The sequence below is a fragment of the Rhinoderma darwinii genome, chromosome 1 (assembly GCF_050947455.1).
Source record: "Rhinoderma darwinii isolate aRhiDar2 chromosome 1, aRhiDar2.hap1, whole genome shotgun sequence".
NCBI classification, from domain to species: domain Eukaryota; kingdom Metazoa; phylum Chordata; class Amphibia; order Anura; family Rhinodermatidae; genus Rhinoderma; species Rhinoderma darwinii.
In genome coordinates, this window is record NC_134687.1 from 618,758,677 (window position 1) to 618,830,765 (window position 72,089).

At 44.3% G+C, this 72,089-nt stretch overlaps 1 long non-coding RNA gene across 2 annotated transcripts; it reads right to left on the reverse strand.

Annotated features, from left to right (window-relative positions):
* Positions 1 to 23,315: 23,315 nt before the first annotated feature.
* On the reverse strand, positions 23,316 to 46,882 carry LOC142747734 (uncharacterized). 2 transcript variants are annotated; one of them, XR_012882001.1, is made up of 4 exons: positions 46,719 to 46,882; positions 45,953 to 46,050; positions 26,972 to 27,052; positions 23,316 to 23,452 (listed from the first exon to the last, which is right to left on the reverse strand). It is a non-coding gene; the product is annotated as an uncharacterized LOC142747734 (long non-coding RNA). The 2 variants fall into 2 exon arrangements; XR_012881995.1 differs by lacking the exon at positions 23,316 to 23,452 and having other exon boundaries at positions 26,901 to 27,052.
* Positions 46,883 to 72,089: the final 25,207 nt, after the last annotated feature.

Genomic DNA, 72,089 nt, shown 5'->3' on the forward strand with positions numbered 1-72,089 from the left:
TCATTGGACTACTTCGATGATCTACTTTAAAAAAAAAAAAACATAAAATGGTTAAATAGGGTTGCATGGGGGAGTTTAGATTTCAATAAAAAATTTTTTTTCTTATGTCTGTTTTTTTTTAATACTTTATAATGGCCTTAGTAATGGCTGCTGTCTGATTGAGAGCGTCCATTACTAAGAAGGGGCTTAGTGTTAGCCAGTAAAAAGGCTCTCATTAACCCCTATTATTATCCCTGTTCTCACTGCCGTGAGGGGAGTACAATCCAGTACCCGACCATCTGAAGCGATGGTAAGGCAGCAGGGCGGCCGCAGGCTGGGAATATCAGGATGGGAAGGGACAAAAACCGTGGCCCTTCCCACCCTGGTAATGCTAGGCTGCTGCTGCTTTATTGTATCTGGCTGGTTATGAAAAATAGCGGGAACCCCACGTCATTTAAAAAAAATAATAATAGAAAAAAATTACGTGAGATCCCCTCCATTTTTCATAACCAACCAGATACAATAAAGCAGCAGCAGCCTAGCATTACCAGGGAGGGAAGAGCCACGGATTTTGGCCATTCGGAGCATGATATTACCAGCCTGCGGCCACCCCAGTGACCGCCCTTCACTTCAGACGGTTAGGTGCTTAATTGTACCCAACTCATCCCGGTACTCCTGATTGCAGTGGGTACCGGGGTAATAATAGGGGTTAGTGATAGCTTTATTACTGGCTAACACTAAGCCCTTTCTTAGTAATGGACGCTCTCAATCAGACAGCTGCCATTACTAAGGCGGTAATGAAGTATTCAAAAACACAGACATAAAGAAATTTATTTTATTGAAATAACAACTCTTCCACACAATCCACTTTAACCATTTTATTAAAAAAAAGAAAAAAAGCTTAAATCAGCGAAATAGTCCAACGAATATACGACGTAGTCCAAATGGTCCAGTGGATACTGCAAAACAAAAATGAGCAGTATGAAAAATAAAAATAAAGATGGCTGCCTCCACAAAAGTACAAACATATGAATAAATAGTTACTATAGGGAACACAGAGGCGTAGCTAGGTTCTCCAGCACCCGGGTCAAAGATTCAGTCTGGCACCCCCGCAACCTCTTTCCCGACATCTCCTTCCCCCTTGTCGTGTTTGTTTTCTCTACCAATCAATGACGTGTCATTTCTTTTCCATATTTCTTTTTATGTAACTCGAGCATAAAAACATTTGTACATTTTACAAGCAATATAGTTCTATACACAACTCCAGAACCAAGCTCAGTACATATACACAGCACCGGAACCAAGCTCAGTACATAAATACAGCCCCAGAACCAAGCTAATGATAAGGATATGCTGGGAGATGCTGTTTCACAAAAAATAAATCATATCATAATCATACCACCATCATCTCGCTGCAGATCATACAGTGACTACAGTGCTGATTAGAGGCAGAATGAACATATACATTAAGTGACTCACCGGTGACGTCTCAGATTCTAGTTCTTTTTCTCTATCCGGTCCAGACCTCTATGATGACTTCTCCAGGTCACAGCCCATTTCTGCAGTTTGCCACTCAGATGTCTTCAGCTTCTCACTTTTCCAACATTTCTACACCTATAAATAAAGATAAAGTTATCATAATACCACACACTACGCCCCTAAATATAATTGCGCCATACACTGCACCTCTAATTATAATAGCCCCATACACCGTGTCACACACACACACACACACACACACACACACACACACACACACACACACACACACACACACACACAGTGTGCCCCCTGTAGATAGTGTCTGCCATAGAGCCCCCTGTAGATAGTGCCCCCATAGAGCCCCCTATAGATAGTGCCCCCATATAGCCGACCCCTGTATATAGTGTCCCACAAATAGCTCCCCCAATAGTGCTCTACAGATAGCACACCCCTGTATATAGCCCCCTGTAGATATAGCCCAGCCCTGTATATAGTGCTCCACGTATAGACCAACCCTGTATATAGCCCCCTGTAGATATAGTCCACCCCTGTATATAGTGCTCCACAGATAGCCCACCCCTGTATATAGCCCCCCCTGTAGATATAGCCCACCACTGTATATAGTGCTACACATATAGTCCACCCCTGTATATAGTGCTCCACATATAGTCCACTCCTGTATATAGCCCCCACGTAGATATAGCCCACCCCTGTATATAGAGCTCCATAGATCAACCACCACTGTATATAGCCCCCCTGTAGATATAGCCCACCCCTGTATATAGTCCCTCTGTAGATATAGGCCACTCCTGTATATAGTATCCTACAAATAACTCCCCCTATAGTGCTCCACAGAAAGCCCACCCCTGTATATAGCCCCCTGTAGATATAGCCCACCCCTGTATATAGTGCTCCACATATAGTCCACCCCTGTATATAGCCCCCCTGTAGATATAGCCCACCCCTGTATATAGTGGTTCATAGATCGCCCATCCCTGTATATAGCCCCCTGTAGATATAGCCCACCCCTGTATATAGTCCGCCTGTAGATATAGCCCACCCCTGTATATAGTATCCCACAAATAGCTCCCCCTATAGTGCTCCACAGGAAGCCCACCCCTGTATATAGCCCCCCTGTAGATATAGCCCACCACTGTATATAGTGCTTCACATATAGTCCACTCCGGTATATAGTGCTCAACAGATAGCCCACCCCTGAATATAACCCCCCGGTAGATATAGCCCACCCCTGTATATAGTGCTCCATAGATCGCCGACACCCCTGTATATAGCCCCCCTGTAGATATAGCCCACCCGTGCATATAGTGCTCCATAGATCGACCACCCCTGTATATAGCCCCCTGTAGATATAGCCCACCCCTGTATATAGTGCTCCACAGATAGCCCACCCCTGTATATAGCCCCCCTGTAGATATAGCCCACCCCTGTATATAGTGCTCCACATATAGTCCACCCCTGTATATAGTGCTCCACATATAGTCCACTCGTGTATATAGCCCCCCTGTAGATATAGCCCACCCCTGTATATAGTATCCCACAAATAGGTCCCCCTATAGTGCTCCACAGGAAGCCCACCCCTGTATATAGCCCCCCTGTAGATATAGCCCACCACTGTATATAGTGCTTCATATATAGTCCACTCCGGTATATAGTGATCCACAGATAGCCCACCCCTGAATATAACCCCCCCGGTAGATATAGCCCACTCCTGTATATAGTGCTCCATAGATCGCCGACACCACTGTATATAGCCCCCCTGTAGATATAGCCCACCCCTGTATATAGTGCTCCATATATCGCCCTCCCCTGTATATAGCCCCCCTGTAGATATAGCCCACCCCTGTATATGGTGCTCCATAGATAGCCCACCCCAGTATATAGCCCCCCCTGTAGATAGACACCCCCCATAGATAAAGCCCCCCTGTAGATAAAGTCCCCCCATAGATAAAGCCCCCCCCATAGATAAAGCCCCCCCCCGTGTAGATAAAGCCCCCCGTGTAGATAAAGTCCCCCTTGTAGATACAGCCACACACTTTTTTATTACAATAAAAACAAAAAAACTGTTCAAACTCACCTTAATCCCGTTCCCACGCCGGCCGGCAGCAATGGAGACCTGCTCTCTTCTGCGCAGGTCTCCTGGGGGTTGAACGAAGCGTCTATGAAAGGCGCTGATTGGCTGGGCAGGATGACTTTGCCTGTCATTCAGCGCCTTTCAGCGACGGAAGCGCGACTTGTACAAAAGAGCTGAATGGACGGGCACGGAACGTACCCGGCCATTCTTGCTTCTAATTGTACCTGTGTCCTATAGACACAGGTACAATTATAGTGCAGGAGGAGGTGGCGCTGGCGGCCCCCTCTAAGTTGCGCCCGGGGCACATGCCCCGCCGGCCCCCCCTAGCTACGTCCCTGAGGGTACATATTAAAATAATTAGAAAAATTAGGCCCATAAAATAAAACATATCAAATAAAAAAAAAATAATTATAACACCTTTCTTTTAACCCCTATCCGCACCAGGACGTAACTGTCCGTCGTTGCGGGAAGTTACTTCCCGCACGAGGACGTACAGTTACTGAGTTAATCCCGGTGCACACTGTCGGCGACAGTGTGCACCGGGAACCAGGAGGTCAGCTGTCGCCGACAGCTGACACTCCCCTCTTGCCGGCCAGCGGTCCTTTGCCGCTGATTTCGGCGCATTAACCCCTTAAATTCGGCGACCGGGTGCAATCGCCGAATTGTAGGGGTTTCTAACATATCGGCAGACCCCCGTCCGAAATCGCGGGGTCTGCCGACAGTTAGTATGGCAAACGGAAGCCAAACAATGGCTTCCGGGTCTGCCATGGACAGAAGCCCATCAGGACCAACCTTCGGCTGGTCCTGATAGGCTTCCTGTCAGAGTGACAGAAAGTCACTGTGCCGTTCCCGATGCACACTGTCGGCGACAGTGTGCATCGGGAACTTGGAGATCAGCTGTCCCCGACAGCTGACACTCTCCAGTGTTGCCGATCAGCGGCTCATCGCCGCTGATTTCGGCAATTAACCCGTTACATGCGGGGCTCGATTGCGATCTCCGCATGTAGCGGGTTTGTAGCGCATCAGCAGCCCCCATGCAATCGTGGGGGCTTCTGATGCTTGTAATGGCACCCGGGGGCCAGACAACGGCCCCCAGGTCTGCCATGTATGTCAGCCTATGAGGATCAGCCTCTGCTGATCCTCGTAGACCAACTGTCAGAGTGACTGTGACGTCACACTGACAGTTGGAATACATTACACTACCTAGGTAGTGTAATGTATTCTAGCAGCGATCAGAGCTGCAGGTCAAAAAAAGAAAGTGTAAAAAGTAAAAAAAAAAGTTAATAAACAAAAATATAAAGTGTAAAAAGTAAAAAAAAGTTAAAAAAAATGTTTTATAAAAGTGTAAAAATAAAAGGTTTTGTTTTCCTATAATAAGTCATTTATTATAGGGAAAAAATGAAAACTTTAAAAAAAAGTACACATATTTGGTATCGCCGCGTTCGTAACGACCCAATCTATGAAACTATAATGTTAATTTTTCCGCACGGTGAACGCCGCAAACAAAATAAACTGAAAACTGTCAGCATCGCTATTTTTTGGTCACCACCCCTCCCAAGATATAGAATAAAAAGTGATCAAAAAGTTGCATTTACCCCAAAATGGTACCAATAAAAACTACAACCCGTCCCGCAAAAAACAAGACCTCCCACAGCTTTTTTGACGAAAAAATAAAAAAGTTACGGCTCAGAATAGCGTGTCCCAGAAAATAAATTATTTTATAGAAACTTCATTTTATTGTGCAAACGCTGCAAAACTTAAAAAAAACTATACACATATGGTATCGCCGTAATCGTACCGACCGGCAGAATAAATTAAAACGTAATTTATTGCGCACGGTGAACGCTGTAATAAATAAAGAATTTAAAGCGCCAAAATCGCTGTTTTTTGGTCACCCTAGCTCTAAAAAAGATCCTGAGGGGCCAAAATGCTCACTATACCCCTAGAAAAATTCCTTGAGGGGTGTAGATTCCAAAATAGGGTGACTTTTGGGGGGTTTCCACTGTTTTGGTCCCTCCGGGGCGTTGCAAACCCGACATGGCACTGAAAACCAATCCAGCAAAATCTGCTTCCAAAATCCAAAAGGCGCTCCCTCCCTTCTGAGCCCTGCTGTGGGTCCAAACATCAGTTTACGACCACATATGGGGTATTGCCCTAATCGGGAGAAATTGCTTTACAAATGTTGGGTGGCTTTTTCTCCTTTATTCCTTGTAAAAATGAAAAAAATCTATGTTTCCACAGAAAAATAGGTGATTTTCATCTTCACAGACTAATTCCACTAAATTCTGCAAAAAAACTGTGGGGTCAAAATGCTAACTATACCCCTAGAAAAATGCCTTGAGGGGTGTAGTTTCCAAAAAGGGGGTCACTTTGGGGGGTTTCGGCTGTTTAGGTACCACAAGACCTCCTCAAACCTGACATGGTGCCTAAAATATATTCCTAAAAAAAGGAGGCCCCCGAAATCCACTAGCTGCTCCTTTGCTTCTGAGGCCTGTGTTTCAGTCCATTAGGACACTAGGGCCACATGTTGGATATTTCTAAAATCTGCAGAATCTGGGCAATAAATATTGAGTTGCGTTTCCCTGTTAAAACCTTCTGTGTTACAGATTTTTTTTTATTACAAATGAATTTCGGCAAAAAAAATGAAATTTGTAAATTTCACCTCTACTTTGCCTTAATTCCTGTGAAACGCCTAAAGGGTTAAAATATTTTCTGAATGTGGTTTTGAATACCTTGAGGGGTACAGTTTTCAAAATGGGGTGATTTATGGGGACTTTCTAATATATAAGGCCCTCAAAGCCACTTCAGAACTGAACTGGTCCCTGAAAAAATAGCCTTTTGAAATTTTATTGAAAATATGAGAAATTGCTGCTAAAGTTCTAAGCCTTGTAACGTCCTAGAAAAATAAAAGTACGTGAAAAAAAATTATGCTTACATAAAGTAGACATATAGGAAATGGTAACTAGTAACTATTTTGTGTGGTATTACTATCTGTTTCACAAGCAAATACATTTAAATTTAGAAAAATGCTAATTTTTGCAAATTTTTGCTAAAATTTGAAGTTTTTCACAAATAAATATTGAATTTATCGACCAAATTTTTTCACTAACATAAAGTACAATATGTCACGAGAAAACAGTCTCAGAATCGCTTGGATAGGTAAAAGCATTCCGGAGTTATTACCACATAAAGTGACACATGTCAGATTTGAAAAAATAGGCTGTGTCCTGAAGGCCAAAACAGGCTGTGTCCTAAAGGGGTTAAAGAGAACCTTTCACCTCCCCATACATGTGCAGTTGAGTGCAGCATGTAATGGGGAGGGCTGCACAAACTCTGGGGCACTTTAAAAAAAAAATCCTAGCCTCCTTCGTTATTTAGATATCGGTGCTGTAATATTTGGCACCCAATATTTAAATAACCAAATGAACTGTCAATGAGGAGGTAATTGGCAAGGGGGCATGTAACATCGCTGTGACAATGTCCAATCAGCTACGGACAGCGTCACAGCAAGAGCTGGAGAGAGAGGGCGTGCGCGCGAGTGCGCAGCTTCGCCACCACTACGGAACAGAAGAGGAGAAGAAGAGTGAATTCTTCTTCTTCTGTTTCATGGTATCGGAGCTGTGCGCGCACGCACGCTCTCACTCTTTAGCTCTCGGCAGACAAGGACGACAAGACTGATCTCTCGCTAAAGATCATACAGTCTTGGACATGCCTGCCGAGAGCTGAAGAGTGAGAGCGCACACATGCTCCCCTCTCCCCAGCTCCTGCTGTTGACATTGTCCGTAGCGGATTGGCCAGTGTCACAGCGATGTTACACGCCCCGTTACCAATTACCGCCCCATTGGCAGTTCATGGGGTTATTTAAATATCGGCCACCAAATATTACTGCACCGATATCTAAGGAAAGAGGGAAGAAAAAAAAATGTAAAGAGCCCCAGAGTTTGTGCAGCCCTGACCATTACATGCTGCACTCAAATGCATATCTATGGGTAGGTGAAAGGTTCTCTTTAAAGTGTTACAACTTTTTAAAAAACTTTTGACATGTCAGAAGTTTGGATCAGTGGGGTCCGAACGCTGAGACCCCCCACTAGTCGCTAAAACGAAGCAGCAGAAGTGCTCGGGTGAGCGGTGTGCTGCTTCATTTCTGTTTGGGTTTCCTTGGCCAAGGCATGGGGGGGGGGGTCAGGAGTATACTGCAAGGGGGGTCTGGGCATTTTACTGAAAGCAGAGGGCTCTATAGGGGGGAATTATCCCCCCCATAGAGCCCTGACTAGTTACTATACTGCAAGGTTTGGGGGGTCTGAGCATCTGACTGACTGCTCTAAAGGGGGGGGGCAGAATCCCCCCCCAATAGAGCCCTCTGCAGTAAGTCAGACACCTCTATCCTTCCATTATAGTGATGTGAGGGCTCTATGGGGTGGATTGTTCCAGCCCCATGGAGCCCTTTGCTGTTGGTAAAATGCCCAGACCCCCCCTTGCAGTATACTCCCGGTTCCCGGTCCCAGCAATTTCGGCCGACCGAGTTAAGGCAGGAACGCATCTCATGCGTCTCGTCACATCTCGTCGCTCGACCGCTCCTCCTGCAGTCCTGCTCTTCTATGTCGGCTCGTGCTGCGTACAGCGAGGAGGAGGAGAGTTACACACGTGCCCATCATGCGGCACGTCTGCTAAGTCTGCATGCCCCCTCCCCCTCGGTCCAGTCCGTCCCTGGCTGAAAATGGCGCCCCCTGTTTTTGGGTAGGTGGCTCCGCTTGAGGCTGTCGGCTCACCTCGCCTCATGGCAGGTGCAGCACTGGATGTAGCCATCTCTATCTTGACTCTTATTGCATTTAAGAGGCTTTGTCACCACATTATAAGTAATCGGCGCTGTAATGTAGATAACAGCAGTGGTTTTTATTTAGAAAAACTATAAATTTTGACCAAGTTATGAGCAATTTTAGATTTATGCTAATGACTTTCTTAATGCCCAACTGGGCGTTTTTTAGCTTTTGACCAAGTGGGCGTTGTAAAAAATAGACATCGCGTCCTGGCTAGAAGGAATGTCTATTCACTCTCAAGACACTTCAGTAACGTTAATGTGGGATTAAGTGACAGCACAGCGTGATCTCGCAAGATCACTATGTGCTGAGTACATGAATGGAGAGAAGTGTACGCTGATTGGTCACTGATTGGTCAGCATCATACACTTCTCTCCACAACGCCCATATGGTCAAAAGCTACAAAACGCCCGGTTGTCCATTAAGAAAATCATTAGCATAAAGCTAAAATAGGTCATAACTTGGTCAAAATTGATAATTTTTCTACATAAAAACCACTGTTGTTATCTACATTACAGTGGCGATCACATCATGTACAAGATAGGGCACTTATAATCCAGTGCTTGCCGCAAAATGTCGTATACTTACGCCAAATGTTAGGCACCGGCTCAGAAGCTGAGTCGGTGCCATCATCGCCGGATCTCAGCGGTATCTAACAGCTGACATCCGGCTGTAATGGCGGGGACTGAAATTAGCTTCGATCCCCTCCATTAACCCCTTCAATGCAGCATTCAAACGTGATCGCTACATTTAAGCTGTTTGCAGCTCATCGGAACCCCGGCAATGAAATACTGGTCTCCCGGACTGCCTAGCACGGAAGCCGGTCAAGATCCGCCCAGCGGCGGAGCCTGATCGTCTTCCGTAGCCGCCGGTAAGATGGCGCCGGCTCAGAAACTGATCCGGCGTCATCAGCGGTGGAAGTCAGCTGTATGTTACAGCTGACATCTACCTGTAATGGCAGGAACCGGAGCTAGCTCCGATCCCTGCCATTAACCCCTTCGATTCAGCAATCGAAAGCGATCGCTACATCTTAGCGGTTGCTAGCAGATCGCCAGCCCTGACAGGCAATCAGGACAGGCGACTGCTGCTATGGCAACAGGAGACACAATGGCCCCCTGCTCTGCCATTACGGAAGCCGATTAGGCCCCGCCGGGAGGCGAAGCCTAATCGGCTTGCTGTCAGTGAATAACTGACAAATCTAATACATTGCACTACGTAGGTAGTGCAATGTATTAGAAAAAAATAAATCTGACAGTTGGACCGTTAAGTCCCCTAGTGGGACTAGAAAAAAGTGTCAAAAAAGTATAAAAAAGTGTCAAAAAAAACCTGAAAAAAATAAAAGTTTGAAAACAATAAAAGTTTCAAGTAATAAAATAAAACAAAACAAAACACAATCACACTTTTTCTCTTATCAAGTCCTTTATTATTGAAAAATAATAACAAACCATACATATTTGGTATCGCCGCGACCGTAGCGACCTGAGGTATCAAAATATTATATTATTTATTGCACGCAGTGAACAGCGTAAAAAAAAAACCTAATATAATAGAATAAAGTTAACATGTAATTTATAACGCGTGGTGAACGCTGTATAAAAAAACCTAAAAAAACTATGCCAGAATTGCAGTTTTTTGTTTACCTGGCCTCCCAAAAAATAGAATAAAAGGTGATCAAAAGCTCGCATGTAAAATGCAAATTGCAAAATGTTACCAATAATAACTACAGCTCGTCCCGCAAAAAAAAGCCCTCATACCTCTACGTCTATGACAAAATAAAATTAGTTAAGGCTCTAATAAGTCAGGAAATAAAAAATATGCAGTTGTGCCGGCCCGAGGGGAAGATTTCTTCTGTTTCAAGAGGCGATTTATCAAGGACCTAAAATTAGGGAACCAGGAAGGGGAGAGCCCAAACATATCTGCTGGAAGCGAGGGCGCCCGTATTATACCAGGACAACACTTTCCCAGCAAAATTCCCCAAACTGCAAAGGTGCGGAGTGTGGACCAAAAGGGGGATAAGAAAGGACGCCATATAATCAGTGCGACACCGGCCTGTTCAGAAAGGATTGCTTCACAGCGTAACACACATCTATGCATCATTTTATTGTTTTTTTTACCCCATTATTATGCCACCTGACTATGACCCCTGATGTGCTCTGCCCAGCTTACATGTACCCCCACATTATAAATGGAAACACCAGCAATACTCAAACAAAACTACTACCAAGCAAAATCCGCTCTCCAAAAGCCAAATGGCGCTCCCTCCACTCTGAACCCTACAATGTGCCCAAACAGTAGTTTCCTTCCACATATATGGTATCGTCATACCCGGGAGAACCCTTTTAAAAAAAATTTGGAGTGTGTGTCTCCAGTGTCATAAGCTGGGCATTACATATTTGCCACTGAATAGTATATCTTGGGAAAAATATACATTTTTAATTTGCACCATCCGCAGTGCAATTATTTATGGAAAAGACCTGTGGGGTGAAAATGCTCACTACACCCCTTAATAAATGCCTTGAGGGGTGTAGTTTCCATAATGGGGTCACTTCCTAGGGGTTTCTTTTTATTATTTTACATCGGAGCCTCTGCAGTTGTGAACCAATACTTTGTAAATCGCCAAATTAGGCCTCAATTTTACATGGTATGCTTTCACTCCTGAGCCTGGTCGAATGTCCAGGCAAAAGATTAGTGCCCCATGTAGGGTGTTTCTAAAACCGGGAAACACCGTATAATAATTAGAGAGCTGTCTTGTTATGGTGGCACAAGCTGGGCACCACATATTGGCATATCTATGGAAAAAAATCCCATTTTCACTCTGCAACATCGAGTGCACACTAATTTCTACAAAACACCTGCAGGGTTAAAATGCTTACTACACCGCTAGGAAAATGCATTGAGGGGTGTAGTTTCCTAAATTGGGTCACTTCTGGGGGTTTCCACTGTTTTGGGCCAATAGGCGCCCAGAAACCAATCCAGCAACATCTGCACTCCAAATGGCGCTCCTTCCCTTCTGAGCCCTGCCGTGCGCCCAAACAGCAGTTTATGACCACATATGGGGTATTGCCATACTCGCTTTACAAATGTTGGTTTCTTTTTTTCTTTTATTTGTTGAGAAAATGAAAAATTTTGCGCTAAAGCTACGTCTTATTGAAGAAAAAGGATTTTTTTAATTTTCACTGCCCATTTCTAATAAATTCTATAAAACATCTGTGGGGTCAAAATGCTTACTACACCCCTAGATGAATTCCTCAAGACGTGTAGTTTCCGAAATGGAGTCACTTTTTGGGCGTTTTCATTGCTTTGTCCCCTCAGGGGCTTTGCAAATGTGACATGGCCTCTACAAACCATTCCTGCTAAATGTGATCTCCAAAAGCCAAATAGCGCTCTTTCCCTTCTAAGCCCTGCCCGTGGGCAACTTCCCCATTTTCCTGGCTTCTTTGTACCCTTGTCTGTTTGTCTGTCGTGCACCTATTGAGTGTAGGGACCGTCGCCCAGTTGTACCCCGTCGCCTAGGGCGGGTCGTTGCAAGTAGGCAGGGACTGAGTGGCGGGTAGATTAGGGCTCACTTGTCTGTTTCCCTACCCCGACATTACATAATCACAAGCCCATATACCTAGTCTACCCTGGTCCCTGACACTACTATGGACCCCCTTGAGACCCTGGCTCAGCAAATACAGGGCCTCTCCCTACAGGTCCAGGCCCTGGCTCAGAGGGACAACCAGCCTGATGCTACCCTGGTAGTGCCCCTCACCTCACCTCTTGAACCCCACCTCAAGTTGCCTGACCGGTTCTCAGGGGACCGGAAGACTTTTTTCTCCTTTCGGGAGAGTTGTAGGCTCTATTTTCGCTTAAAGCCCCACTCCTCTGGTTCTGAGAGCCAGCGGGTGGGTATAATTATGTCCCGGCTCCAGGACGGGCCCCAAGAATGGGCCTTCTCCTTGGCTCCTGACGCCCCTGAACTTTCCTCCGTTGAGCTTTTCTTTTCTGCTCTCGGGCTCATTTATGACGAGACTGACAAGACTGCCTTTGCCGAGAGTCAGCTGGTGACCTTACGTCAGGGTAAGAGACCTGTGAAGAAGTATTGTTATGACTTTAGGAAGTGGTGCGTAGCTTCTCAGTGGAATGACCCTGCCTTAAGGTGCCAGTTTAGATTGGGTCTGTTGAACGCCCTGAAAGACCTGCTAGTTAGCTATCCCTCTTCTTACTCCCTAGATCAGGTTATGGCTTTAGCAGTACGACTTGACCGACATCTCAGGGAACGACGACTTGAACATGTTTGTGTTTTCTCCTCTAACTCCCCCATGATGCCTCCCGAGGTTCCGTTGCTTCGTTCTTCCACGGAAGACTCGGAGGTACCTATGCAACTCGGGGCCTCCGTGTCCCCCCAACAGCGTAGAGAGTTCCGCAGGAAGAATGGTCTCTGCTTCTACTGTGGGGATGACCAGCATCAAGTGAACAAATGTCCTAGGCGTAAGAATAAGCAGCCGGAAGAACTTCCGCGCCTAAGTGACCATCGGGGAGGTCACTTGGGCGCACAGGTATTTCCCGTAAATATGAAACGTAATAAAATCTTGCTTCCCTTTCAGGTCTCTTTTGGTGGTAGGTCTGCTACCGGCAGTGCCTTCGTGGATTCAGGGTCTTCTGCTAATATTATGTCTGTGGAATTTGCTATGTCTCTAGCTATGCCATTGATTGATTGGCCTAAACCTGTCCGGGTAGTGGGTATCGACTCCACTCCTCTTGCTAATGGTTATTTTACACAGCATACCCCTGTTTTTGAACTCCTTGTGGGCTCCATGCATTTGGAGCAGTGCTCTGTACTGGTGATGCAGGGATTATCGTCCGATTTGGTTTTAGGCCTTCCCTGGTTGCAGTTGCATAATCCCACTTTTGACTGGAATACTGGGGATCTTACAAAATGGGGTAATGAATGCATGACGTCATGTTTTCCTGTTAATTCTATTTCTCTCCCTGAGGAGGTGAACACTCTACCTGAGTTTGTTCAGGACTTCGCTGATGTTTTCTCTAAAGAGGCCTCCGAAGTGTTACCACCTCATAGAGAATATGATTGCGATATTGAATTGGTACCAGGAGCTAAGCTCCCTAAGGGTAGGATATTTAATCTCTCTTGTCCCGAACGTGAAGCCATGAGAGAGTATATCCAGGAATGCCTGGCCAAGGGTTACATTCGCACCTCTACTTCTCCGGTAGCTGCTGGCTTCTTCTTCGTAGGGAAGAAGGATGGTGGTCTTAGACCATGCATTGACTACCGAGACTTGAATAAGGTTACTGTAAGGAACCAGTATCCCCTTCCTTTGATTCCTGATCTCTTCAAACAGGTTCAGGGGGCCCAATGGTTCTCTAAGTTTGATCTACGGGGGGCTTATAACCTTATCCGCATCAAAGAGGGGGATGAGTGGAAGACTGTGTTTAACACGCCCGAAGGTCATTTCGAATACCTCGTCATGCCCTTTGGGTTGTGTAATGCTCCCGCGGTCTTCCAGAATTTCATAAATGAGGTTTTAAGAGACTACCTGGGGGTATTTCTTGTAGTGTACCTTGATGACATATTGGTGTTTTCCAAGGACAAGTCCTCCCACATTGAGCATGTCAGGAAGGTGCTCCAGGCCCTTTGGGAAAACAAACTGTTTGCTAAGACCGAAAAATGTGTGTTTGGGGTGCAGGAGATACCATTTTTGGGTCAAATCCTCACTCCTCATGAATTCCGCATGGACCCTGCCAAGGTCCAGGCTATGGCGGAATGGGTCCATCCTGCCTCCCTGAAGGCGTTACAGTGCTTCCTGGGGTTCGCTAATTATTACAGGAGATTTATTGCTAACTTCTCGGTCATCGCTAAGCCTCTTACGGATCTCACTCGCAAAGGTGCTGATCTCCTCCACTGGCCTCCTGAGGCTGTCCAGGCTTTTGAGGTCCTTAAGAAGTGCTTTATCTCGGCCCCAGTGCTGGTTCAGCCCAACCAAATGGAGCCATTTATCATGGAGGTTGACGCGTCCGAGGTGGGAGTGGGGGCTGTCTTGTCCCAGGGTACCAGGTCCCTCACCCATCTCCGACCCTGTGCCTACTTCTCCAGGAAGTTTTCGCCCACTGAGAGTAACTATGATATTGGCAACCGCAAACTCTTAGCCATTAAATGGGCATTTGAAGAGTGGCACCACTTCCTGGAGGGGGCTAGGCACCAGGTTACGGTCCTTACCGACCACAAGAATCTGGTTTTCCTAGAATCTGCCCGAAGGCTAAACCCGAGACAAGCTCGATGGGCGTTATTTTTTACCAGATTCAACTTTTTGGTCACCTATAGGGCTGGGTCTAAAAATATTAAGGCTGATGCACTGTCGCGTAGCTTCATGGCCAGCCCTCCTTCGGAGGAAGATCCTGCTTGTGTTTTGCCTCCAAGTATAATCATTTCCTCTATTGATTCTGATTTAGTCTCTGAAATTGCGGCTGATCAAGGTTCAGCTCCCGGGAACCTTCCTGAGAACAAGCTGTTTTTTCCCCTGCAATTCCGGCTAAGGGTACTTAGGGAAAGTCATGACTTTGCACTATCTGGCCATCCAGGCATCCTGGGTACCAAGCACCTCATTGCCAGAAACTATTGGTGGCCTGGGTTGCTCAAAGACGTTAAGGCCTACGTCGCCGCTTGTGAAGTTTGTGCTAGGTCCAAGACTCCCAGGTCCCGACCAGCGGGCTTACTATGTTCTTTGCCCGTTCCCCAGAGACCTTGGACCCATATCTCCATGGATTTCATCACCGATTTGCCTCCATCTCAAGGCAAGTCGGTGGTGTGGGTTGTAGTAGACCGCTTCAGTAAGATGTGCCACTTTGTGCCCCTCAAGAAACTACCCAATGCTAAGACGTTAGCTACCTTGTTTGTCAAACACATCCTGTGTCTCCATGGGGTCCCTGTCAATATTGTTTCTGACAGAGGGGTACAATTTGTTTCATTGTTTTGGAGAGCCTTCTGTAAAAAGTTGGAGATTGATCTGTCCTTCTCCTCTGCCTTGCATCCTGAAACTAATGGCCAAACTGAGAGGACTAATCAGTCTCTAGAACAATATTTAAGGTGTTTTATCTCTGACTGTCAATATGATTGGGTCTCATTCATTCCCCTCGCCGAATTTTCCCTTAATAACTGGGTCAGTAACTCGTCAGGGGTCTCCCCCTTTTTCTGTAATTTTGGGTTTAATCCACGGTTCTCCCCCGTTTCACCTGGTAGTTCCAACAATCCCGAGGTAGATGTCATTCATCGGGAACTGTGCACAGTCTGGGCCCAGGTTCAGAAGAACCTAGAGGAGTCCCAGAGCATACAAAAAACTCAGGCAGATAGAAGACGTTCTGCTAACCCCTTGTTTGTGGTCGGGGATCTGGTGTGTCTATCGTCAAAGAATTTGTGCCTTAAAGTCCCGTCCAAGAAGTTTGCTCCCCGGTTTATAGGGCCATACAAGGTCATTGAAGTCCTTAACCCTGTCTCATTCCGACTGGAGTTGCCCCCGTCTTTTCGAGTACACAACGTGTTTCATGCCTCCCTCCTTAAACGCTGCTCCCCGTCCTTGGCTCCCTCGAGGAAACCTCCGGTCCCTGTTCTCACCCCTGAGGGGGTAGAATTTGAGGTGGCCAAGATTGTGGACAGCAGGATGGTCAAAGGCTCCCTCCAGTACCTGGTCCATTGGAGGGGATACGGGCCTGAGGAGAGGACTTGGGTACCTGCCCGGGATGTTCACGCTGGGGTATTGCTCAGGAGGTTCCACCTTCGTTTCCCCAATAAACCAGGTCCACCTAGAAATGGTCCGGTGGCCCCTCATAAAAGGGGGGGTACTGTAAAGGATCTGCCAGACACAACTTCTGTGTCGACGCCCATAGGTAATCAGTCTGCATCTGCTTCTATGTCTGTGAGACTGACTCCATCTTCCACCACCCAGGATGGCAGGCTTAGGAGTGGGAGTGCCTATCACAGCCTGGCCGGACGGAGCTAGCTCCCGCCCTCTGTCTATTTATACCTGCCTTTCCTGTTCCTCCTTTGCTTGTGATTCTTCTCTGTTTGTTTCCTGGCCCTGCTGCAGCTTCTTGAACTACTGATCCTCTGCTTGTGATTGACCTTGGCTTTTCTGACCACTCTCCTGCTCTGCGTTTTTGTACCTCGCTCATCTCCTGGTTTGACTCGGCTCGTTCACCTCGCTTGTTGCTCACGGTGTTCCCGTGGGCAACTTCCCCATTTTCCTGGCTTCTTTGTACCCTTGTCTGTTTGTCTGTCGTGCACCTATTGAGTGTAGGGACCGTCGCCCAGTTGTACCCCGTCGCCTAGGGTGGGTCGTTGCAAGTAGGCAGGGACTGAGTGGCGGGTAGATTAGGGCTCACTTGTCTGTTTCCCTACCCTGACATTACGTATTATAAAAAAATGTGTATTTCTTTGTATTATTTTATTTTTTATTGATATATTTATCCTAATTTTTTTTTACATTCATTGAACTTTTTTTTTTTTTAATCCCATAAAGGGATTTATCATTTTGATTATTATTTTGTAACTGTAATGTACTGGCATAGATCTATATGCCAGTACATTATCCTGTGTACTGATTGTACACAGGCAGTTGTTAGGGCATACCTCAGTATGCCCTAACAACAGGAAATATTTTAAGACAACCCTGGGGTCCTTCAATGGACCCTGGGCTGTCTGCCCATATGAGTTATGGGCTTTGATCAAAGTGCAGTGCTCCTTGAATGCCGCAATCAGCTTTCATCGCTGCATTCAAAGGGTTAACGGCGGAGAGATGTTTCTCTTCTCTCCGCTGTCAGAGCGGGGCCCTGGCTGTGTATTACAGCCGTTGCCCCGCTCTCGATCGCAGGAACAGATGGCTGTCACACAGGACGAGAATGCTCGTCCTAATGCACCAAGTACTCGCCGCTCAGGACGAGCATTCTCGTCCTGTGTCGGCAACCGGTTAAATACACAGTGAGAAGAATCTTTAACTTGAATTTTTCAATGACTTTTTTTGTGTGATATCACGCTGCAGCAGGTTATCGGAGTCAAGATAAACTTGGCCACATCTGTATGGCAGTTTTTTGGCGCAATCTGACTAATGCGATTTGGGGATGCGGTTTTCAGCCACATTGCACATACATGTGAAGTTCATAGTTTTTATGTGTTTCACCTGTACTTGCTGAACGGCCAAAAGTTGCCTAGAGAAAATACCGCAATCTGCGGCAGAACTGCGTGCGATTATTGACACACAGTTATCAGCATAACCGCTATGTGTACAGGCAACTTGCGGAACTTTCAAATATACAATGATTAAGCTTCATTTACATAATCTAGATTTACATTTTGTCATGATCTATTATCATTATTATCTATGTAAAAAATAATAATAATAAATGAAATAACTCAAGACTAGTAAATTCCATCTCGAAGTAATGTGGAGTCAATAGAGTTATACAACTAAGGCTTGGTTCCCATCTGCGTCCGGGCTCCGTTCATGTCGGAGCATTCAGTCAGGGAAACCCATGAATGCAAACCAAACTAAAACAAACCATAGGTTTCCATTTGCATCACCATTGTGGTCGACTACGCTATTGATTCCGTCAAAACAACGGAAACCTTACACAACGGTGACAAACAGAAACCAAATGCACCGCATCCGTCACCATTGAAATCAATGATGACGCAAATAGAAACCTATATTTTCCAGTTGTTTCAGTTTAGTTTCCTTTCATGGGTTCCCCTTGACAGAAAGGTTCGACAGAAGCCATGAACGAAGTCCCGACGCAGATGTGAACGAGGCCAAAACAGTCTGCCTATCTTTCGATGAAGTGGCGACCAAACACGTTGTGAGTAATGCTTATCACCCAGTCTGCAGATTATTGCTTCCAGGACATTCTGTGACAATAATCTGTCGCTTTTATGTTGTTTACATTTTATGTGATATCAGCCTGAAGTGGCTCTCATAAAAGTGCTGAATCCTCAGTGTTTTATCCGGAAGATAAAGAATATTTATATATATCTGTCACGGCCGCTGCTCTGTGCGCTCGGTCCCGGCCTTAAAGGGCCAGCGTACGCACATGTTAAAGTTCCCTTATTAACCCCTGTTCATCCTGGACTATAAGAAGGGCTCCACCCTTCCACTCCTTGCCTGAGCGTAGTTGTAGTTTCCCATGTTTGTATTGCAAATGGTCCCTTGTGTTTTCCTTCTCCCAGTGTTCCCGTGCCCTGCCTCCTATCTACTGTACCCCGTGCTGTGTTTAGTTCCTGAGCCTGTTTAGTATAGGAGCCGAGCATTGCCTCGCCTGCTGGAATACACCCCGTCTGGTGTCATCTGACATCCCGGATACCATCCGCCACGTCTGGTGCAACCTGCCACACCTGCTGGAATACACCATGTCTGGTGTTATCGGCCATACCGGATACCATCTGCCACGTCTGGCACAAACAGCAACATCTAGCCCCATCTGTGCCAGAGCCCTTGCCCGCTGTCCGGACTATCCCAGGTACTCTTGTGCTACACTCCTTCCATAGACTTTGCATATACTGTGAGTTGGTCAGCTGCCTCTCTGCTATGGCGGAGCAGCCTAGTGGGTCCACGTACCCCTAGATAGTGACAGTACGCTCAGGCCATGGAACCCGCTGGCCAGCCTAAGACCGCAGTTCAGGTGATACAGATAGATATGCGTGACCGACATGCACGCCAGGATTAACACCTCGAGGCTGTAAACTCCATCATTGCTCGTCTGGATCAACTCCCTGCTCTTCTTCCAGAAACTGCTGCCGTTCCACTGCCCGTTACTCCTCCTGTCTGTTCCAGATTCATAGTTTCTCTGCCTCTTCCGCCTCGCTATGACGGTGACCCTAGAGCCTGTAGAGGGTTCATCAATCAATGCACTATTGATTTTAGACTACGAGCTCATCTCTTTCCCTATGATGAGGCCAAGGTAGTGTTCATTATCTCCCTTCCCGCTGACAAGGCCCTCGCATAGGCGAACCCCATCTTGGAACGACAGGGACCTGAATTCTCGGACCTAGCCTTGTTGTTACAGTCTTTCCGTGCTGTGTTCGAGGAGCCGGGTCGAACATCTTCTGCCGTGTCCACTCTGCTAACCCTCAAGCAAGGAGGGTCCACAGTATGAGAGTATGCCATCTCCTTTCGTATCCTGGCCGCAGAGTTGGCATGGAACAATGAGGCGTTGGTGGCGACCTTTTGGCAGGGACTGTCCTCACACATCAAGGACGAGCTAGCAGCCATCGACCTTCCTTCTACCTTGGATTCTCTCATCCTGTTGGCCACCCGGGTCAACATGAGGATCCAGAAACGCACTCAAAAGGTTCGGCAGGAGAGACGTTTACACAGACTAGCACCCTCGTTCCAGAGACCACTTTTGCCCCCTACTGTTGCTCTACCAGAAGAACCGATGCAGGTAGACAGAGTCAAGTTGTCCGAGCAGGAGAAATAGCGCAGACGCTCTTCAGGTTTGTGTCTGTATTGCGGCCTTAAGGGTCATTTTGTGTGCCAATGTCCACAAAAGCCGGGAAACTCCAGCACCTAGGGTTGGTTGGAGAGGCAACTCTAGGTGGGATGACTCCAAACGTCAAAACCTCTTCCAAATTATCTATTCCTCTGACCATCATCTCAGGAGAGACATCACACTCCTCCTCTGTCTATCTTGATTCCGGAGCAGCTGCAAATTTCATCCAGCAGGATTTAGTGGACCGCATACATCTACCCACAGTTCTTCTAGAGAGACCCCTGGCTGTTGCCTCTGTAAATGGACTACCATTGTCCGATCCTATTGTGTCTATCACTAAACCACTGACCTTACAAATCGGAGTTCTTCACTCGGAACAGATCACCTTCCTCGTCTTGCCTTAAGCCATCATCTTAGTCCTGCTGGGCCTGCCTTGGCTTCGCCTACATGCTCTGGTATTCGACTGGAGTTCTGGAGAGGTCTTCCAATGGGGCCCCAAATTCCTTGCCCGCTGTCTGCCACAGGATCGTTCTGTTTTGGCTCCACTGCCTCAGTCTCTCTCCGATTTATCGTCACAATATGCCAGTTTTGCGGACGTCTTCAGTAAGAAGGAGGCAGAGACGCTTCCCCCATCGCATCTACGATTGCCCTGTTGAATTACTTCCTGACACCATGCCACATCGAGGTTGAGTTTATCCCCTCTCCCTGCCAGAGACCCTAGCCATGTTTGCCTATGTTACGGAGAACCTCGAGAGAGGGTTCATCCAGAAATCATCCTCTCCCGCAGGAGCCGGATTCTTCTTCGTGAAGAAAAAGGACGGATCTCTTCATCCATGTATCGACTACCGGGGTCTGAACCAAATTACGGTCAAGCATAAGTACCCCCTACCACTTATCTCTGAACTTTCTGATAGAATTCGTGGGGCCAAGATGTTCACAAGTCTGTATCTACGCAGAGCTTATAACTTGATCCGTAACCACAATTGTGACGAGTGGAAAACCTCATTTAACACTCGAGACGGCCATTATGAATACCTTGTGATGCCTTTTGGACTATGTAACGCCCCAGCTGTGTTCCAGGAGTTTGTAAATGACATTTTCCCGAGACCTGCTGTATGTCTGTGTGGTGGTCTATCTGGACGACATCCTGATGTACTCACCTGATTTGTTGACACATCTTAAGCATGTTCGCCAAGTTCTCTCACGGTTAAGGGGGAATCGCCTATATGCTAAATTCGAGAAATGTGTGTTTGAGATAAACTCTTTGCCCTTCCTGGGCTACATCGTGTCTGACCGTGGTCTTAAGATGGATGCAGAGAAGGTGAAATCTGTCCTAGAATTGCCACGACCTCAGGGCCTTCGTTCCAAACAACGATTTCTGGGATTTGCAAACTTCTATCGGCAATTCATCCCGAACTTCTCATCTCTGACTGCTCCAATCTCGGCCCTCACCAAAAAGAGGGTGCACTCCAAGTTTTGGCCTCCAAAGGCAGAATCAGCTTTTTCTGATCTCAAGAGTGCTTTTACCTCAGCATCTGTTCTCGGCAATTCCTTCTTCAGGTGGACGCGGGATCACTACTATGCCAAAAGAATTCCAAAGGCAAGATGGTGGCTTGTGGCTTCTTAAAATTATTCTCTCCAGCAGAACACAACTATTCCATCGGAAATCGGGAATTTCTGGCCGTCAAGTTGGCCTTAGGGAAGTGGAGACACTTGCTGGAGGGTGCTATCCATCCTATTTTCATCTATACAGACCACAAGAACCTCACATACCTACAGTCGGCTCAACGGTTAAATCCACGCCAAGCCAGATGGTTGTTGTTCTTTGCCCGATTTCAGTTTTTGCTTCACTTCCATCCTGCAGACAAGAATGTGAAGGCAGACGCCCTGTCTTGCTCCTTCAAAACCAATGACTCTATGGAGACTCCTCAATACATCATAGATCCGTCTAGGATTATTGCTGCTAACCCTCTGAAAATTAGAGACATTCCGTCTGGAAAGACGTTTGTCCACCCTGCCGACAAGAAGAGAATTCTCCACTGGGGCCACAACTCTAGCTGGGCACTCTGGTGTCCGTAAGACACAGGACTTGATAGCTCATCATTATTGGTGGCCCACTCTGCCTGGTGATGTTGAGGACTATGTCTCCTCATGTACGAACTGTGCCTCAAACAAATCTACCTGCTCCAAACCTGCTGGCCTGCTACTACCCCTGCCTGTTCCTGATGCCCCTTAGCAGCACATTAATATGGACTTTATCATTGACCTTCCTTCTTCTGCTGGATGTACTACAATCTGGGTGGTAGTAGATCGTTTCTCTAAAATGGCACATTTTATTCCACTGACTGGTCTCCCATCTGCTCCTCGACTGGAAAATCTGTTTATCCTACACATCTTCCATCTGCACGGACATCCTCTGCATATTGTCTCGGACCGGGGAGTACAGTTTACATATAAGTTCTGGAGATTCTTGTGCAACCTGTTAGATGTAAAACTGAACTTCTTTTCGGCCTATCACCCACAGTCCAATGGTCAAGTGGAGACAACCAATCAAATTTTGGAGAACTATCTCCGTCATTTTGTTTCTGCCCAACACGACAATTGGGTGCAACTTCTGCCTTGGGCGGAATTCTCGTACAATAATCGCACAAGTGAGTCTACTGCCTCGTCTCCTTTCTACATTGTCTACAGCCAGTATCCTCGAGTTCCTCTTCCTGTGCCAGCCATGACTCAGGTACCAGCAGCCAATTCTTTTTTGGGGACTTTTATTCACATCTGGCAGCAAACTAAGTCTGCGATCCTCCAAGCAGTGGACCGCATAAAAAAGCATGCCGATAAAAGGAGAAAAGTTCCTCCTCATTTCTCCACTGGAGTCTAGTTCTGGCTATCCTCGGGAAACATTCGTCTCAAGATGCCCTCTCACAAATTCGCTCCCAGGTTCCTCAGTCCTTTCGAAGTTCTTCAACGGATTAACCCTGTATCCTATAAAGTTCGGTTACCCAGTTATATAATGTATTTCTATCTAATTTTTATCTATCTATCTATCTATCTATCTATCTATCTATCTATCTATCTATCTATCTATCTATCTATCTATCTATCTATCTATCTATCTATCTATCTATCTATCTATCTATCTATCTGTCTGTCTGTCTGTCTGTCTGTCTGTCTGTCCGTCCGTCCGTCCATCCGTCCATCTATCTCTTTAAACACAACATGACAGAAATGTAACAGATTGTCTGGAATTTTTACAGCCACATTTCTTTATAAGAATTTAGAAAGGTATCAATTGGTTCTCTGTTTGGATAAGCTTTACACATGCCTTTGAACATTAATAGCTCTAACAATGTAACATATCTGGTGGAAACAGTAATCTGTTATAAAGAAAACACAACCCTGAACTTCCACCAATACAAATAATGTTGTGGTTTAATTTCGATTTGTTGGAACAGATTCCAAAATACCTGATTTTTTTTCTTACTTTCTTAAGTTGCATTGCAGAAAATCCATTAAAATCCACTTTTAGAAGGCAGAATCACCCAGCACTTAAAGGGTTGATTGGCTGAAACTCTGCGCTCTCTCTGGCACTAGTAGAAGCACATGGTAGATACTGGCAGTAATAAAGAACATCTGTTTCACTCTACATCAGTACATTACAACAGACAATAATTACATTTCACTGTCCTACCATGTGGGACTTTGTAGGGGTCCAATAAAACCAAGTTTAAGGAGGTCGTGATTTGCACTTTTTGACTAATGGCGCAATTTAGAATTAAAATGGGAGGCTGTGCTTTAACGAGAGAGGAAAAATATTGTTTTAATTAAATCTGCGAAGCGTTTCTGCTCGCCTGACTCATTGACGCTGAGGCATAAAAGGTAGGGAACCACATCTATAGGATGTAAAATACTGTAGACTGAGGACACACGTAAAAGGATATATCACGAAACTAATATGTATTGTTTTAATCAGGTTTATATTATAAAAATAAAAAACTTGACTAAATAAAAAATAAATCCTGAAATGTTTTAGACACTGGAACACATCCAATAATCTAACATGTCCTGTTATCAATTCAGCTTTGCTGTGTAGATTGGAACAGGGTCAGCTCATTATCATTAGAGGGCAGGGTCAGCAAAGTAATCTCATCATTAGAGGGTGAGGTCAGCAGAGTACTTTAATTATTATTGAAGACCAACCAGGGTCCGTTATCTCATTATCATAAGATGGCATGGTAAGCTGTCAACTCATTATCATTATCTTTTTCAGTGATTCATTATCATTAAAGAGTGAGGCCTGGAGCCAAGGAACTGCTTGAGGCTTAGATAAGGCATAGTAGAAACGCTATAGATGAGGCTTTGTATGCAGCTCCCCTGCCATTCCCTAGTCTCTGGGGGAGAGAGCAATATTTGAACTCTCCTTGGGACTGTATTAGTTCATTGACACTTTTCTGTCCATTAATTCTCATTCATTGCAGCTGCCATAAAGCACACACACCCATAGAAATTCCTGAAGTTATTTCTGTAAAGTATACCTACTTGAACACAAATTGAGGTCACCTGGACAGGAAGTCAGGTGGTTTCCATCGTACTTGGGGGGATTCAGGCTATGTTTTACTAGTGGTATGTGGTTACTGCATTGAAGTAAGGGTTTAATATGAAGCTGGCTCATTTCAAAGCAATAGATGAAATCTTGTTGGACTTGTAGTAGGACTATTATGCCAGTTGTATACGACTGCGGGCCACTCGGGTTGTTTTTCATGGCATACTGATAGTTTTCACATACCCATTCACTTTAGCAGGTGAATCAGGTCTGTGAAAACGAGCCAGACTCTTCGATTCGTGGAAAGATAGGACATGTCCTATCTTTCCAGGGGACCTGGACGGCACATAAAGGTCGTGTGCATTAGGCATTACGATTGCATCTGAATTTATGCCAAGGAACAATTACATATGTAGAGGGGTGTAATAAATAACTATGGGGCCCCAACACGACTACTATCAGCAGTTAGCGTGGGACATGAAATGCTTATGACGATTTTGTTTTCCATTCTGTCCCTGTTGTATTGTCCTCCTTTCCTTTATCTCCCAGCAAGTAGTGAACATACTATAGAGGCAGACCATCCTGCTGCTATGGAGCCCTTGTAGGGAGCCCAGCATTGACTCCCCTCTACAAAGGAAATGCAAAGTTAGCAAGCAAAGAGGTTGAGAATCAGCTCGAGAGTTATAGAAGGGGTGTGGAGGGTGAAACAATCACCAGACCCTTCTATCCTGGGTGGCAAAACCCAGGGGGGTTTACTGTTATCTGCTATGGAGCGAGGGCCAATTTGATAGAAATTGGGGCCCTGGGCAACAAGCAAAGTAGGACCCCTACACATAAATTTTTAGAAACTGTTTCTCATAATTCTAAAAGATTTACACCGTTCAGCTATAATATTAACCCCTTGCGAACACTGGATGTAACTGAACGTCATGGCCTGGAGCGGGTTCACAGGCTGAGCACGCTCCATACTTAGCGGTTGTCGGTTGTATGTTACAGTCGACAATTCATTGTATGAGCTGGGATCAGAGATAACTCCGATCCCGGCTGTTTAATTACTTAGATGCCGTGGTCAATAGCGATCGCGGCATCTGAACCTAATTAAGGCCCCCAGGTCTGCCATCTTTGTTTTCATATTAAAACCTGAGCAGGGCTTAATAGGAGCTGGTAAAAATGACTATACACTGCAACACATAGGTACTGCAGTGTATTGTACCAGTTTTCCAATTTTTTTTAAATAAACAACTGGTATCGTCACATCGATAAAAGTTTAAACTATTCTAATATAGCGTTACTTAACATGCATGGTGAACAATGTAGTAAATTACCAAAAGTGGTCCAAGGCTCATTGCTGCGTGTGGGGAGTGAAGACTACTCCATCTGATCTGATTCCACAGAAGAGTTACTGTAGTACAAGTTGTTGAAAAAGTTACTGCTGGCTATGATAGAAATATGTCAGAACACGCAGAGCATCGGAGTTCGCTGTATATGGGGCTGCATAAGCGGAGACCAGGCTGAGGGCCCAGGCTGACCCTGTCCCCCTGCCGAAAGCGTCTACGATGGGCATGTAATCATCAGCACTGGAGCATGAAGCGATGGAAGAAGGTCTGATGTTCACGTTTTGTTTTACATCATGTGGTTGGTCGGATGCGTGTGCGTCACTTACCTGGGGAGGAGATGGCACCAGGATGCACTATGGGAATTAGACCAGCCGGCGGAGGCACTGTGATGATCTGGGCAATGTTCTGCTGGGAAATCTTGGGTCCTGGCATTTATGTGGATGTGACCACCTGCCTAAACATTGCTGCAGACCAAGCACACCCCTTCACGACAGCGGCATTTACTATCTTAATCTGATCTCTCATATGTGGGATCATTCCGGAAAAACAAGTTTTTTGCTCCACTCTCTGGTGGGCGCTACTGGGGATCCCATCCTTGCGGGCTCTAAGAAAGGGAGACCCTGGGCAATTGACTAGTCTACCACTCCCTAAAACTGTCCCAATCTGGAGTCCCCTTTCTTATGTGCATGCCACTGTCTCCCAGTGATCTGGTTTGCATTTTCTACCACCACCTCCATCACCCATTGTGTGATGCCCCCCCCCCTGAGCTGCTGCCTGTTACCTTGGTATTTACGTCCCTGCATATACACCGGAAACATAATATATTCCCCCAGTCCACTTTGTACTATATATAAGCTGTATGTGTCAGACATGATAAAACGGGAGATCTTCAAGGCAGTATCTGAGCAAATACATATTATCTTTGCAAAAATTATACTTAGGGTTCTTAGGGAACTTTTCCCTAGCACAAATTTACCCTTGGAAGTGTTTCTGTAAGTGACCTTCAATAAAAGACATGTATAGATGTAGCTGCCGATACAACACAATCCTTACAGAGTCCTTAGAGTCCCCCGAATAACGGGTCTCCCCACCATTTCTTATACATTGTGTCTCTTTTGATCGTCCTGATAATATGTATCTCACCCTGTGCTACATTGTTACCAGTATTTAATGTAAGAGCAAATGACAGAAACCAAACACTTACAGGCAAAGGAACACAGAAATAAGATAATCTCTCCTCTGTGCCGCTTACTTCTTAGAATTGTGCATAAAATATCCGGCCTTGTGAGGAACAAATCCGCCGTGACCCTGAGAACACAGCAATCATTTTGTACTAAAGAAAAGAGAAAAGTACAAATTCAATGCATTTTATTTTAAGTACAAAACATAAATGAATGATGAGTGTTCACTAAAAAGCTCAAGAAAATTAGGAAAAAACAAAAGGATCCAAAAATGAACGTGACTAAGAAGTGGAGGCAAGAAACTGGGGTACTGTGGCTTCCCAACAATGTACCACACCATTGTAATCCCGAGGACCAGAATAATGTTAAAATGTTTTCTTTTTGCATTCTGGTGGTTATAACTTTTATATTTTTTGGTTGAAATAGCAGTAGGATGTTTTGTTGTTTTGCAGGATAAATTGTATTTTATGTAGGTTCCCTTTTATGATACATATACTTTAGCTTGCCTTCAATAGACCCTGGGCGGTCTGTCTATATGTGGTATGGGCATGGAGTGTATCAGGGATTCTCTGGGATACGATCAAAGGGAGGTCTCTCTGCTCTTGTATGCATTAGTCAGCATTGATTACAGCATACAAGGAGTTAAATGGCGGATATCAGAGGTTTCTCTGATCTCCGCCATTAGAGCAAAGCTGTAGCTGTATATTAAAACCTGCCTATCATGACGAGCACACTCATCATAGGAAAGAAAGTGATTAAAGGGGTTGTCCAATCAGTACAACCCTTGTCCATGTGCCTGAGATCTCTGTTTGCTGTTATTCAGTAAGAACATATGCTGTTTACTTTCAGTGGATAAAATTCTGTCCATGATCATGTGATTGACGCACAGGTGCTGGGATCGTTACATAGTCATGGGATGGACACGCTGGTGCTGAGATCGTTACATGGTCATGTGATAAACACACAGGTGCTGGGATCCTTAGAAGACATAGCTATGATACACATACTGTAACTGTAACGAGACCTGCACTTGTGTGTCCATCACATCACCATGAACAGAATTAAATTCACTGGAAGTAAACAATGAATGTTCCTACGGAATAACAGCAAGCAGAGATCTTGAAAAATGTGAGGAATCAATACAGAAAGTATATTGAAAAATTGTAGTTATCATAGTCTTAAAAGTTCAAGAAAAATAAAGTAAAAATCTTATAGTAAATGTTATGAAATGAGCTGCAAATAGATATTCATTCTCATTCATGTAAATGTTTCTGGATGGGTGTATTGTGGACTCCTTTAACCCCTTCCCTCTTTGGCCACTTTTGACCTTCCTGACAGAGCCTCATTTTTCAAATCTGACATGTTTCAATTTATGTGGTAATAACTCCGGAATGCTTTTACCTATCCAAGCGATTCTGAGATTGTTTTCTCGTGACACATTGGACTTTATGTTACTGGCAAAATTTGCCCGATACATTCAGTATTTATTGTGAAAAACACCAAAATTTAGCGAAAAATTGCAAAAATTAACATTTTTCTCAATTTAAATGCATCTGCTTGTAAGACAGGCAGTTATACCACACAAAAATGTTGCTAACTAACATCCCCCATATGTCTACTTTAGATTGGCATCGTTTTTTGATCATCATTTTATTTTTCTAGGACGTTACAAGGCTTACAACTTTAGCAGCAATTTCTCACATTTTCAATAAAATTTCAAAATGCTATTTTTACAGGGGCCAGTTCAGTTGTGAAGTGGCTTTGAGGTCCTTAGATATTAGAAACCGCCAATAAGTCACCCCATTTTAAAAACTGCACCCCTCAAAGTATTCAAAACAGCATTTAGAAAGTTTCTTAACCCTTTAGACATTGCGCAGGAATTAAGGCAAAGTAGAGGTGAAATTTACAAAGTTCATTATTTTTTTCCAGAAATTCATTTTGAATCCATTTTTTTTGTACCACAGAAGGTTTTACCCAAGAAATGCAACTCAATATTTATTGCCCAGGTTCTGCAGTTTTAGGAAATATCCCACATGTGGCCGTAGCGTGCTACTGGACTGAAGCACCGGCCTCAGAAGCAAAGGAGCACCTAGTGGATTTTGGGCCTCCTTTTTATTAGAATATATTTTAGGCACCATGTCAGCTTTGAACAGGTCTAGTGGAACTAAAACAGTGGAAACCCCCCAAAAGTGACCCCATTTGGGAAACTACACCCCTCGAAGAATTTATCTAGGGGTGTAGCAAGCATTTTGACCGGCCAGTTTTTTTGCAAAAATTTTTGGAACTAGGCCATGAAAATGAAAATCTACATTTTTTCAAATAAATTGTAGGTTTAGCCAATTTTTTTTCATTTCCAAAAGAACTAAAGTAGAAAAAGCACCACAGCATTTGTAGAGCAATTTCTCCCGAGTAAAACAGTACCCCACATATGGTAATAAACGGTTGTTTGGACACACGGCAGGGCTTAGAATGGAAAGTGCGCCATTTGGCTCTTGGAGCTCAAATTTAGCAGTAATGGTTTGCGGAGGCCATGTCACATTTGCAAAGCCCCTGAGGTGACAAAACAGTGGAAACCCCCAACAAGTGACCCCATTTTGGAAACTATACCCCTCGAGGAATTTATCTAGGGGTGTAGCAAGAATTTTGACCGGCCAGTTTTTTTGCAAAAATGTTTGGAATTAGGTCATGAAAATGATAATCTACATTTTTTCAAATAAAATGTAGGTTTAGCTAATTTTTTTTCATTTCCAAGAGAACTAAAGTAGAAAAAGCACCACAACATTTCTAGAGCAATTTCTCCCGAGTAAAACAATACCCCACATGTGGTAATAAACAGTTGTTTGGACACACGGCAGGGCTTAGAAGGGAAAGAGCGCCATTTGGCTCTTGGAGCTCAAATTTAGCAGGAATGGTTTGCGGAGGCCATGTCGCATTTGCAAAGCCCCAGAGGTGAAAAAACAGTGGAAACCCCCAACAAGTGACCCCATTTTGGAAACTATACCCTTTGAGGAAATGATCTAGGGTATAGTGAGCATTTTGACCCCACAGGTTTTTTGCAGAAATTTTTGCAAGTAGGCTGTGAAAATGAAAATCTACATTTTTTCAAATAAAATGTAGGTTTAGCTAATTTTTTTTCATTTCCACAAGGACTAAAGGAGAAAAAGCACCATAAAATTTGTAAAGAAATTTCTCCCGAGTAAAACAATACCCCACATGTGGTAATAAACGGCTGTTTGGACACACGGCGAGGCTGAGAAGGGAAAGTGCGCCATTTGGCTTTTGGAACTCAAATTTAGCAGGAATGGTTTGCGGAGGCCATGTCACATTTGCAAAGCTCCTGAGGGGACAAAACAGTGGAAACCCCCAACAAGTGACCCCATTTTGGAAACTACACCCCATGAGGGAATTATCTAGGGGTAGAGTGAGCAGTTTTACCCCACAGGTTTTTTACAGAACTTATTGTAACTAGGCCGTAAAAATGAAAATCTACATTTTTTCAAAGAAAATGTAGGTTTAGGTATTTTTTTTTCATTTCCACAAGGACTGAAGGAGAAAAAGCACCACAACATTTGTAAAGCAACTTCTCCCGAGTAAAATAATACCCCACATGTGGTCACAAACATCTGTTTGGACACACTGTAGGGCTCAGAATGGAAGGAGCACCATTTGGATTTTGGAATGGTTTCTGGGTGTCATGTCATATTTGCTGAGCCCCTGTAGTACTAGTACAGTGGAAACACCCCAAAAGTGACACCATTTGGGAAACTGCACCCCCTGAGGAATCATCTAGGGGTATAGTGAAAATTTTGATCCCAAAGGTTTTTTGCTGAATTAATTAGAATTAAGCCATGAAAATGAAAAATATTTTTTTTTTCCAACAAGATGTAGTTTTAGATACACATTTTTCATTTTTGCAAGGAATAGAGAAGAAAAAGCACCCCAACATTTGTAAAGTAATTTCTCCCGAGTACGGTAACACCCCATATGTGGTTATAATCGACTGTTTACATATATGGGAGCATTCAGAAGAAAAGGAGCGGTATTTATCTTTTGGAGCGTAGATTTTGCTGGAATGGGTTGCGGATGCCATGTTGCATTTGCAAAACCCCTGATGTACCAAACAAAAGTGACCCCGTTTTAGAAACTACACCCCTAAAGGCATTTATCAAGGGATGTAGTGACAATTTAGACTCCACAGGTGTTTTTCAGAAATGAATACGCAGTGGATGGTGCAAAGTGAAAATTGCAATTTCTCCACTGATCTGCCCATTCACCGCACAAGATGTTGTGCCCCTAGAGAATCTTACCCCATAAATTGTTAAGCGGGTTCTCCCGGGCATGGTAATGCCTTACTTGTGGCCATAAATTGCTGTTTGGGCACACTGTAGGGCTAAGAAGGGAAAGACCGCCATTTTGAGCATGGATTTTGCTTGGTAATAGTTCTGTTTGGGGTTTTGCTGGTATTTCCGTTTATAATGTGGTGGCATATGTAATCTGTGCGGAGTATATCAGGGCATAATAGAAGGGTATAATCATGGGGTAAATAATACAATTATCCATAGATGTGTGTTACGCTGTGAAGCGATCCGTTATGCGCAGGCCGGCGTCACACTGATAAACGGTTTTCTTTCTTATCCCTCCTTTGTAACGCTCTGCACCTTTTGGGGACTTTTTCTCCTTCGTAGTTTGGGAAATATTACTGGGAAAGTTTTGTGCTGGTATAATACGGGCACCCTCGCTTCCAGCGGATGTGCTATGTCCCTGCCCTTTCCTAGTTCCTAAATACTAGGGCCCTGAAACTGAAGGAATGTTCCCCTCCGGCCTGCGCATTGAGATGTTTTTTCATCACCGCATTACTAGTGCCGTAACTTTTTTATTTTTCAGTTGATTGAGCGGTGTGCGGGCTTGTTTTTTGCGAGACGGGCTGTAGATTTTATTGGTACCATTTTAGAACACATACGACTTTTTGATCACTTTTTATTTCATTTTTTGGTAAAGGAAATTACCAAAAACAAGCAATTCTGGAATAGTTTTTTATTGTTTTTTTTTCTCTGCATCCACAGTGCGCCCTAAATTACATGTTAGCTTTATTCTGCGGGTCGATACGATTACGGCGATACCAAATTTATATAGTTTTTTTTATGTATTGCGGCTTTTGCACAATAAAATCACTTTTTTTATAAAATCATTTGTTTTCTCTGTCGACATATTCTAAGACCCATAACTTTATTATTTTTGCGTGCACAAAGCGGTGTCAGGGATTATTTTTTGCGGCACGGATTGGCGTTTTTTATTAGTGCTATTTTGGAGTAAATGTGACTTTTTGATCACTTTTTATAGCATTTTTTGGAAGGAGATGTGACCTAAAAACAAAGATTCTGGCGCTGTTTTTCATGGTTTTTTTTTACCGCGTTCACCGTGCGGGATAAATTACATAATAGTTTTGTAGTTTGGGTCGTTACGGACGCGGCGATACCAATTATGTATAGTTTTTTTTATTTTTACGGTTTTTCCCATAATAAAATACTTACTATGGGAAAAAAGTCAGTTTAGCTTTATTTTTATTTGAAATGTGTGTGTTTTTATTGTTTTACCACATTTTTATTTACTTTTTTTTACTTTTTTTACTTGTCCCACTAGGGGACATGAGGGCCTGATGCCCCGATCGCTACTCTAATACACTGCACTACATACGAAGTGCAGTGTATTAGCGCTGTCAGTTATTCACTGACAGCAAGCCTATGAGGACTCGCCGCAGGCGGGTCCTCATCGGCTCCCGTACAAGGCAGACTCGGACGCCATTTTCCGGCGCCGATTGCCACAGCAACCCAGCGATTGCATCACTGGGTTGCCGATCGGGTGAAAACCTATCAGATGCTGCGCTCTATTGAGCGCAGCATCTGAGGGGTTAATCTGCTGGATCGGAGAGTAGCTCCGGTCCTGGCAGTTACAGGAGGGTGCCAGCTGTATAATACAGCTGTCCCCCCGCAGTGATAGTGCCGGCTCTGCTTCTGAGCCCGCACAATCACTGCGCCGTATATATACGGCGCTTTGCGGGAACCACCTCCCGACAGCGCCGTATATATACGGCGTATGTCGGGAAGGGGTTAACAACTGCCCCAGATACCCCACTTATAAATAAAGACAGAAAACCTGATAGGATTCAATTTCATTAACATATATAACAAACATTTACAAAAAAACATTCCTTGCCCCTAAGCGAGGTCCTAATCCACATCACGTAAACAAATTTATGAACATTTCCACGTTACATAGCAATATAACCACAACAAGTTCAGAATAAAACATTCGATTTTATCCCAGATGACAGGGGTCCTCGAAGCCCCCAAATCAGGCCTAAATCGGCCCACATGAGTCATCATAACCATTCTCATTTTTACCTCCAGCCGATTAACGGCTCAGAGGCATCAGCTATCAGACTTGGGTGTTATTCGCCCCACCTGAGTAACCTGGACCTAGCCCGCTAAGAAAAGACGCAGATTGCAGCCAGACAAAAATGCCATTGAACGACTGAATTAGCCTTTTTGGTCCCTCGCAATAACCCAACTCATCCATTTCCAAATAAACTTTGAGGATCCCTACTGCCGTGATGAAGAATTCAACCTGTCTGGATAATTGTATCCATTACACCAAACCTATCCCCCAGCTATGACCGTAAGGGCCACTTCTTCATAATGAAGGGTGGGTCAGAGAATTGTGCCCTCTTCAATCCTCCCTCCGAATTGACAGTTATCTCTACCCTCAGCCTCTTTATAAAGCCCCTACCACCTCCCCCAGACTGAGAACATCCCTCCCACTTTAGGTGATTCCCTGCAGAATTACAGTCCCACCAATAGCCCATGAAGGTGGCCTGCCCCTAGGCTATGCCCTAAGTTCGACCTTACTGGAGGTTATCAGACCTGGAGATATGGTCGATAAAGGGGTAATCATGAATGGCAGATATTTTTGGCACTTCTCCGTAATCCCACTGAACACTATGAACATTTAGTAGTTTGAAACAGCTGATAACAGAAAACAATAGATCATATTTATCTGTGTAGCTAATGTACTCAACAAATAATATTGGACCTATTCATCAAAATTTCTCTGTTGCCCTGATTCCAGCTTGTTTGTATACCAGAAAAAAAAACTGCTGGGGCAATTTTAATTTCCCACCTGTAATTATAATGTCAGACCTTTTTGCTGTCTCTTGTAGTTTTCTGAATAATAAAATATCAGGCAGAATGTGTTTGGGTTGTTCTTTAGCAACAATCCAGAAATGCCCTGGGTGACAACCACAAATCTGCTTAGCCCTTTCTGTTCTGCTATTGTCACTGAACCTCGTCTATGCTGCTTAGTTTCCTCTAGATCATATAAGGTGATAACCAAACAGTCATTTCTGCCCCTCTGTGGAGTGGGCAGGGCTTTATTCACTGCTTGTGACATGCATGCTGCTGCACCGAGCACAGTCTGTAGCCTCTCCTGTGCCTTAGACCTTCATCTGTAGTTCTCCAGATTTCTGCTCACAATTTGGTATGATCTAAACTACTATAGTGTCTGATAAATGGGGTCTGGCCAAGGGCAGATCTGTACAGTGTTCAGCCGCACTGGGGCCCGAAAGTTGGAGAGGCCCCACAAGTTTTCTGCTTCTCTTGTTCCCTCCCCTTGCTCACGCTATCCTTGGGTCTCTCATAAATTACATACACTGCATCATTCCCAGCAGCCAATCACAGGGCCTCCATCATTGTCTACGCTGCTCTGTGATTGGCTAATAGCTAATAATGCAGCATTTTGTTTCTGAGCAGTCTGCAGTCACAAAAGCAGTAGCAAGAGGAAGGAGTCCTGCAGACCAATACAGGGAGTTAAACCATTTACAGAGTTAACTACCTTCACTACCTAAACCACCTATGACACTGATCTGACGGATTCAGGTCTCAGCGCAATATACAGTTGCTCTGTATACAGGATACGGAGCAGCTGTATCTGAAAAAGTAAAAATAATTTTTGATAAGCCTTAAAATCGTGACATGCTCTCATGAATGATCTACCAATGATAATTTCTGTATATAAATATATACATTTTGAAGTGATTTAACCCCTTCCCGCTCCTGGACGTACTATTACGTCATGGCAGCTGTATCGTTCGCGCTCCATGACGGAATAGTACGTCTCGGGAGTAACGGCCGTTTCGGCCGTCCTCCCGACACATACACGAGCTGTGACAGCTGCTGTCTTGTTCAGCAGCTGTCACAGCTCCTACAGCGTGGACCGATCGCTGTGTCCCCGCTGATTAACCCCTTAAAAGCCGCGTTCTATAGAGATCGCGGCTTTTTTGGGGTTAAGCTGCCATCGCCGGCCTGCTACGCGATAGCGGCCGGCGATGGTGACTATGGCAACCGGACACCAAACAATGGCGTCCGGCTATGCATAGACGGAAGCCTAGTGGGTCCTGACAACGTCAGGACCCACTATGCTTGCTGTCAGTGAGTAGCTGACAGTTCTAATACACTGCACTACGCATGTAGTGCAGTGTATTAGAATAGCGATCAGGGCCTCCTGCCCTCAAGTCCCCTAGTGGGACAAAGTAATACAGTAAAAAAAATGTTAAAAGAAGTCGTGTAAAAATAAGAAAATAAAAGTTTTAAAAGTATTAAAAGTAAAAATCCCCCTTTTTCCCTTATCAGTCATTTATTATTAATAAAAATATATAAACAAACAAATAAACTATACATAATTGGTATCGCCGCGTCCGTAACGGCCTGAACTACAAAATTATTTCATTTTTTATCCCGCACGGTGAACGCCGTAAAATAAAATAATAATAAACCGAACCACAATCACAATTGTTTGGTCACTTCACCTCCCAAAAAATGGAATAAAAAGAGATCAAAAAGTCGCATGTACCGAAAAATGATACTGATCGAAACTACAATTCGTTACGCAAAAAATAAGTCCTCGCACGGCTTTATTGATTGAAAAATAAAAACGTTCTGGCTCTTAGAATAAGGTAACACAAAAAGTGAATGATTGTTTACAAAATGTATTTTATTGTGCAAACGCCATAAGACATAAAAAAAAACTATAAACATCTGGTATCGCCGTAATCGTATCGCCCCGCAGAATAAAGTGAATATGTCATTTATAGCGCACGGTGCACGCAGTAAAAAAAAAAGAATAAAAAAACAATAGTAGAATTGCTGTTTATTAGTCACCACGCCACCTAAAAATAGAATAAAAACTGATCAAAAAGCCGCATGCACCCCAAGAAAACTACAATGCATTCCTCAAGGGGTTTAGTTTCCAAATTAGGGTCACTTTTGGGGGGTTCCCAATGTTTTGGACCACAAGACCTCTTCAAACCGGACATGGTGCCTAATAAAAAAGAGGCCTCAAAATCCACTAGGTGCTCCTTTGCTTCGGAGGCCGGTGCTTCAGTCCATTACCGCACTAGGGCCACATGTGGGATATTTCTCAAAACTGCAGAATCTGGGCAATAAGTATTGAGTTGCGTTTCTCTGATAAATCCTTTTATGTTATAAAAAAAAATGGTATAAAGAGGATTTTCTGACAAAAAAAAATATGTAAATTTCACCTCTACTTTGCTCTAAATTTCTGTGAAACACCTAAAGGGTTCATAAACTTTCTAAATGCTGTTGTGAATACTTTGATCGGCCTAGTTTCTAAAATAGCGTATTTGATAGGGGTTTCTAATATATGGGCCCCTCAAAGCAACTTCAGAACTGAACTGGAACCTAAAAAAATAAATAAATGAGGCAATACTTCGCTTCTTACATTATACTGATAATGAGCCATGCCCACCCCGAGATGACCCCAGTTTTGACCGTTTGTATAAACGGAGACCCCTATTAGACCGTTCCAGTGCCCGGTTTTCCCAAGTATTCACCCCCGAGAAGTGTATTTCTATTGATGAGTCCCTGGTACATTTTAAAGGGAGGGTTCAATTCCGCGAGTACCTGCCGGGTAAGAGGGCAAGGTATGGCGTGAAGATGTATAAGCTACGAGAGTGCATCCGGGTATACCTACAGGTTTAGGCTATATGAAGGAAAGGCCACCCCCAAACCAGACTGCATCCTGGACTACAATAGGTACATGGGAGGTGTGGACTTGTCACATCAAATCCTGAAGCCCTACAGCGCCATGCGGTGTTGTAATGACCGGGGGGTAGGGAAACGGACAAGTGAGCCCTAATCTACCCGCCACTCTGTCCCTGCCTACTTGCAACGACCCGCCCTAGGCGACGGGGTACAACTGGGCGGCGGTCCCTGCACTCAGTAAGTGCATGACAATCACGACAAACATACAAGGGAATACAAGCAAGGGAAAGGGGCAGTTGCCCACGGCAACACCGTGAGCAACCAGAGTGGTGAACGAGCCGAGTCAAGCCAGGAGTGTGCGAGGTACCAAACGAAGAGCAGAAGAGTAGTCAGTAAGCCAGGGTCTGTATGGAGCAGGATCAAAATAGAAGGAGCTGTAGCTGGGCAAGGAAACCACACGAAAAAGAATAACAAGCAAGGAGCAACAGGAAATGCAGGTATAAATAGACAGAGGGCGGGAGCTAGCTGAGTCTGGCCAGGCTGCGATAGGCTCTCCCACTCCTAAGCCTGCCAGCCTGAGTGGTGGAAGCAGGAGTAGTCTCAGGGATGTAGATTCAGGTGCTGACTGATTAATTAAGGGAGTTAACCCTGAAGCTGTGCCTGGCAGATCCTTTACAGTACCCCCCCTTTTATGAGGGGCCACCGGACGCTTTCTAAGTGGACCTGGCTTACTGGGGAAACGCAGGTGGAACCTCATGACCAATACCCCAGCGTGAACATCCCGGGCGGGTACCCAAGTCCTCTCCTCGGGCCCGTAACCTCTCCAATGGACCAGGTACTGGAGGGAGCCTTGGACCATCTTGCTGTCCACAATCCTGGCCACCTCGAATTCCACCCCCTCAGGGGTGAGGACGGGAACAGGAGGTCTCCTCGAGGGAGCCAAGGACGGGGAGCAGCGTTTAAGGAGGGAGGCATGAAACACGTCGTGTATACGAAAAGACGGGGGTAACTCCAGCCGGAAGGAGACAGGATTGAGGACCTCAATGACCTTATACGGCCCAATAAAACGGGGAGCAAACTTCTTGGACGGAACCTTGAGACGCAAGTTCCTAGACGACAACCACACCAGATCCCCGACCATAAACAGGGGGTTAGCAGAACGTTTTCTATCAGCCTGAGTTTTTTGTACGCTCTGGGACGCCTCTAGGTTCTTCTGAACCTGGGCCCAGACTGTGCACAGTTCCCGATGAACGACCTCTACCTCGGGATTGTTGGAACTACCAGGTGAAACCGAGGAGAACCGTGGATTAAACCCAAAATTACAGAAAAAGGGAGAGACCCCTGACGAGTTACTGACCCGGTTATTAAGGGAAAATTCGGCGAGGGGAATGAATGAGACCCAATCATATTGACAGTCAGAGACAAAACACCTTAAGTATTGTTCTAGAGATTGATTAGTCCTCTCCGTTTGACCATTGGTTTCAGGATGGAAGGCAGAGGAGAAGGACAGATCAATCCCCAACTTCATACAGAAGGCTCTCCAAAACAATGAAACAAATTGTACCCCTCTGTCCGAAACAATATTGACAGGGACCCCATGGAGACGCAGGATGTGTTTGACAAACAAGGTAGCCAACGTCTTGGCGTTGGGTAGTTTCTTGAGGGGCACAAAGTGGCACATCTTACTGAAGCGGTCTACCACCACCCACACCACCGACTTGCCTTGGGATGGAGGCAAATCGGTGATAAAATCCATGGAGATATGTGTCCAAGGTCTCTGGGGAATGGGCAACGAACGCAGTAAGCCCGCTGGTCGGGACCTGGGAGTCTTGGACCTAGCACAAACCTCACAAGCGGCGACGTAGGCCTTAACGTCTTTAGGCAACCCTGGCCACCAATAATTTCTGGTAATGAGGTGTTTAGTACCCAGGATGCCTGGATGACCAGATAGTGCGGAGTCATGATTTTCCCTAAGTACCCTTAGCCGGAATTGCAGGGGAACAAACAGCTTGTTCTCAGGAAGGTTCCCGGGAGCTGAACCTTGAGCAGCAGCAATTTCAGAGACTAAATCAGAATCGATCGAGGAAATGATTATACCTGGAGGCAAAATACAAGCAGGATCTTCCTCCGAAGGAGGGCTGGCCATGAAGCTACGCGACAGTGCATCAGCCTTAATATTTTTAGACCCAGCCCTATAGGTAACCAAAAAATTGAATCTGGTAAAAAATAACGCCCATCGAGCTTGTCTCGGGTTTAGCCTCCGGGCAGATTCTAGGAAAACCAGATTCTTGTGGTCGGTAAGGACCGTTACCTGGTGTCTAGCCCCCTCCAGGAAGTGGCGCCACTCTTCAAATGCCCATTTAATGGCTAAGAGTTCGCGGTTGCCAATATCATAGTTACTCTCAGTTGGCGAAAACTTCCTGGAGAAGTAGGCACAGGGGCGGAGATGGGTGAGGGACCTGGTACCCTGGGACAAGACAGCCCCCACTCCCACCTCAGATGCGTCAACTTCCACGATAAATGGCTCCATTTGGTTGGGCTGAACCAGCACCGGGGCCGAGATAAAGCACTTCTTAAGGACCTCAAAAGCCTGGACAGCCTCAGGAGGCCAGTGGAGGAGATCAGCACCTTTGCGAGTGAGGTCCGTAAGAGGCTTAGCGATGACCGAGAAGTTAGCAATAAATCTCCTGTAATAATTAGCGAACCCCAAAAAACACTGTAACGCCTTCAGGGAGGCAGGTTGGACCCATTCCGCCACAGCCTGAACCTTGGCGGGGTCCATGCGGAATTCATGAGGAGTGAGGATTTGACCCAAAAATGGTATCTCCTGTACCCCAAACACACATTTTTCGGTTTTGGCAAACAGTTTGTTTTCCCGAAGGACCTGGAACACCTTCCTGACATGCTCAATGTGGGAGGACCAGTCCTTGGAAAACACCAGTATGTCATCAAGGTACACTACAAGAAATATCCCCAGGTAATTTCTCAAAATCTCATTTATGAAATTCTGGAAGACCGCAGGGGCATTACACAACCCAAAGGGCATGACGAGGTATTCGAAATGGCCTTCGGGCGTGTTAAACGCAGTCTTCCACTCATCCCCCTCTTTGATGCGAATAAGGTTATACGCCCCCCGTAGATCCAATTTAGAGAACCATTGGGCCCCCTGAACCTGATTAAAGAGATCAGGAATCAAAGGAAGGGGATACTGGTTCCTTACCGTGACCTTATTCAGGCTACGGTAGTCAATGCATGGCCTAAGACCACCATCCTTCTTCCCCACGAAGAAGAAGCCAGCACCTACCGGAGAAGAAGAGGGACGAATGTAACTCTTGGCCAGGGATTCCTGGATATACTCTCTCATGGCTTCACGTTCGGGACGAAGCACGAGCGAAACGCGCGTCGGGTCAAGCAGAGGTCCCCCTTCCTGGTCCGGATCTCCTATTCATCTTGTACCATGTAGGTGTAGGTACATTGCTCAGTGTGCTATATGTACTTAGGACTGCATTCTAGATTTTTTTACTATTTACACTATGCATACGTGTCCATCTGTGCAAATGTATTATGCCTAGCACTTGCTTTAATAGTTTATACTTATGCACTTTAGCTGTATATATAGGAGTCGATTGTGACCATATTTTACTATCTGGGGGTCGCTCTGCTTTTTTGTTCGGATTCCATTCTTGTTCGAGGTTTATGGTATTTTAATATATTTAATTGTCTGTTTGTTGTCTCTGTGTCTAAATTAACTTCAATAAAGACTGTTTGTATTTTTCCAATTATCTGGTCGTGACTTGTTTCTTCTTCTGGACCTCTAGATGAATGCCTTAAGGGTGTAGTTATTAAAACGGGGTCACTTCTTGCGGGTTTCAACTGTACTGGTACCTCAGGTGCTTCTGCATACATGACTTCGCACTAGAAAATCCCCAGTAGGCCAAATGGTGGTCCTTTCCTTCTGAGCCCTCCCATGGGCCCAAACGGCAGTTTATCACAACAAATGGGGTATTGCGGCACTCAGAACAAATTGCGCAACAGAATGGGGTATTTTGTTTCTTGTGAAAATAAGAAATTTTCAGCCAAAACTATATATTATTTGAAAAAAATAATTTTGTTTTCATTCCCAGCCCAATTCAAATAAGTTCTGTGAAAAAACTATGGGGTCAAAATGGTCACAACACACATAAATGAATTCCTTGAGGGGTGTAGTTTCCAAAATGGGGTAATTTGTGGTAGGTTTCTATTGCTTTGATACCTCTGGGGCTCTGAAAATGCGACATGGCACCCGAAAACCAATCCAGCAAAATCTGGACTCCAAAGAACACACAGCGCTCCTTCCCTTCTGAGGCCTCCCATGGGCCCAAACGGCAGTTTATTGCCACAAATGGGGTATTGCTGCACTCAGGAGAAATTGGGCAACAAAATTGAGTATTTTGTTCCCTGTGAAAATAAGAAATTTTGATAAAAAATTACATCTTATTGGAAAAAATTTCATTTTTTTAATGTCACAGCCCAATTGAAATATGTGCTGTGAAAAAACTGTGTGGTCAAAATGCTAACAACAACCATAAATGAATTCCTTAAGGGGTGTAGTTTCCAAAATGGGGTCACTTTTGGTGGGTTTCCATTGCTTTGATACCTCTGGGGCTCTGCAAATGCGACATGGCACCCGAAAACCAATCCAGCAAAATCTGGACTCCAACAAACATATAGCGCTCCTTTCCTTCTGAGCCCTCCCATGGGCCCAAACGGCAGTTTATCACCACAAATGGAGTATTGCCACACTAAGGACAAATTGGGCAACAAAATCGGGTATTTTTTTCCCTGTGAAAATAAGAAATTTTGATCACAAATGACATTTTATTGGAAAGAATTACATTTTTTTTCATTTCACAGCCCAATTCAAATACGTGCTGTGAAAAAACTGTGCGGTCAAAATGGTAACAACAACCATAAATGAATTCCTTGAGGGGTGTAGTTTCCAAAATGGGGTCACTATTGGGGGATTCCTACTGTTTTGGCACCTCAACACCTCTTCAAACCTGGCATGCTGCCTAAAATATATTCTAATAAAAAAGAGGACTTAAAATGCACTAGGTGCTTCTTTGCTTCTAGGGCTTGTGTTTTAGTCCACGAGCGCAGTAGGGCCACATGTGGGACATTTCTAAAAACTGCAGAATCTGGACAATACATATTTAGTAGTGTTTCTCTGGTAAAACCTTCTGTGTTACAGAAAAAAAATTGATAAAATTGAAATTCAGCAAGAAAAATGAAATTTGCAAATTTCACCTCCACTTTGCTTTAATTCCTGTGAAATGCCTGAAGGGTTAAAAAACTTTCTAAATGCTGTTTTGAATACTTTGAGGGGTCTAGTTTTTAAAATGGGGTGTTTTATCAGGGTTTCTAATACATAGGCCCCATAAAGCCACTTCAGAACTCAAGAGGTACCTTAAAAAAAAGGCTTTTGAAATTTTCTTAAAAATATGAGAAATTGCTGTTTATGTTCTAAGCCTTGTAACGTCCAAGAAAAATAAAATAATGTTCAAAAAACGATGCCAATCTAAAGTAGACATATGGGAAATGTGAACTAGTAACTATTTTGGGTGGTATAACCGTCTGTTTTACAAGCAGATGCATTTAAATTCTGAAAAATGCTATTATTTTCAAAATTTTCTCTAAATTTTGCAATTTTTCACCAATAAACACTGAATATATCGACCAAATTTTACCACGAACATGAAGCCCAATGTGTCACGAGAAAACAATCTCAGAATCGCTTGGGTAGGTTTAAGCATTCCGACGTTATTACCACATAAAGTGAAATATGTCAGATTTGAAAAATATAATCTTACTTGACAAAATTGAACTTTTTTCCATACTGTAGGTATGTGTCAGCTATCCACAAAGTACAGAATGTTTCCATTTACAAGAACATGGTTTTGTTTGTTCTGCAGGATTTTCTTGTCTTTGCTTTTTGTGCACTTTTTTGTATATCATATAAATCCTAGTTAATTTACCTTAATTTTATAATAATTTTCATCCCATAATCCCCTAATCTTCTTCCAAAGTACTAACTGACTTTATGTGAGCTCTGGTGTACCATTAAGATCTTTGTTGGGCTCAATTATTTTTCATTTATTAATGACCTTGAGAATGGGATTGATAGTGAAGGGTCAGTTTTTGCTGAATACATAAAACTATGTATATTTAAAACTACATAGTAAAATATTACAGAAAGTCCTGATGAAATGAAAAGTTGATAGATGTAAAGAAGTGCTCCTTGGCCGCAATAATAGTATCAATGCATATAGATTAAATGGAAAAAAACTGGTTATAGCAGAACAAAAGAAGGACCTGGGTATTCTGGTTACATGTAAACTAAGCAGCAGAACTCAATGTCAAGCAGCAGCTGCAAAAGCAAACAAGATTTTAGGGTATATAAAAAAAGAGAGATGATAACCTGTGATCCCAATGTATTATTAACCCTCTATATATCACTTGTAAAACCACATTTCTAATAGGGGATTCAGTTTTTGGACTCCATATTGTAAATCGGATATAGGCGAGCTGGAGAGGCTTCGAAATCAGGCAACTATATTAATAAATGGAATGGAATTATAATGCCCGCGGACCGCCGGCATCCCCCACTTACCGGCTGGCGCGCCGCATCCCCAGAGACGCCGATATACACTGCTCTCTCCTTCGGCCGATGCCCGCAGGGTGCGCGCGCTTCTCCCCGGTCTTAAAGGGCCAGCGCGTGCACCAGGAACATCACCCTAACCAATCCCAGGTGAGCTGTCCGCTCTGCGCAATATTTGTGGGTGTGGTCATGAACATAAAGGGTGTGGTTATGCAAATGTATTGAATCATTTGTAGACTGCACATTCATGCAAAAACAATTACGAAAATTGAGGTGCTGGTTGCAAACAGGTTTAGGCAGGTTATTAGCAAATAAAATTATATTACTATAAAAATATATTTTGTGATCCATCTATTCATCCCAGGACTAAGCAAGTAAAGCATATCTGTATTAGTAATTTTTGTATTTGGCTTCAGAAAGTTGTATATCACGGTCACTGTTATGTTCATTGCCGTGTTTATCTACATTTACCACAATTTCTGACATCTTGTGGTGTTTTTATACTTAGACAATAGTTAGTTCATTTTTCCTGACTGCGTCTTTCAATTATGAATTTAGATATTGGTAATAATAAATATATTTTCTCTGGCCTACCTTTGCTCTGGAAAATTCACAGTCCACCTATGTCCAGATTGTTAAATTGAAAAGTAATGTATACACAATAAATGCCTAATAAAATAGACAAATTTACACTAATATCAAATATAAAATTGTGATGCAATATGAATGACTCCGGTGATCAGACATGGTGGAAAATATTAGAGATCAATAATAATTAACAAATTTTGTGTGTTTCAATTGCTGAATAATAATAATTGTAATAATATTGTTAATAATAATCATAATAATTCTAATAATAATAAGAATAATAATACAAAAAAAAGGATTAGTAATACTTAGCACTAACAAAAATCAAATATGACTTTAGGATCAGACATAAATGACTCAATGGAGAAAGGAAGGACCAGAAATAGTTATCAAATAATAATGACTCAAAGGTGGCAGAGTCCTATAGAAATGAGGTCTGGTCACATGACTTCAATGCCGGCTGCATGGTCATGTGACCACGCCTCATTACAACTAGATTAAAGTTCAGTTTTGATGATGATCTTTTAAAGTGGGGTTGACCCGGGGGTCGGCCACAGCTTTATTAATACAATAAAAATGTAAATAACAAATTTACAATATATATAAACACAATGACCTTAACAGAGGTCAATAAACAACCTGTATGCCTGCCTAAACCAAGGACATGTAGGTAAATCCCCTTCTACTACCGCCCGCTGTGACATAAAACACCATAATACAAAATATCCCAACAAGACACCATTGTGCCCAGAACAAACCAGTAAACAACTCCTTGACTACCATGTGGAATACCTTTTTCTCCTCTTTTTTTCCAAATAACCATAAAGTTTGAGGCCTCTTTTTTTTTTTAAACATATACACATTCCACCACCCACCAACCAACTCATACCTTTAATATAACCACACAAGGGAGGGAGGGAGGGAAAAATCCGGGAAAAGAGGCCGCACTCCAGGTAACCAGCCCCTATATACCTTCCCCCATTACCCTAAGCCCACCCCTTCTCCTCCCCTAACGCCCCCTACCTAACTCTGACTCACCCAAGTAACGGGGAGGGGGAGGGAGACTATTAACCCTCACTTAACCCCTTCACTGCAACAGTCCCTGGCTCAGTGGCTATATGCCTGTGAGCCCCCATAGATTGCTTCCTGCTCTGGGCCTACTCTTCCACAGCAGCAGAGTCCAGTTGGCATGATGCACAGGTAGTCACATGACCACAATGCTGGTCGAATGCTAACTTTGTGGTCATGTGACTGGACTCTGCTCACTGCTGTGGAAAAGCAGGCCTGCAATTACACAGCAATATCTAGTTCTGTTGACATTTTACATGTGAATTGCCTTCAGAACTGTACTCTAGGTGTCTGCGTCCCTCTTCTGCTGTGGCAACAGAAACGAGAACTGTTTGCCCCACTGCCCTGGCACCATGACACCCCTGTTACCAAGTCCATACTGAGGTGGTCTCCTAGAGATTCCTAGTTAAGTTGCAGTATGTTAAGTCTTCAGCTTTAGAGCATGACCACCAAGAGGGAAGCATGTCCCCCAATTTAGAAGAACCCTTGAAACCATTGGGAGAGTATCCCTGGGACTGCGTTGGTGATATGTCTGGGTACCTTCTTAGCAATGCTCTGTATCTGCTGACCTTAAAATACAATGAACAGTGGCGTAGCTATAGGGGTCGCAGCGGTTGCAATTGCGACCGGGCCCCAAAGCCAGGGGGCCCGCGGCCATTTGCACCACATCAATAAAAGTTCCTATAGTAACTGACAGTACTTACCCGCCTGGTTCCGGAGCGCAGCGGAGGTCCTGACGTCACAACGCTATGCGCCGCGCACAACATCCCGACCCTGGATAGAGGCAGGACATCCGCTCCGGCTGAAGAGAAGGGTAAGATTAATATCCCTGTCTGCTGATAGGTCAGGGTCCGACTCCCGGGACCCCCGTCAATCAGCTGTTTTGAAGGGGCCGCAGCGCTTGTACGAGAGCTGTTTACCCTTCATTCCGGTCACTTGCTCACACTGTGAATCGGTGTCGGCGACTCACAGTGTGAGCAAGTAAGGGAAATTAAGGGGAAGCAGCTCTCGTACGATCGCTGCGGCCCCTTCAAAACAGCTGATTGATGGGGTTCTCGGGAGTCAGACCCCGACCCATCAGCAATTGATGGCCTATCCTGAGGATAGGCCATCAAAGTTTAGGAACTAGACAACCCCTTTAAGTCTACGATGTAGCAGGCTTAGTGGGCCCATGAGACAGGATCACAGATTGTGTGATGCTGTCTGCTGGGCCCTGTATCTAAGCCAATCACATGGTAGGCTTAGATACAGGGCCCATGTGTGATCCTGTCTCATGGGCCCTGTATCTAAGCCAATCACACGATAGGCTTATATACAGGGCCCCTGTAGACCGTAATCTTATACTGTATAAGATTACTGTCTGCTGGTGCCCTGTATCTAAGCATCTTACATAACCACATGGTAAGCTTGTGGGGTGTTTCCTGGTAACCCACCAGGTATTGTAAATGGTTGCATGTTTTGCTCTCTCACCCTCTTGTTTGTGTCCCCCAGTGTCTGTCTTGTTTGTTTGTATCCTCCTGTTTTGCTTTGTCTTCCCAGTGGGCGGGGGTGAGGCTGGGTTTCCCTAGCAACCAAGGAGACACAGCAGCCCTACACTATGGGGGGTTCCCATTGAGCCCTGTATTAGTGCACAGATCAGGTGACCGCACTGGTCAAGGTGATTGGTGCGGCATCTAGATAGAAAGAGGTTAGAGAGAGAGAAGGGGTGGAGTTAGAAAAAGGCGGGAAAGTGTGAGGTAATGACAGTGGAGCGAGTTAGAGTGACAATAGGTAGAAAGAAACTGAACATAAGAGTGTCTGGCCGCGTGTCTAGGAATCTAAGACCACAAAGTGTCATCAAGTCAGAGGGACCTGAGAATAAGGTCTGAATAGTGACTGAACAAATTATATCCAGAATATAATTATCAGTGTAAGTCTGGTCGTCCCTCCACTCCTTGTGGTAATTTGAGTGAACAGTCATCTTTGAAGTAATATTTCCTGGTTATAAATATACAAGTTACAAGCAAGGTATGTTTATGTTATAGCCAGGGCAAAGCGGTCTTAAAGGGGCGGTAATCATCTTATTCAATGGACTGATTTGCATGGATTTTGGACTATCTACTTACTTTACAATACCCCCTTAAATAATTGTGCCTAAGGTACTCGGACTGTTGCCAGAGTACCGCCGAGGGTGTCCGTGCGCGAAAGGTAGCGGTGCCTCCGCAACGACTCGCGTAAGTGTAGCAGGGGTAGGATGGCGTCCTCCACAAAGGAATATGGTGACATAGGTAAATAAAGACATCGGGATAAGCCGTGTGGTAGAGAGTGGCGTCTCTGTGACCCGTGGCAGCACTATAGAAGGCGGGACCTGTGTGTCCACAGATTCCTTTGACACAAACGAGCACGGTGGGAACTCCAGCGGAGGTCGAGCTCCCCGACCGAAACTGATATGCTGCTGTTTAATAAAGAAGTTGATTGGTTGTTAGTCTGCCTACAGTGTATCATCAATAAATCCACATTACACATTATATACTGTATAAGATTACTGTCTGCTGGGGCCCTGTATCTAAGCAACTCACATAACCACATGGTAAGCTTAGATACAGGGCCCATATGTGATACTGTCTGCTGTACCCTGTATCTAAGCCTACCTTGTGGTAGGCTTAGACACAAGGTCCAACAGACAGTATCACCCATGGGCCCTGTATCTAAGCCTACCACATGTTTTACTAATCGTTTTTTTATTTTTGTGTTTTTTTACAGGTTCGGTTGTTGGACTACGTCGGATCCGATGACTACTTCGATGACAGCTTTTTTTTATTATCAATAAAATGCTTAATGAGGGTTGTGTGGGTTTTTTTATTTCAATAAAATATTTTTTCTATGTCTTTGTGCTTTTTTTAAACTTTATTACTACCGCCTTAGTAATGACCACCGGCTGATTGACAGCATCCATTACTAAGGCAGGGCTTAGTGTTAGCCGGTGCAGGGGCTAACACTAACCCCCATTATCCATTATTACCTTGGTACCCACAGCCACCAGGGCTGCCGGGAAGAACCGGGTACGATCCGGTACTTGACCATCTGTTGCGATGGTCGTATACTGGGGCAGCCACGTGCTGGTATTATCAGGAAGGGAAAGACCAGAAACAGCGCCCCCCCCCCTCACCCGGTAATGCTGTCTGCTGCTTTATTGTATCTGGCTTGTTATGAAAAACCCACATCATAAAAAAATAAAAAAAATAAAAAATTGGAACGAACAAAGTGGGTTCCCCCCCAATTTTCATAACCAGCCAGATACAACACTGCAGCAGCAGCCTAGCATTACCAGGGTGGGAAGGGCCACTGTTTTTGGCCTTCCCCAGCCTAATACTTCCAGCCTGCGGCCGCCCCAGTGCCCGACCATCATTTCAGATGGTCGGGTACTAGTTCGTACCTGGCTCTTCCCAGTACCCCTGGAGGCGGTGGTTTCAGGGTAATAACGGGGCTTAGTGTTAGCCTCTGCACCGGCATAACATTAAGCCCCGCCTTAGTAATGGACGTGGTCAATCAGCCAGCGGCCATTATTAAGGTGGTAATAATAAAGTTTTAAAAAATACAAGGACATAGAAAAAATATTTTATTGAAATAAAAAAAAACACACACAACCCTCGTTATCCATTTTATTGAGAATAAAAAAAACGCTGTCATCGAAGTAGTCCTTGAATCCGAAGTAGTCCAAAAACCGAACCTTTAAAATAACACAAACACAAAAATAATTAGTAACACATAAAAAAGCAAAACAATTATTATTCTTACCTTTCCTGGGTCCTGCGCTGGAGCCGCAATGTCAGCGAGCTGGACCATTATATCTAATCCTATCATGTGTGGTACTGTCTGCTGAGCGACTATATCTAATGCTATCCATAGTTTATAGGGTCGTAGTGCTATAGATATGCTGTCTCCTATACACACACACGCACGCACACACACACACACACACACACACACACACACACACACACACACACACACACACACACACACACACACACAGTCACACAGTCTTGGGGGGACAAATGTATTGAGACTATTTCTCCTGACATTTTAAGTCCTTAGTGACGCCCCCGGCTGCTAGTGCTTCATTGTTGGGTCACTTAGGAGACCCAGCGATGCAACTGAAAGCTGCGGGCTGTCGGCAATGAGAAGTTTGCAAGGGGGGGGGGGGGGCCAATAAGAACTTTTGCATCGGGGCCCATGAGCCTTTAGCTACGCCCCTGACAATGAATTATGTTGGTCTAAGTGAGTGGGTGCATCTGAAGACATTCAATGAAGGGTATGACATAAATGAGTTGAGTTTTAGTCCATAGAAATCTGGAATGTTAAAGAGTCCCCCGGGTAGTAGAGAAACTATCTCCCTACATTTTGCCATCTGGCCGTCTGAAAATGTGGTCACTGAGAAAACAAACAGTCTACAATGTAAAATCAAATAAAAATACAGTAAAGTCCATGAGCTGGATAATTCAACCTAAGAAGCCAACCCAAAAGCTGACCATACACATTAGATAAAAGTTGGCTGACGATCTAATGTGTATTGTATCTGGACTCTACCCCGACATCAGAAGGATCGGGCATGTTCCTGCAAGAGATAAGCTGAGACAAGTCTGGCAGTGGCTTATACCAATTGAAAAAAACATTCATCCCTAACCAATTTTCTGTGATCTGCTTATCATCAGGAGGCCTTTCTAATGGGTTGTCCAATCTAAGCTTGAATTGAAGTGAATAGGGCTGAGCTGAAATACCACATACAACCTGTGGACAGGTGTGGTGCTGTTATTGGAAGAAAACAGCCTTGTTTTTCTTATCCTGTACATTCCTTTTATTTTTTTGTTGTTGTTGCAAATTTTACTAAATATGTATATATATATATATATATATATATATATATATATATATATATATATATAATTGCAAGAAAGAAAAATAACCCTGAAATTAAAAAATCCAGTATAGCACCCTCCCAACCTCCCCCAGATTCCATGGTGCTTGTGCGTGAGGGAAAAAGAACCAAGACAAGGACTGAGAGAGATAAAGAAAGAGAAAAAAAAAGGCTGTTTCGATTAAGAAAAAATATTATTTACAAAATTTTACGACAAAGTTGCATTTGGGGCTTTGTCCGTCATCCAATTTCGAGCAATAAGTAATCTGGCCATCAGAAGAAAATTTTTTATAAATAGTTTAATTGCCAATTCCATAAATTTTGACAGGAAGAATAATGCTGCATGCATCGCTATTCTTCTCAACAAAATGATAGACACCACAATAGAACCCCACTGTCCTCATTATAAGTCAATGGGGTCCATTGGGCGTCGGTGGCATCTTCTTATTACGTTCTAGTGTTTAATCCTTTGGTTATTCGTGACGGCTCCCAGCTTTGTTCCTAACTTTGCTTCTGCTCGAGATGTTTCTAGCAGCGTACCCACCACCAATCGGTGACGACTCTGGGGACCGCAACCTGGGAATCTGACTGTAAAAGTCCATACGTCCTAGTGGGTGTTAGAGGTGAAGATTTCTAAGACTCAGCACCTCAGTATAGCCAACGCCAAACCGTTTGCGGCCCAAGATCCACTTCTGCAGTGACAAAAGTAACACCTACTAGGGTTTTAGAATTCTTTAAGTGATATTGGTCTATACAACCATTCCTTTTGTGTATTATGCAGGATCGGGACCGTATTTAGATATTCCTTTATCTCTTCACCAATGTAGATTTTTAGAGAAGTAGAGATCTTTCTCGAATTAACCATCATTCCTGATTATTCCACAAGAAATACGCAATGTGTGAGCCTTTAACCTAGTAACTTGAGCATTCCAGTCCTGTCATCCATCCACCATAATCCTTCCATATTGACAACACATGTAATAGAAGAAGCAGAACATATGCTGTACAACATCCTTCTGTATTTTTACAATTTGAGGTTATCTTGATTTCGGCTGTTTTCCATTTATAACAGAAGCCAAGACATGCCGGATCCATCGTACAACAGATACCACCGGCGCCCGATAGACCACATTCACTTATAATGGAGCCTGTCGTGTTCCATTGTGGTTTCCGTTGAAGAATAGCTCTGACGTAATTTTCAACGGAGCCTCCAATGCAAATGTGAACATAGCCTAACGTATACCGATTTTTATTTTTATTTTTATTTTTTATTTTAGAAGTCATGATTTCATTCCAGAAAGAGAACATTAAATTTGTTTAATTACAAGAAACCCTTGAGTGATATAAGCAGTAACGTGGATGGTTTCCGTCTTGATATTTTTATTCATCTCGACCAGATGGAACAAGTCTGAAGCAAGACAAAGTATTATGCAAGTGTTCTGAAAGGAGAAGCCGTCAAAGAAAAAGGATCGTGCAGATCAGGTCGTGATCCTCAATAGACAGGAATTATTAATGTGCTGTATTCATGAAGAGCCAAGTAACTCTACAAGAGGAAGAACACTACACAAGGGGCAAACTGGGCTAATCAAACAACAATAGCAATAGAATACAGTATAAGGCCTCATGCACACGACCGTATTTTTTCCCACCCGTAAATACTGGCGTAAATACGGGTCCGGTGTCACACGTATTCGACCCGTTTTGCACCAGTATTTACGAACCCGTGCCCGTAAATATGGGTCCGGTGTCACCCGTATTCCACCCGTATTTACGGGCACGTTTTTGGCGGCAAAATAGCACTGCACTAAACGCCAGCCCCTTCTCTCTATCAGTGCAGGATAGAGAGAAGGGACAGCCCTTTCTGTAATAAAAGTTAAAGAAATTCATACTTACCCGGCCGTTGTCTTGGTGACGCGTCCCTCTCTTCACATCCAGCCCGACATCCCTGGATGACGCGGCAGTCCATGTGACCGCTGCAGCTTGTGATTGACCTGTGATTGGCTGCAGCGGTCACATGGCCTGAAACGTCATCCAGGACGTCGGGCCGGATGTCAAGAGGGACGCGTCACCAAGGCAACGGGCGGGAGACCGGACTGGAGGAAGCAGGAAGTTCTCGGTAAGTATGAACGTCTTTTATTTTTTACAGGTTTATTCTGATCGGTAGTGACTGTCCAGGGTGCTGAAAGAGTTACTGCCGATCAGTTAACTCTTTCAGCTCCCTGGACAGTGACTATTTACTGATGTCGCTTAGCAACGCTGCCGTAATGACGGGTGCACACATGTAGCCACCCGTCATTACGAGAGCTCCATAGACTTCTATGGACTGTCCGTGCCGTTATTACGGCCTGAAATAGGACATGTTCTATCTTTTTCAACGGCACGGGCACCTTCCCGTGAGAAAACGGGAAGGCACCCGTCGCCAATAGAAGTCTATGAGCCCGTTATTACGGGTCGTAATTACGACCCGTAATAACGGGAGTTTTTACGATCGTGTTCATGAGGCCTAACACCGAGCCAAATTACAGGCGTGAGCTTGAAGACATTATCTAAAACTATAAAAAAAAGGGTCTGCTTTTATTTTCCCAGAAAAAGCGCCACTCGTGTTCATTGGCTGTGTTGTGTATTGCAGCTTATCTCTATTCAAGCTGCAATACCCGACACAGAGAATGGACAAGAGTGGCGCGGTTTCGGTGAAGAAAAGAATAGCTCGATTACCAGAGATATCCCAAGGATAAAAGTGGTGCTGCTTCTTTGAGAAAAAGCAGAGGTCATGCTTTTTAGGGCCACTTTAACCCTTTCCTGTACTTTATGTAGTGTAGAGTGATGGCACAGGCCTAGGAGCTGTTCTCGTGCCATCAATCGATCAGTCGGCTGTTAGTTAACTAAGAGCCAATAGCTCACGGTAATAGCTAATAGATAATTCCGATCCCATTTGTTTAACCTTTTAGGTGCAGTGGTCGATAGCAACTACAGCACCTGAGGGTGTCGACAAAGGGAGGGGGCTCTGTTACGTGATCTCAGGATGGCAGCCTGGGGCTTAACAAAACTCTCTTCTGTCGAAGGTCTTGTCGGCAGAATGCAGCCTGTAATCTGACAATACAATACTGACATGGACTCTCACAATTCCCATGGTCAGATCTGTGTCTGTAGTGCACAAACCCAACAGCTGCTGCAAAGCAATTCTAAAGGATCCCGTATAGGATTATTATGAGAGCACTCTCACTTGCAAAAAGAGGGATTCCGAATAATGCCCTAATAATGATCGTCTGATTGTTGAAACGTGATCGAGTATAAATAAGCCTTGGTAAATTTGAGATCGACTACATCCATAGATTGTAGAATTTTTGGAAAGTCAACCAAAGACAACGGAATTGCGTGAGTTGAGAATCAGTTTGGCTGAGACACCTTCAAGTTGATTCTTAAACTGCAGATGATTTGATGCTGGCTAAACTATGGTGTGGGGTCTAAAGAATCTCCTAGTTCTTCACCCTAGAACCCTCGCAAGAAGGTATGGTCTTTCCAGGTCAGATTGCCAGGTTGTGATTCCCAGAGCAGTCACCAATTTGCGGTGGGGGTTGGGTGTAAAGATGAAGGGGCCACACGCAAACAAAGTCAATGTGAAGCCAGGGGTTGTTACTTGGAGGGGAGTCAAGAAGCATCAAAACAGAGGAGAAGATGAAGATATAATCCAGAAGACAAGCCAGGCGTCAAAACCAGATTGCACTACAAAAACCAAGCAAAAAATCCCAAGGAGGCAAGGCTAAGGTCAGGGTCAAGATACACATAAAGTAGCTTGTATAGAATTTTGGATCTTCTCTTTTAACGCTGCCACTTTCTGACGTGTTAAGAGTGGCTGAGTGCCGGTGGCCGCGAGCTGGAGAGTGGTGCTAGATCGGGGCTAGGTGAGTAACACATGGCCATACTATGGTACTGTAGACTTCTATGGAGCCCTAATGTATCTCTGCATTTCTAAATGAGTCCAACAGAAAAGAACATTTACTGTTTTGTGATGTTTATTTAATGAAGTGTATTAAAAAAATGTGTTTATTGTACTTGTTTATGGGCTATGATTATTTCGTAAAATATATAGAGTTATTTATTTACTGTATATACCAGTACATTATGCCTTGGAAAAAGAACATTGAAGTATTTAGGCAGAGAAAATCCTCTCATAGATATCAGTGCAGCCTGTTGCTCACTGTTATTGTTTCTGGCTCCCATACAATAAGTCTTGAGTTTGAGCCATTTCAGAAACCTGGTAAAAGAAGAGGATAAATACAAATTAGATATAGTATGGTATCCCCATGCACTGTCAGAGTGTACCCTCCCTCAGCTTCCACTACCCAGGACGTCATGCAGGGTAAAGACAGCAGTTAACCCTCTCTTCTTTAGTGGGCCCCGGCATCTGCCCGACCTTTCTGGGTGCTGACGCTGGCCGTGATGGAGCCATTCTAACAGAGATGCATTGTTTCTTGGGGAAAGTATCTCTGTTCCCTCAAGGCATAATAAGAAGTGCCATACGGCTCCATAATGCGGAGCCGCTGGGACTCTGTGCGCCTAAGTACAGGCTCCGTGTACACAGCTCTGCCATATACATGATGCCTCAGAACATAAGGTTGTATTACAGCCCCCATGTAGGAGCCATATATTTATGGCCAAGGATGGGATTGGATCTTGACTTTCAGATCTTACAGGGTGGGATCGAATCCCATCCTTGGTTCTAAATCTACTGCTCATGCCAAGGCCAGTCATACAGTTGAGTGCATGAGCCCTTATTGAGCAGGGGCAGGGCATAATGGCATCTAATTTTAGCAGTCCATTATGCCACTGAGAAAGCTACACCTAGGTTACCACTGTTCAGAGGGGAAGTATTTTTTACTTAGTTCAAAAAGTTTTTCGAAAAGCCCAAACCTTAAAAACTATAATTTGTTTAAAAATCCGACATCATTTAAGGCCCTGTTCACACAGAGTTTTTTGGTGCGGTTTTTGATGCGGAATCTGCGCCAAAAAACACCCAATATCGCCTCCAATTGATTTCAATGGGAGGAAGAGGCGTTTTCTTCAGGCCAAAGAAGCGTCATGCCCTTTCTTCAGGCGTTCCTGTCTCTGACTTCTGGGAGGCAGAAAAAGCTGTTTTCACAGCGTTTTCTGCCCATGGCATCAATGTCCGCGGCTGAGAAACGCTGTGGAAAACGGCACAAAAAAGACGCAAAAAATATGGCAAAGTGAGCGCAGGCAGGTCAGAATCTGCCTCAAAATTACATCATGAATTTTGAGGCAGATTTTACTGTCTGCAAAAAAACTGTGTGAACAGGGCCTTAAAAGTAATTTAAAAAAACTAAATAGATTGGAAATATACCAAAAATTATAGCGTGTTTTTGCATTTTCTTTTTTTTTTGTTATTATATGTTTTCCAGCATCACAAGACTGATTATTCTATTCATCACAAACACAAAATTCATCCAACGGTTAATGATCAAACAATTGGCACAACAGATGGAGAAAGTTCCAAGAGAAAGGTCATCAAACCCAATCAAACCAGCCATAACCAGATCCGAGTCCAAGAAATATCTATAAAGAGTTTTTTGTTACCTTGGAAACTGTAGTCTTAATCTGCTGAATGCCCTTTACCTCACATGATGATAAACATGATAAATCGTAATCATTCCAATACATAATCTTGCTTTATTATGCAGCATTATTCCGTTTTGTGTACACAGCTCTTATGCAAACCGATTCTATATGTCCAAAATGTGGCCCCTGACCATCACAGCTATATGAGACTGTTGGACATCGCATTTCAAAACCATGGGTATTAATGTGAAGTTGGGCTCCATTTGCGGCTATAATAGCCTCCACTCTTCTGGGAAGACTTTCCACAGAATTTTGGGGTGTCTGTGGGAATTTGGTCCGATTCAGCCAAAAGAAGATTTATGAGGTCAGGCACTGATGTTTGGGGAGAACGTCTAACTCAACACTTACAAGCTTTTCTCAATGTTGCCAAAGTGAGAAATCTCTAGTGCTATATCATACATGAAAAATAGTCCAGACTGTAAAGGATCTGCCAGACACAGCTTCTGTGTCGACGCCCGTGGTTAATCAATCTGCATCTGCTCCTAGGTCTGATAGAGTGACTCGATCTGCTACCACTCAGGCTGGTAGGCTGAGGAGTGGGAGAACCTATCAAGCCTGGCCAGACGGAGCTAGCACCCGCCCTTGGTCTATTTATACTTTCATTTCCTGCTCTTCCTTTGCCTGTGATTCTGTTTCCTGGCTCTGCTGTTCCTGCTAGTATTATTGACCTCTGCTTCAAATTGACCCTGGCTTTACTGACTACTCTCCTGCTCTGCGTTTGGTACCTCGTACACTCCTGGTTTGACTCGGCTCGTTCACTACTCTTGTTGCTCACGGTGTTGCCGTGGGCAACTGCCCCATTTCCCTTAGCTTCTGTGTACCCTTGTCTGTTTGTCTGTCGTGCACTTATTGAGCGTAGGAACCGTCGCCCAGTTGTACACCGTCGCCTAGGACGGGCCGTGCAAGTAGGCAGGGACTGAGTGGCGGGTAAATTAGGGCTCACCTGTCTGTCTCCCTACCCCGACATCACATAATCACAGGCCCATATACCTTTTCTACCCTGGTTCCTACACAACTATGGACCCCCTTGAGACCCTGGCTCAGCAAGTGCAGGGTCTCTCCCTACAGGTCCAAGCCCTGGCTGAGAGGTGCAACCAGCGTGATGCTAACCAGGTAGTACCCTCCACCTCACCTCTTGAACCCCACCTCAAGTTGCCTGACCGGTTCTCAGGGGACCGGAAGACTTTTTTCTCCTTTCGGGAGAGTTGTAGGCTCTATTTACGATTAAGACCCCACTCCTCAGGTTCTGAGAGCCAGCGAGTGGGTATAATTATGTCCCGGCTCCAGGACGGCCCCCAAGAATGGGCCTTCTGCTTGGCTCCTGACGCCCCTGAACTCTCCTCTGTTGACCATTTTTTTCTGCTCTCGGGCTCATCTATGACGAGACTGACAAGACTGCCTTTGCCGAGAGTCAACTGGTGACCTTACGTCAGGGTAAGAGACCCGTTGAGGAGTACTGTTCTGACTTTAGGAAGTGGTGCGTAGCTTCTCGTTGAAATGACCCTGCCTTGAGGTGCCAGTTTAGATTGGGTCTGTCGAACACCCTGAAAGACCTATTAGTTAGCTATGCCTCTTCTGACTCTCTAGATCAGGTTATGGCTTTAGCGGTACGTCTTGACCGACATCTCAGGGAACGACGACTTGAACGTTTTTGTGCCTTCTCCCCCATGATGGCTCCCGAGTTTCCTTTGCTTCGTTCTTCCACGGGAATCTCGGATGAACCAATGCAACTCGGGGCCTCCGTCTTTCCCCAACAACGTAGAGAGCTCCGCAGGAAGAATGGTCTCTGCTTCTACTGTGGGGATGACAAGCATCAAGTGAACAACTGTCCAAGGCGTAAGAATAAGCAGCCGGAAAACTTCCGCGCCTAAGTGACCATCGGGGAGGTCGCTTGGGCGCACAGGTATTTCCCGTAAATATGAAACCCAATAAGATTGCTTCCCTTTCAGGTCTCATTTGAGGGTAGGTCTGCCACTGGCAGTGCCTTCGTGGATTCAGGGTCTTCTGCTAATATTATGTATGTGGAATTTGCTATGTCTCTAGCTATGCCATTGATTGATTTGCCTAAACCTGTCCCGGTAGTGGGTATTGACTCCACTCCACTTGCTAATGGTTATTTTACGCAGCATACCCCTGTTTTTGAACTCATTGTTGGCTCCATTCATTTGGAGCAGTGCTCTGTACTGGTGATGCAGGGATTATCGTCCGTTTCGGTTTTAGGCTTTCCCTGGTTGCAGATGCATAAAAACATGTTTAACTGGAATACTGGGGATCTTACCAAATGGGGTAATGAATGCATGACATCCTGTTTTTCTGTTAATTTTATTTCTTTCCCTGAGGAGGTAAACACTCTACTTGTCTGTTTGTCTGTCGTGCACTTATTGAGTGTAGGGACCATCGCCTAGGACGGGCCGTGCAAGTAGGCAGGGACTGAGATTAGGGCTCACCTGTCTGTCTCCCTATTCCGACATTACACAGACAAGACAAATAATTCTATCTTTAAAGAGGACCTGTCACTAGGTCATATAAGTTAACCCCTTAGTGACCAGCCCATTTTAGGCCCTAATGACCAAGCTATTTTATTCGTTTTTCTATAGTCGCATTCAAAGAGCTATAACTTTTTTATTTTTTCGTCTACATAGCTGTATGAGGACTTGTTTTTTGCGGGATTAGTTGTGCTTTTTAATAGCACCATTTTTGGGTACATATAATTTTTATATTAACTTTTATTAACCTTTTTGTGGGGGATTATAAAAAAAACCTGAAATTCCGCCATTGTTCTATGCGTTTTTAAATTGACGCCGTTCACTGTGCGACGTAAATAACATGTTACCTTTATTCTATGGGTCGGTACGATTACGGCGATACCACATGTGTAGAGGTTTTTTATGTTTTACGACTTTTGCACAATAAAAACACTTTTGAACTAAAATTATTTGTTTTTGCATCGTCGCTTTCCAAGAGCCGTAATTTTTTTATTTTTCCATCAATGTAGTGATTTTTTGGGCTTGTTTTCTGCGGGACAAGACGTAGTTTTGAATGGTACTGTTTTGGGGTGCATGGGACTTATTGATTCATTTTTATTATGACTTCTTTCGGGGGCAATCGAAAAAAATTGCAATTTCGCCATGGTTTTTTGCGTTTTTTTTTTACGGTGTTCACTTTGCGGTTTAAATTACATATTAACTTTATTAATGGAGTCATTACGGTCGCGGCGATACCACATATGTGTACTTTTTTTTTTTTTACACTTTTACTAAATAAAACCACTTTTTATGGAAAAAAATGGTTTTATTTATTTTTTTACTGTACTTTTTATTAATAATCTTTATTTCACTTTGATGACTTATTTTATTAGTCCCACTAGGGGACTTTACTGTGCGATATTCCGATCGCTGCTATAATGCTCTGGTATACTTCGTATACCAGAGCATTATTGCCTGTCAGTGTAAATCTGACAGGCAATCTGTTAGGACGTGCCTCCGGCGCGTCCTAACAGGCATATGTCCAGGGCAGACCTGGGGGCTTTTATCAAGCCCCCGGCTGCCATGACACCCCATCGAAGACCTGTGATTGCATTCGCGGGCCGCCGATGGGTGACAGAGGGAGCTCACTCCCTCTGTAAACAAAGTTAAATGCCGCGGTCGCTATTGACGGCGGCATTTAATGGGTTAAACGGCCGCGATCGAAGTAAACTTCGATCGCGGGCGTTGGAGCAGGAGCTCAGCTGTCATCAGACAGCAGAGCCCCGGCTCCTGCCTACACGGGAGACCCGTGCAGGACTTAGACTAGGCTGACGTGAAAAGGCGTCAGCCTAGCCTAAAGCCCATTAGTGACCGACGTAAAAAGGCGTATTAGTGGTCACTAAGGGCTTAACTAGTTAAAAAAAAAAATCCTGGACCCCCCATTCCAGAGATATGGCCCATTGTTGTGTTGGCTCCGTATATGCTAATTTGCTGTAGTTAGTCAAAGGGGTGGAGCTAGTTTTTCTCCCTCTGATGCTGACCAATCAGTGCGAGGCAGCTTGAGGGTAGTTCACACCCTGTTGGCTAACTACAGCAAATTAGCATATTGGGAGCCAACACAACAGTGGTCCATATCTCTGGAACAAGGGGGGTCCAGGAATAAACCCAGTACTGGAATCAGGTAGACAGCGATTTTCAGATCAGTAAACCAGTTCAACTTATATGACATAGTGACAGGCAGTGGCGTAACTACCGCGGTAGCAGCAGTAGCGGCTGCTACGGGGCCCGGGGCTTGAGGGGGCCCGTGCCGCCAGCTGTCACGCCCACCCAAATGCCCGGTGGCGCCGCTAGCAGCCGTTATGGCTGCTACAGCGGTAGCGCCGCTACTGTGGGGCCCGCGCCGCCGAGCCCCAGTGCTAGCGGCAGCCAAATACATGTATTAGCACTGAATGGCCTGGCATGTTCCGTGCCTGACCATCCAGTGCCTTACAATGACACTGATTGGCTAGCGGCGCGATGACATCATCGCGCCGCTTCCATGCTTGGAAGGTGCTGATTGGCGGGGCAAGTCATTCTGCCCCGCGAATCAGCGTCATTGGAGGACGCTCGTTCAGCTCCTGCAGACATGCTCAGAAGAGAGCATGTCTGCATCGCCAGTGAACAGCGTGGGAACGGGATCATGTGAGTATGTCAAGTTTATTTATTTTTTTCCTCATAAAAATGTGAATGGCATTATCTATAATGGGGGGGTCTATCTACAGGGGGGGGTCGTCTTTATGTGGGCTATTATATATAGGGGGTCTATATGTGGGGCAGTAGCTACAGGGGGGTCTATATGTGGGGCAGTAGCTACAGTGGGGTCTATATGTGGGGGTGTGGGCCACTATATACAGGGGGCTCTATATGTGGGCCATTATATACAGGGGGCTCTATATGTGGGCCATTATATACAGGGGGGTCTATATGTGGGCCATTATATACAGGGGGGTCTATATGTGGGCCATTATATACAGGGGAGTCTATATGTGGGCCATTATATACAGGGGGTCTATATGTGGGGGTGTGGGCCACTTTATACAGGGGGCTCTATATGTGGGCCATTATATACAGGGGGCTCTATATGTGGGCCATTATATACAGGGGGGTCTATATGTGGGCCATTATATACAGGGGGGTCTATATGTGGGGCACTATATACAGGGGGGTCTATATGTGGGGCACTAGCTACAGGGGAGGTCTGTATGTGGGGATGTGGGCCACTATCTACAGGGGGGTCTATATGTGGGGCAGTATATGTGAGACACTATACAGGGGTGGGCTATATGTAGAGCACTATCTATAGGGGAGCTATTTTTTAGGGTACTTTCTATAGGGGTGGGCTATGTGTGGGACACTATATACAGGGGTGGGTTACCTGTGGGGCACTAGCAACAGGGTGGCTATATGTAGTGCACAGTCTACAGGGGTGGGCTATATGTGGGACACTATATACAGGGGGAGCTATATGTGAGACACTATCTACAGAGGTGGGCTATACGTGGAGCACTAACTATAGGGGAAGCTATATGTAGGGCAGCACGGTGGCTCAGTGGTTAGCACTATTGCCTTGCAGCTCTGGAGTCCATATGTGGGCACTATCTACGGGGGCTTCTATGTAGGTCACTATCTACAGGGGGCACGGTGTGTGTGTGTGTGTGTGTGTGTGTGTGTGTGTGACAGTTATATTTAGATATGTTGAGAATTGTAACTTTGTTTATAGGTGCAGAAATGTTTTAAAAGTGAGAAGCTGAAGACATCTAAACGGAAAACTGCAGAAATGGGTCATGGCCGGGAGAAATCCATCATAGATGTCTGAACCGGAGGGAGAAGAAAAGAACTAGAATCTGAGACGTCACCGGTGAGTCACTTAATGTAAATGTTTATTCTGCCTCTAATCAGTATTTTAGTCACTGTATGATCTGCAGCGGGATGATGGTGGTATGATTTTTTTTGTGTGAAACCGCATCTCCCAGCATATCCTTACCATTGTTCCGGCCATTTTGGGAGCTGTAGTTTTACGCCGTACAAACCTATACGCAGTGGCGTAACTACCGCTATAGCAGCCGTAGCGACTTCTACGGGGCCTGCAGCATGAGGAGGCCCGTGGCACCCGCCGGCACGGCCCCCTCCCATGGCCGCAGGCTCCGCTAGCAGCCGCTATGGCTGCTACAGCTCGACGCCACTGAAGGGGTTGTTCCTACAAAAGACATGCATCCCCTATCCACAGGATAGGGGATACATGTGGGATCGCTGGGACGCCCTGCGATGAGGAGAACGGGGGTCCGAAAGTCCCCCCTAAGTTCTCCATGACAAACCTCGGACTTCCGGGGTCTGTCTCGGCAGCTCCATAGAAATGAATGGAGCGCCGGTCGCGCTTGTGCGCATGCGTGACCAGCGCTCCTTTCATTTTTAGTGAACTGCGCAGACGCCGGAAGTCCGAGGTTAGTCATGGAGAACTTCGGGGGACTTTTGGTCCCCCGTTCTCCTTATCGCTGCCAGCGATCACACATATATCCCCTATCCTGGGGATAGGGGATGCATGTCTTTTGTAGGACAAACTATAGGCCATTTTTTTTTGGGGGGGGGGCTATATGGCGTTATCAACAGAGGGGGTCTGTATGGTGTTATCTACAGAGGGGGCTGTATGGTGTTATCTACAGGGGGGCTGTATGGCGTTATCTACAGAGGGGGTCTGTATGGCGTAATCTACAGAGGGGGTCTGTATGGCGTTATCTACAAGGGGGCGCTGTGTGGTGGAATCTATAGGGAGACACTATCTACAAGGGGGGGGGGGTTGTGTGATACCCAGCAGAGGGGGGGCCCCAGTCAAAAGTTTGCTATGGGGCCCAGTCTTTCCTAGTTACGCCCCTGGTGACAGGTCCTCTTTAAAATAAAATATATATTCATAATTGTAAAAGCAACATACAGCCTGTAGATACTTACTATAATTAAGGGGATGTTCCCACTGAAAGAAGACGTTTGGAGGGACATATCCATAAACCGGCATGAAGGGAGAAATGCAATAAGAAATAACAGACTTACCAAATGCAGAAGAAGGGAGGCATATTTAAAGCCAGTATGCTTGCATCTGCAATGATGACTCAGGACATGCTCTTATGGTTGCGGGAACGCTGTGCCTTCTTTTTAGAGACTATGAATAAGGTCTAGCTTGCCGGTGTGAGCGGAATGGCGCATGCGTGCTAAAGAGGGGGCGGGGGTAAACCTGTCATGTAATCCCAATGTAGCGTCATCATAGGAACCGAGATGCAGCGTACATTATGTCTGTTTTGTGTGATAGGGAGTACACCGGCAAAAGATAGGTTCAGGGTAAATGTCAAGATCAAAGTTTAGTCTAAAGGCAAAAAAGCAAAGAAAAAAATAATTAAATCTTAATTACTAAAAAGGTTCAATTACTAAAAAGGTTCAATACAGAAGATAAATGCTGCAAAAGAGTTAGTAATAAAAATAGAGCGAGGATGCAAAACACAAATTAGTCCAAGTAGATTTTTTTTATACCATGAGATCATATTCGCGGTTTAGTCCCTTGGGGGCCATGGATTGTAGGGTATGGATCCAGTAGGACTCCCATTCCTTCAGCAATTTTAGATGGTTGCCGCCTCTTTTAGGTCTACAGACTTATTCGATGACTTGACATTTCAATGGTGCCCCATATATTTGGCCACTAAGAAGTGATAGAGTCACTGGTAACTATGTCTGGCCACATCTTACGGTGGATTTATGGCAGGCAATTCTTTCACAAATGTGTTAGGTGATCGCCTACAAAGATTAAGCCACAAGGTAATTTAATCGAATATACGACAAAATTAGACCCCATGTGAAATATTCCTTGATTGGAAAAGCCTTGCCTATCTGGGGGTGGACTATCACATCACTTTTTATGACATCAGAACAACTAATACAGTGAAGTCATGGAAATGTGCCGTTATGTCTAGCATGTAGGAATTCTTAGTTAGGTTGTTTATTAAAACTGCCCGTGCGGGCCCTGACTAGTTGGTCCCTGAGGTTTTGGGGACATTAGGCACATCATAAATAGTTTGAATTATTGGATTCTAGGATATGCCGTATGTATTAGGGGGCAGTATTTCCTAATGGCTTGTTGTGAGGGGTTGAAGGTCTAGTAGGGATAGTTATAATGGTGCAATATTAGCTCGAAATTCAGTAGTTTCTGGGGATAACCCCATTGTTTACATTTTTTTGGACATCTGAGAGAGGTGCTAGGATAAGTTTTTGGGTCCGAAACTATGAATGTGTCTTTTGTGAGTTAGGATTTTGGAAGTGATTATTGTGGATTTAAGATGGCATCTACTGTAGGCCAATTCTGGTGAATAAATACAAGGGTGACCACTGGTGTATTTTTGGACAAGAGTGTCAAGGAAACAGATTTTATTACTATCAAATTTGAGAGTAAATTTCAATTCGGTTCTAACACTGGTGAATTGCTGTACAAAGTCAATGAGGGATTTCTGGTTGCTACCCATATGCAATTTTTTTTTATATATATATATATATGTACAAACCATATGAAGGCGCCACATTAGATCCCACCGCATCCCTATGTCCCTTACTTCTTGTTAACATACATTTGGTATATTCCCCATATAGGGCTATTTTTCGTAGCCTGTAACCATGGAGACACAAAGGTCTGCATAGGAGCTGTAGACATAAAACGGTCAAAATGTTTTAATCAAGTCTGTTTGCAAGGTGTCCTTATTTTTTTATTCTAGAAAATATAAGTACTCGGCACACCAATTGGAGTAAAATTTTTTGTTTTTAATTTTCAGAAATGCCAGTTATTGTATTTGTGAAACGTTTCAGTCATACAGGACCTTCATCAAGTACTTTAGTGAATAAACTGGAATGGTAACTGGCTTAAGCGCTATGGATTAGTAGGTTATGCAAGCTATTTGGATACCTGATTAGTAAGATAGGAGCTGTGTCCTGATGGTGCTATGGCAAAGCAGCTGGCCGCGTGTGAGCGCTCTTCACGCTGTGGTCAATAGCAACCACAGCATCTAAGGAGTTTAACAGAGTGAGAAGGGTTCCCTCTATTACGCATTTGGCACTCCTGCAACATGATCGCTGGGTGCCGATGGTTGTCATGGTAGCTGGGGCCTAACCAAGATCTCTATATGCCAAAGTCAAGTCCTAATAGGTTGCCTAAGTAAATCAAAGCCTTATAGGAGCGATCAGAAGATCACATTATTAAAGGGTTTTTCAACGACCGGAAAACGGATGACCTATCCGCAGGTCATCAGTATATGTTTGGTACGGGTCCGTCACCCGGACTCTGCACCGATCAGCCGCTCCGGCTTCTCCAAGCGCCGGATGTTTTGAACAGTATGCAGTAGTTGGAGCCGGAAGCAGATAGCTCCGGTCACGGAATAACGGCCGAGCTGCAGTACTGCTGCTCTGCTCCTATTCAAGTGAATAGGAGCAAAGCTGCAGTTCTGTAGAACGGCCGCTATGCAGTGGTCAGAGCCATCTACTTCCGGGCTCAAACTACTGCATACCAATCAAAACAGAAAAAAAAAGATGACTCTTGAAATGTGACGATGAGAAAACAAAAATGGTTCGTCCTAATGGGCCAAAATAGGCCATTCCTGAATGGGTAAAGTAATGCTGCATCTGTAACTGCAATCTATGGGGGCTTCCTTGAATAGATTGTTAACCCCCCCCCCACACGCACACACAGGGACTGTCTAAAAAAAAGGACAATAATATCTGTTATGTAACACGAAAAACATCATCATGCCACCTGGGCGCACATTTCCCTGTGTTTTCTATTACGTTGCCATCTGCTGCATTTATTTTACTTGTTTTTATGCTTCTTTTTGATAATCTGGAATATGGTAGATAATTGGTTAATTAACCCCGTGCACTGTACTAACCAGTTAGCCCGATGTCCACGGGACACCCGTTGTCTTTGTTGAGCATTGCAGAATACCGGGCTCCTGTGGGTAGTAACACTAGTATAATAAACGCTTCCTGTTATGTTATACATCTTCCCTGATACTATTCCTCGGCTGCACAATTCCCCTCTTTGTCCCATATCCTGCTATAAAGTTCTTTCTGGCAGCCGAGCATATTATAGAGCGGCCTCTGTAGGGACGTCAGAATATTCATGCAACTAGGTCAACCTTCCAGTTTTACTAAATAACTATCTGCATGTAGATGGATGACTCTGGCTCACAAAACCCTACAATGTTTCTCGGGAGGAGTGGCTGTAGCTTGCAATGAATACAAATTAAAAACATAGATAACATTCATGCTGTCGGTTATATAAAAGAATAAATTCATTAAAAAAAATCTCCACAAAATTTATGTCCTTGAGTTGTCCTCTACAGCTGTTTTTCGGACATCTAGGTGACAACCAATATGGCTGGTGGATCATACAAAAAGTTGCACTCAACTGGATCTTACGGTGGATTGCTTTGCAGTCATTGGGCGTTCGATGATAGTACCTAACACCTTTCTCTGCATGGTGAAAGTTAATGTCAAGTCCACCCTAAAGCCTCATGCACATGGCTGTATTATTTATCTGTATAGGACCACTTGCTATGGGCCCGTATAATACCTCAAGTATTTCCTATGAATCCATACGGGATCTGTATCATTCACAGTATTATAGTGGGTTTTCTATGGCACACAAAGTGCCTATGGGTCCATAACAATGTTGCCTCTAAGCCTTTATTGCTAGTAAGCGGGGAAAATAGGCACAGGGGCTCTGCTGTCTCTAAGCCAGGCGATACAGAACAGCATCAAGTAAATATTAACATATAGCACCCTGATGATGAGTCATGCAGTAGTCAGTCACACAGGGCAAAATACCATCAAGGTTAAGGCCCAGTTTACACAGAGGTTTTTTTGACGTGGAATTAGTGCCAAGAAATGTCTCAAATCTTTCCCCATTGATTTCAATATGAAACAGAGGCGTTTATTTTTTCCTGGGTGTTTTTTGACAGCTTGCGGATAAAAAAGTGGCATACCCTGTCTTGGAGCAGTTTCCGCCTTTGAACCTCCATTGAAATAAAAAAAAAGCATTGCTTGTTTGAAGCATTTTCTTGGCGCGATTTTTAATCAAAAACCGTCCACGGTTTTTGCATTTGAGTGATTAATAAAAAGCGCCTAAATAACAAGCAGCAAAAAACGCCTTAAAAAAAAACGTGTCAAAGAAAGCTTCAAAAATTGCTGGCATTTCAAAATCTGCCTCAAAAATCCAGAAAAAATGTTGAGGCAAATATTTTCTGCCTGACAATAACTTTTGTGTGAACTAACCCCAAGAGTATTATACAGCATCTAGGTCCATGGCAGTGAAATGGTTAATGTCTGATTCTTGTCTGGTCTGGGCCAATGAAGGGGTTTACGTTAGCATCCCTGGTGGCCTAAGGCAAAGAAGGTAATAGTGTCAGCATCCCTGGTGGTCTACGACAGTGAAAGGGGTTAATTTTAGGATCCCTGGTGGTCTAGTGCAGTGAAAGGGTTTATATTCAGATCCCTGGTGGAGGGCAGTGAAAGGGTTAATCTTTAATACCTGGGATCCAGTGGTTACTCTCCAGGCTCCAGTGATGCCCAGGCTGTAACAGGAAGCTGAACGATCGAGGAAGCTGAACACCGATCGTTCAACTTCCTGTTCTCTCCCTGCACTGATCAGTCTCTCTGTGACACAGCTGTATGTGGTCTGGTTTTTTGCGAGACGAGTGGTAGTGTATTCCGGCGCTATTTTGAGATACACATATACGGAATTCCCCATTTATTAGAGACACCCATCTAGTAGCATGTTGGACCTTTTTTGGCTTTCAGAACCACAGCAGTTTGTCATGGTATAGATTCCACTAGGTGTCAAAATTGTTCTGCAGGAATATTGGTTCATGTGGATAGGGTAGCTTCTTGCAGTTGCCGCTAAAGTGTCCTCCTGTCATAGGGTAAACAGCTGCCCTGAAGGGATGAACCTGGCCGGCCACAATGCTTAAAAAAGCCTACTGTTCAATTGTCCATTCACAGGTATCAGCGGAGCCAAGGTTTGCCAAGAAAACATTCCCTCCACTATGAGGGTAAGTTTACACGAGGTCATTACGTCCGTAATTGACGGACATATTTCGGCCGGAAGTACCGGACCGAACACAGTGCAGGGAGCCGGGCTCCTAGCATCATACTTATGTACACGCTAGGAGTACGTGCCTCGTTGCCGGACAACTGTCCCGTACTGTAATCATGTTTTCAGTACGAGACAGTTGTCCCGCAGCGAGGCAGGGACTCCTAGCGTCGTACATAACTATGATGCTAGGAGCCCGGCTCCCTGCACTGTATTCGGTCCGGTACTTGCGGCCGAAATACGTCCGTCAATTACGGACGTAATGACCTCGTGTGAACATACCCTTACTCCACCTCCACCAGCCTGAGCTGTTGACGCCTCACAGGAAGGGTCCATCAATTCATGCTGCTTGTACCAAATTCTGACCCTCCCATCAGCAAGATGCCACAGAAATCTGCATTCATCTGACCAGGTGATATTTTCCCACTGCTCAGTGACCCAATTTTTTTTACCTCTTTTGCCCACTGGAGTATTGTTTTTCTGCTTCCCTAAGTGCTTATTCAGACGAACGTATAAATAGTTCATGTGACTGACTTTTTTTTTACATATTTTAAAATAATAAAACATAGAGTCATTCCTTGAGCCCCGTCAAAGTGCCGAGAAGACCCCTCCCCAGTGTCCTGTGTACTTGCACACAAGACTTAGAAACTACACGAAACAACAGAGCTATTTACTGTGTAATAGAAACGACATAGGATGCAAAGACAAAGTAGACAGCAGTGGGCCCTCTCTCCTGCAGTGAGCACCATCTTTTACCCAACTTTGCCAGGTGCTGACGCTGGCCCTGTCTACATTATACCTGCCTATAATACCTCTTGGACATTCTAAAGTTTAACTACTGTGAAAAATAATTTTTTATATTGATGTCTGAATCGCCTTTCCTAACTACCCGAATTTGAATTATCTCTAGATCTTCTATAAAACCTTTTACAGTGTGGTGCCCAAAATGTAACCCCTGTATTCAAGACATGACCTTACAAGGGATTAATAGAGGGCATTACTATATATAAAGCAAATGATTTTATCTTTCTTTTTATCAACCTAAAATAATCTGTGCTTTGCAGCTGCTGCTTGACATTGAGTGCTGCTGCATTTTTTTTTACTGGTAACAAATATACCCAAGTCCTTCTCTTGTTCTTCTACACCAATTGCATTTCATTAAATGTACCCAGGTCCATTACTTTACATTTTCCAGGCTTCTAATGTGGTCAAGAGGTCCCTCTCACATGGAAGCTTCTATTTTGTTAGCATGTGAGATCTAGTCTTCATTCCTCCCTCATATAAGCGCTGTCGTCTTACCAGAGAAATGAAATACTAATCACTGCTCCGTTCTGTACATTTCTTCCTAGTTTGTAACTCATTAAAAATTTCAACATTTCTCAGGCGCATTGGAAAACAATTTTCAACTTGAGGAAATGAGTTTGCTAAAAATAATAACCTTTACTTTATTGCTGGATAGTCCTTACTTTGGTTGCCACAACGTCCAATTATTGCCCTGCGCTTGTTTACTGTCAATATTTTTGGATAATTTCTTGACATCTGCTCCGGAGGACAGGATTGAACAGATAATTGATGATGAGGAACACACAACTAAGACACTTTGTTGACCACAGTGTGAGGAGACATTTATGGCACTGCATGAGTCCATGATAGCTGGTCTGCCTGGGGGCAGCACTGTTTTGGAGATAATCTGAGAAACGCAGCTGACATCAAATTAATTTTCACACACCATAGCCAAGGCACAACAGAGAAAGATAAAAATTCAGTAAACTAATTCTTAAAGGGGTTTATTTCAATAGTATCGCAAGTTTCTAATATACTTTTTGGGGAATTGATAAACCTTTCTGGTGTAGCAAAGTCACAAAGGTTTCAAAAGCTCGCAATCTGCGTCTAAAATGGTGATTTTTTGGGGGCATTTTTCGTCGCACTCGCCACTTTTGTAAAAAGGGGCATGACTTTTTAAAAGGGGAGAAGCCCAACAGCTAGTGTAGATTTCACTCTATGGGGCGTGGAAAGGTAGAGGGTCAGGTCGGGCCTCGTTTCTTGCCCCTCGATCGGACTAGGCTCCTCTTCCCAAACATAATTTCCATAAGGAAAAAAAAGTATGCTCACCTCACCGCTCCTCTTCTCTACTCCGAGTCCCGTCAGGCTTCCTCAGCATGCCATTGCTCATACTATGTACAGACGACGGCATCTGGATGTTGTATGTCACGCAGCACTCAATACGTTGTCAGTACATTGTATGAGCCGCAATATGCTGAGGGAGTATACCGGGTCACGGAGGGGAGAAGAGGATCGGTGAGGTGAAAATATATATTTTTTATGTCTGATGGTACAGAAATGGATAGTGCTCGGCCACAATCGTTGCGCCACAATTGTGGCACACGGCAGCAGAAAGATGAGACATAAGAGGCGTGCGTCTCTTAACACATCTGTCGCATTTTATTACAGCGATGGAGAAAGCTAAGACTGGCATATGAAATGCTAGTCTTAGTAAATCTTCCCCTTTGTGTTTCAGTTCATCAAAAGAGGACACATAAAAGCAAAAAGAGGCATACAAAGCAAAAAAGTGGAGGGAGCTGCTCATACCAATAAGGCTTACACCCACTGCTGCCCCTTATGTTTATACCCTAGCTAAAATCCCCACCCCAAAAACTGCTAAGCCTGGGAAAAGCAAAACCCATGTTTATGATCAAAAAATTCAAGAAACAGGGCTTAATAATTTTATTTATCTATTTTACTGTAAACGCCGCCAGCACCCAATGGCCCTTTGTCTATGCGCCTGCGGGCCACTAAAATCTATTAGTCTACCAACAGTAAAACTTTCAGCTATGAGACGTATTAGGCTTCTATGGGTTTACAACCTCTGGATGTTATGTATATATATATATATATATATATATATATATATATATATGTATATATAAAAAATAGAGTTCCCATTGACTGACAGCAAGCAGAGATCTTGAAAATGTTAAGGACTTAAAAAGCGAAGTCTATTAGAAATTTGTAGAACTTTTCTTTATACAATAATTAAGCTTTATTTACATACAATCAGAAAACGCATCGGAGAAAACAACAAGCCTACAAAACATAAAGAATATGACAAAAAATGCGAACGGTTGCATGCAGGTAGGACATAAATCACAGAAAGTCAGAACGGCCTTCCCCTCGACCTTATATATATTGAAACTTATCAGACTGGAAAGGGTTAATTCCCCCAAAAGTACATTGAGGACTTATCCGGGAAGTTACAAAAGAACCCAGAGGAACATCTAAGGAACTGTGGGCCTCCGTGGCTTCTATTAAGGTCAATATTCATGAGTCCACCATTGGGCCCCTTTTACTTCACGTATGGCAGATTCACTATCCTGTACGTTTTCTTAGATCAAAAGGAGGATTAGAGTGCGGCTCAAGGGAAAAGGGAAACATTCCCTAAGGAAATATCTTCCTTTTGATCTAAGAAGACGTATGGAAAAATGGATCTCCCATACATGATGGAAGAGGAGCCATAGAAAAGAAAAGACAGGTTTCTACAGGCAGCTGCGAGAAGAAGGACACTGCTAACCAAGAGGAACATAATTGTCTAACATTCACCCGGTGTATGCCAAAAGGGTGTCTTTTTGGCATAAGCCAGGCCACAGTATTCATCAACATACTTTTTTTTTTTGCTGTATAGAAGAGAATTGTAGTCCGAACACAACACTTGGACAGGTGTAGTGTTGTTTCTAGGAGAAACCACCAATGTTTTTATCTCCTGCACAGCTACTTTAAAGGAAAAGGGGTTGTCTATTTGAGAAAACCCATTGTCTTACACCCTATTAGGGAAATCTGAGTTATTAGAGGGGTGGCCCTCTGTTCAGGATCGTCATCTCTTGGGCAGAGTGGAGAGCGGTTATAAAGAGTATCTCTCTTTCTGGAGGACCTGACCTGTCCTGTATTACATAAACAACACATTGATATGAATGGACTATGTAATGCTTATTTTCCGCTGTGGTGGCGCTGCAGGGAAATTTAACACTTACTGCAGGTTTCCCCACAGATTACAGCTGATCGCTGGGGATCACAACAGGAGGACACTTTGTGATCAGCTTATTGTCAAGGGACCGTTCTAACAAGTAGGAATTGTCCAAAGCGGAAAAGCCCCCCTTTACAGGGGACAATTACTTTTTTCACATGAGTGTTAAATAATT